Raw genomic sequence first — 70,466 nt, 5'->3', positions numbered from 1 at the left:
CAAAGAGCCGACTATCTGAATCCGCATAAGGTTTCATTGATTGGCGCGCAATTTAGAATCTATGATGTAAAACAAAAAATGCAACATTCCATTAATTCAGTAGCATTCAAACTCAGATTCTGGGCATTGAAACCCGGCTATTGCTGACCCGATTAGGAGAGCTTGGTCTAGATCCTGCCCATATTGTTGGGCAGGATGATGTATAGGCCTTTTTACACTGCCAAGCCGGACACCCACATGCAAGAATGAGCTCACGTCTGAGTAAAGGCTACAAACGAAATTAACTATTTACAAGTGCAAAAACTTCAACTTATTGTTCATTTTGCTGAGCACTTGTTTTTTATCCCGACAAAAGCCTCATAAGGAAAGTTCCTCTGCGTCTCTCGTAGATCGTAGGCCTACCATCTTACAAGGTATTTATTAATGTGACTACATAACCTTCTCTCACATGATCAGCAGCTCGCGGATTTCACTTACACCGAAACGGCCTGCCCTGGCCATCATAGCCCTACTTTTCCAGGTAGGCTATACTAGGTTATTAACTTATCCTGGAAATGATAATAGTATATTAAACAAATCCCAGCACCACACCAAAAGGAGGCAGCAAATCAGAGCTAAACATATCTATCAGCTCATTTCCACATGGTAAGAGAGCAACACAAAACAGGTTTATAATATTTGGATGTTTTATTTTCTTTAAATCAAGCAGGTTACATTTCATTCTTTTTTACACAATCTGATATTTGGAGGCATTTGCAAATATGCTCATAAATTACATGATTTGTAATCCCAAAGAATGATGTGGTTAATGATCAATATTGGGATCAACAGTGATCACCCTACTAATGTAGGCATTACGTATGCAGGCAGAAAAAGAAAAGTTCCCATTAAGGTCTCATGTGAAACACCACAAATCTGAAATACTCAGGAACACATGAAAATGGCACAAAAATGAATTTCACTCCAACCTTTTGCTAAAGAGACGTTGACAGTGGAGCGACCCAGGGACAAGTCTGGTTTGGGTTAAAGATTATGGATGGTTAACTTTGTGTAACGTGTTTGGACAAGCAAGTTTAGGTTTTAGGCAAGCGAGTTTAGCCAAGCGAGTACAGGCAAGCGAGTCAAGCTAAGCGAGTTTAGGTTTTATGCAAGCGAGTTTAGGTTTTATGCAAGCGAGTTTAGCCAAGCGAGTACAGGCAAGCGAGTCAAGCTAAGCGAGTTTAGGTTTTATGCAAGCGAGTTCAGGTATTAGGCAAGCGAGTTTAGGCAAGCGAGTTTAGGCAAGCGAGTTTAGGCAAGCGAGTTCAGGTATTAGGCAAGCGACGCGAGTTTAGCCAAGCAAGTTCAGGTTTTATGCAAGCGAGTTTAGCTTTTATGCAAGCGAGTTTAGACAAGCGAGTTTAGGCAAGCAAGTTGAGGTAAGAGAGTCAAGTTACTTTAGGCCTCACTTTATTTGCGGTTAAATTGCGGCATTAGGTTTAACAAGAAGGTTAAGATCCAGGCTCAGGTTTGCTTCCAGCCTCGTCCCTCTAGTCCGGGGGTCGGCAATAGGCGGACCGCGGTCCGGGTCCGGACCCAACTGACGTCCTCTCCGGACCGAGACACAATTGCAACAATAATATTAATAATGCGATTTTTTTTTATATACCGTATTGGTCCGAATATAAGACGGCCTTTTTTCCAATCGAAATAGGTCCGAAAAAGTCGGGTCGTCTTATATTCGGGGTCTAGTATTCAGAGCGCAGTTTCTCTTCTTCGCCTCTCCCTTTAAATGTCAATACACATTCGCGGCCGCAGGTTGCGCCAGAAATTGGTTCCGGGAAGAAGTAGTCCAGCGTCCTTAACAACCAGACCGTTACCGGTGTTTAAAGACAGGCTGACCATTAGAGACAAGTGGCTCAAAAGTGGGTCAGGTCAATCAACAACAGCGGAGGAGCTATGATGCCAATTTTAAAATAATGGTCGTCAATAAGGCAGAGTCAAGTAACAACTGCCAAGCGGCCAAGATGTTTGGGGTCACGGAGTGTAACGTAAGAAGATGGCGAGCACCAAAATAACGTCTCAAAGACGTCAACAGTCAGCGCAAATCCTACCGTGGTCCTCAAAGTGGCCGTTTCAGTGAGGTTGACCGGAGAGTTTTTGAAAACGTCAGAGAAAACGCGCTTTGGGCGGAGCCGGTGGAAGCGGAGCAGCTGGGGTGCGATGACAGCGAGAGCAAACACAGCGGGGCAGAGGACGTGTGTGAGCGATTAGACAGAGATCGGAGGAGAAGTTTTGGCTTAATTTTGGTTAAGTTTAGTTAAATATGTGGCCTGTATTTTTCTATGTTATTTAAAAATGTTCCCAATGTTGCTTGATATTAATTTTGAATCATACTGTACATATTTTGCCTTGAAAGTGCCGTGGCCTTTACTGGCATTATTATTATTGTCATTGATATAACAAGTGTTTAATTCACCGTTCTTTGTTCTGCAAATCTGGTCTGCAAATCTGTTGGTGTTGAAAAACGGGGGGTCGTCTAATCAGGGTCGTCTTATATTCGGACCAATACGGGTATATATAATTTTGACCAAGAGATTTTAACAACTAATGTTTGGGTGACTTTTATAAACCCGTTAAATACATTAAATTAACTATAACTATATGGTAGGCTATGTTTTTGCTTAAACCTTATAATGCCAGTAGCCAATCAGATGATAGCCTGCCCTACGAGCTGTGCGACTGGTGCACGCAAGCGCGGCAAAATTGACAGAAGAAAAGAGTGCCTTCAGTTGAGAGAGAAAGCTTCATTGCAGTTGAAGAGAAAGGTAGATTGTGAGAACAGAGCTTTTAAAGAGGAGTGTTCATTCTGCCTGCATGCAGCTCTAAGCATGTGTGCCTGATCTTCTCCGAGACGGTGGCGGATAGTCAGTTGTTGACCAAACAGACACTGATACTACTAGCGCCTTAAGTAGGCCTACTTATATTGGCTAAATATGCCTCTGAATCATAATGCACACCTTGACTGTTGGTACATAAAACACATGCAGTCCTATATCAGTGAAAACAACGGTCATAAAAAATGTGTGATAGACCCCCGGACCCAAGCTTGAGGATTTTTTTTGAAACTGGACCCATTAGGATTTTAATTGCCTACCCCTGTCGCTCCCTATAAAGAGGGTTCCCAGCTACCGTGTTAAAATACAACAGCTGGGATTACAGATATGGAGTACAGAAATGAATGACAAAGATTGATTCAAACATTCTTCCCCCAAAATGTGGTGCAACATAAAATGGAGAAAATAATTACTTTCTCTCCATTGAAACCCAGTCATATCTTACGATCTCACGAGGTCCCGCCGCAAGGGGCGGACTTACGAGCTCTATAGAGTGTGCGCTGTGTGTTGATGTTGGGTGTGGATTAATGTGCTGGTGTAGCCATCCAGGGATCCTCAGGGTTTATGGGAGTAGGACACACTGGTGTAGTTCAGTACTGTGAAGTAAATTGATGCAAAAAGTAGAATCAGTGTCAAGGGCAATCAAATGTCTATAAATGCAGGAACAGCCCCACCTGGTCTCAATCAGCATTTGATTTCATAGACTTAAATTAGCGAAAAAACAAGCATTTATTTTCCGCAACAGTCCTCGTGCTGGAGAACCAGGTTTAAAAAAAATTCAATACGAGCCTCCAGGTGCATTGGAGTTACTGCATTTAATTAACTTTAATTTAATTAAGAGCACACTAGTCAGTGGAGATGTTCACAGAAAAGACTTGTCTTCAGACCTTTATAAAGATCAGGAGGGATTATATAATTGCCGTTTGACGCGTTAGGTCTGTTCAAGGAGGAAGTCAATATTTACCAGCGTTGGGTCTCTGCACCATGACACCCAGCTGCCGCACATCTGGTCTCCCTTTAAGTCGCCTGAAGGAGAGGTCAACTTAATTGAACCTAAGGGGAATGGGTCACAAGAAAAGGTAAGGATAAATTAAAGCTAAACATAGCTAGTTGAAAACAAGCATTGTCCAACATGGGGTTCGGCGATATTTTGATTTTAGGTGTACGATCCAACCATCAAAAACAGGCTCTTCTTATCATGTTTCCAATGTACCCCGAGTTGCTACGCCCTCATCAGCCACCAGGTGGCAGACTTGATTTTGTCAGTAGAAGGAGCAAAATAGCCATCCAGCTTGATTACAGCAATAGTAGAGGAGCGAGTCAAAAGAATGCGTTTGAGCACCTTCAGCCATTGGCTCTTGTTCAAGGACATCCCGCTGATCTTATTCTCTAGAAAGTTTGTTACAGAAGAAGCCCCTAGTATCAAAGCAACATACCCGCCAAACAAAACTAACCTTGTTGAATAAATGAAAATGTTTTCAAGATGGTCAATCCAGTATCTTACCGGTTCCACATGGAGTCTCTAGTCGGCTGCGCTGCGGGCCTTAGGTCCGTCCTCTGCTCCGGGACGAGGTCTTGATTATAAAGAACCACTCAGTCAACAAGCTGCTTGGTCTCTTCAAAGAGGTGGAGGTTTGACCGCCTGCACCATGAGGACGCTGTGGATACGGTATGGGACCATTTATCATTGGATCTGAACTGCAGAACTTTAATCACATCAGCTGTAGATGTACCTTCTCCGGAAAGATGAGTGGTCGTCAGCCCCTGAGCAGTGATCTTCATCCCCAGTGACTCCTTCAATCCTGGGTGTGCCTGTTGACTATGAAGAGCCATCATCAATGGATCTCTGATAACATGATCAAACATGGACCAAAAGCGTAGATCCACTTACTTTTCCCCCACGGAATTGGAAATTCTAATGAACGCGTATGCCGAACAGTTACCCATTTTAACAAAAAAAAAGCAATTCCGCCGCGGCAGCGAGAGCGCGAGAGAGAGCTTGGCAGTAGCTGACCAAGTCAATGCGTGAGTAAAATAAATTGGTAAAATAAAATAAAACAAGAGGAAAGTTTAATATCTTCCACTTATTCAATATGTAAAGTGTGTGTGTGTGTGTGTGTGTGTGTGTGTGTGTGTGTGTGTGTGTGTGTGTGTGTGTGTGTGTGTGTGTGTGTGTGTGTGTGTGTGTGTGTGTGTGTCAATTTACGCAACCCCGAGTTGCCCCACGAGGACTTGGCAGCAAATGAAGATGAAGTACAAAAATATAGTTTAAACAGGTAAACTAATGTTTAATTGAAATCAAATCAATTGTGCTGTTTTGCCTGCTCTACCTAATTTAACAGCTATATATTCAACATGTGATGGGCCTATATTTAAGCAGTAAATGTAAGTAGTACATTTCCCAGCTACCCCAACACTGCCAATATTTAATAGGATTTAGATATATTAGAAGGCTACACCTAGGCAAAATGCATTATTTATATATATATATATATATATATATATATATATATATATATATGTATATATATATATGTGTAGGGCCTATGTCTTCAAAATAGCGCTTACTGAATATTAGGGTAAAATTTTCCTCCATGTTAGCAAATCGAAAAAAAGCAGAGGCCCGGCAGACTGGAGGGGGTCCACCTCTGCAGCCCTCACAGAGGCTGAGGAGATGGCCCTCAGCCAACAGAGTATGCGTCCTGTGGATGAGGGCATCACTGGGGGGAGCTCCTCTGATCCCCCCACCCCCCAGGATAGAAGTGCCTTTATAAGAGGTTGGTTATTCAAAATAATTAAATATGTACACGCAACCCAGCGCGTTGCAAATTAGATGGGGCAATATTCTGGCTCAAGTAATAATTGCACTGTCTAATCATCTGATGGCGTCATCGCCCTACTTGAACCAGATGCCCTCACCAACTTCCATGCAATTGTAACAATTCAAAAGATGAAAAAGGATGCTTTGGAGATCCAAATTTTGGAACATAAGTTAAAGGTGGGGGAGGTGCAAACTGGGATACTGTTCCCTGCTCTAAAAACATACCCAATATAAATTACATAATTTTTTTTGTGCTTTCAGGAAATAAAGGAATCCTCATAATAAGTAGATTGTCTTTATTAGAACATGGGCTGTGGTGGGACAAGTTATTTTGTTGAACAGTTTACTCAAAGGGTTTTATTTCAGTGAACAATGCAGACGATTATGCTGAGCATGTGCATGTAGAGAAGAACAGCATCTGGTTAAAAGCAGTACCAGGGTCTTTTCTGCCTTGCATTCTTAAAATGAGTTTCTTGACTTGCAGCAGTTATAGGTCCGTGGTTAGTCAACTACTCTGATCATGGGAAAGCCACAACGTTGAAGTGACTGGAGTACAGAGCGGGTGGGATGCACGGGGCGGATCATTCTGCACATGCGTTAATTGCGATAAAAAAACAAAACTTAAACTTAAAGCATGCCCCCGGTGCGTTTGACAGTTAACATGGGGGCTGAGAAGGTGGTCTAAATAAATGATAGATTGCGCTGAAAAACGATAGCGCTCGGGAAGAAAATTATCAGGAAAATAAATTATATCCAACCGGGGTCTTAATAATCGTTCCTCACGGAGATTCCTTCTGAGGATCGCAGCCTCTACGTCCACAGGCTCTCGTAGAAAAGGACATGCCATTTCTAACACTTCCTTCTGTCGGAGAGCTGCCTTCAGCCATAGACAACAAACTCAGAGTAGGTCTAACCACCTCCCGAGCAGGTTAGACCCACGGCGTATGTTGCCGCAGCAACTAACTCTCGGTTGCGCTGAACCTGCTACCTGAAACGGAAAACCCAGAGTTTCCACTAACTCAGAGCGAACAAACTCGGGGTTGCCTCAAAACCAGCTACCTGAAACAGGGCTCAGGTCACGGCTCTCTGTTGAGCAGGACTTGCGAGTGGCCCTCTCCTCCGTGCCACCAAGGATTAAAAAAATCTGTGCGCCCCGACAGGCACATGTGTCCCACTGATTTGTTAGTAGGCAGAATATTTACAAAAAAAGCCTGATTCTAAATGTTACAGGTATAATTTGTGGGTCAGATTCAGGACCATGAAGCTTTCTCATGGACAGTTCTCTGCTGAATTTCTGTTTCCTTTGCCTCACCTGTCTGGTTGAAATGGGTGTGTTTGATTAAGCCCAATTTGATAAAGTTTAAATATTTTTGTGATTTATTTTGTTGATAAATATTTCATGACTAGAATAGTTGTCTTTGTCACATCTTATTTGGCATTAGTAAATAATTATAAACTTAACAGATAAACAGATGATATTAGTGATAACATGTGTTATAAGGCTATTTTGCACAATAGGTGTGCCTTGAAATTTTTATTTGTCCTTTGGTGTGCCTTGGGCACAAAAAGTTTGGGAACCACTGGGTTAGAGCATAAGTTCAGGCACTGACTGATATGACCATATCAACCGGTGTGCTGACTACTTGTACACAAGGAACCATTAGATTTTACTGTATAGATTTAGAGAAAATGTCATTTGAAAAACGTACACATGCATATTCTCGCCTTTGCAAAATTGCATTATGTCAGCACTTTGAAGTGGGCTATAGACCGAATTTCACATAAGTTCAGGCACTGACTGATATGACCATACTAACTGTTGTACTGACTACTTGACCACAAGGAACCATTAGATTTTACTGTATAGATTTTGAGAAAATGTCATTTGAAAAACGTACACATGCATATTCTCGCCTTTGCAAATTTGCATTATGTCAACTATTTGAAGTGGGCTATAGACCGAATGTCACATAAGTTCAGGCACTGACTGATATGAACATACTAACTGTTGTACTGACTACTTGACCACAAGGAACCATTTGATTTTACCGTATAGATTTAGAGAAAATGTCGTTTGAAAAACGTACACATGCATATTCTCGCCTTAGCAAATTGCATTATGTCAGCACTTTGAGATGAGATATACCGAATTTCACATAAGTTCAGGCACTGACTGATATTAATATACTAACTGTTGTACTGACTACTTGTACACAAGGAACCATGTGATTTTACTGTATAGATTTGGAGAAAATGTCATTTTAAAAACGTACACATGCATATTCTCGCCTTTGCAAATTTGCATTATGTCAGCAATTTGAAGTGGGCTATAGACAGAATGTAACATAAGTTCAGGCACTGACTGATATGAATATACTAACTGTTCTACTGACTGACCACAAGGAACCATTAGATTTTACTGTATAGATTTTGAGAAAATGTCATTTGAAAAACGTACACATGCATATTCTCGCCTTTGCAAATTTGCATTATGTCAGCAATTTGAAGTGGGCTATAGACCGAATGTCACATAAGTTCAGGCACTGACTGATATGAACATACTAACTGTTGTACTGACTACTTGACCACAAGGAACCATTTGATTTTACTGTATAGATTTTGAGAAAATGTCATTTGAAAAACGTACACATGCATATTCTGCTGGCCAATGGAGTCGAAGGTCCGCACTGGCGGCCAACTTGCCACAGTCAGCTGTTCACCCATAACACTGTGTTGACTTGGTAGTGGTACATGTACTTTTCAAATAACCTTAACCACCTTGCTACATTTTCAAACGGTTTGTTTTGTTATAAACGTCAGAGATGTAGTTACGGCACTGCATACATGATACTGATGAATAATTATGTTAGATTAAAAAAAAGTTGAAATGTTCTAAAATAGGTACAATATTATAACCACGTTAATAAGGTTTGTAAGAAACCAAACCGTTGGGAAAACGGTTGGAAATGTAGCAAGTTATGGTTATTTATAAAGTACATACAGTAGGCCTACCTACCAACACAATGTTATGGGTGAGCAGCTGACTGGCAAGATGTCCGCAAGTGCGGACATTCGAGACGCCGCCGTAAGACAGCTAGTGTTCTATATATCTACACACGTAGGTGAAGGGTTTTATTTTGAAAACATTGCGAGATACCACCCAAAGGCAACCACGAGGAAGCAAAATCTGACAAGGAAACAGAAATTGGCAGAACACCGGCGAAGTTCTCCTGGAAGGAATTAAGAAGTGACATCGCCGACACAGCCCTGCCTATAGTCCGGTACAGTGCAGAGCTCCTCAGCTCAATCGAACCGCCAACCTCAGCCTCCCAGTGACTTGGATTAGAGGCACGCGCCACCGTGCCCGGCGGAGTTCTACTGGAAGGAATTGAGTGACATCGCCGACGCAGATTTCCCTTTCGTAAACGGTCGTTGCCATCTGAAAGGGTCGATGCCATTCAACGTCGCTCCTGACGTCACGACGTAAGGTCGGTCCTGTTATTATTATGAAAAAATGGCGGAACAAAGCGGTGCTAATGACTCTGCAGGTGCAAAAAAAAAAAAATCCATTAAAAAGCCGACAGGATGGAATACATTTTTCCAGGCAGTTGCGGTATAATTTAGCATTATATTGTATTATTATATGTATTATTGTATGTATTATATTATATTTAAGCAATAAGCCCGGAGAGGCCGTGCTTTATACTGTAGGCTAAGGGGATTTATTATATAGTAGGCCTACAAAGCACAGACTCGAGTGGCTTATTGCTTTTCTTAAACGGTTACTACGTTGATCTAGCAAGATTTCATTAAACAAAGGCACAGCAACGAAAAATGTAACGATATATATTTATAGATAATCATTCTTCCGCCAAGAAATATATTCCCTCCATATGAATGGTTGCCATGTAACACCGTTTGCCATTGCTATGTTTAACAGTCCGATGTCACAAAAGAGCTTGGAAACGGGGGAAATGAAGCAGACATTGGACACGTTTCCAAAGTGACTGGGAGAATGTGGAAAAACTTACCCTCGGAAGTACGCAAGGTTCTGTATGCACTAGCTGCTACCATAATTTCTCAATAAATAATGAAATGGACACAAGTATAAGCTTATCGTCACATGCATTAGGCAGCCGTGGCCTAATGTTTAAGGTGGACTTAACATCAGAGGGTTGTAAGTGGATAAAAGCGTCAGCTAAGTGTAATGTAATAATAATAATAATAATAGATTCACAAGTAAGATATGAAGTAAATTGATGTTGGCGAAAGGCGCCTCTAAATTAAATGTATTATTATTATTATTATTATTATGTGTCTTGAAAGGCGCCTCTAAATTAAATGTATTATTATTATTATTATTATGTGTCTTGAGAGAGAAATTCAGTATTGTAGAAAAGGCAACAAATGCAAAGGCAAACCTTGATTTTTGATATATATATTTATAGGATTGGAAAGACAAAGCACAACAAGAGCGGGAGGACAGGGACACAGGGTTGGCAGAGCCAAATAAATGCCCCAATTGCCAAATAACCTTCACAAGACAGAAGGATTTAAAATTTCATCAAAGAGGCTGCCATGAATTGTTGTTGTATTGTACGAATATTTTGTATTTATATCTTGAATTGCCGACTCTATAAGTTCTTTCATTCCGTTTGTGTCTGCCATCATAGCCAGTCTTTGTGTCATCATAGTAACCATAGTTACCACGCTGTGATGTACGCGGTGTGTTTTGACGCAATACGTCATAGTCGGGCATCGACCCTTTCAGATGGCAACGACCGTATACGAAAGGGAAATCCGCATCGCCGACACAGCCCTGCCGTCATATCTGAGGCAAGTAAACAAACAAGATTTCAAAGAAAATGGACGTCTAGAGTGGATTTAGTTAGCCTACTGCAGAGGTTAAGGCTAACTTTCTCTCTTTAGAAAAGTGTTTCAGGTCATTTCTTGTCCAATTTAACTATAGCCGACATAGCAAACACATACAATAAATAAAATGTCAACCTCAATTTGAACAGAAAATATTAGGTACCGCTGTTTTGCCAAGGCTGCACTGTAACGTCTATTCACGGATGCAAACCCACTACTGAGCGGCACGGGGGCTTTGACCTGCTCCGTTCCCGACCTGGGCCCGTACACCCCTCCTTAGAAGACCTGGTGTTCCAAGGCTCCCCCAGAACCACCATATCGATACCGAACTTAGCATGGACACCCGTTCAACATAGTCCGGTACAGTGCAGAGCTCCTCAGCTCAATCGAACCACCAACCTCAGCCTCCCAGTGACTTGGATTACAGGCACACGCCACCGTGCCCGGCGGAGTTCTACTGGAAGGAAATGAGTGACATCGCCGACACAGCCCTGCCGTCATATCTGAGGCAAGTAAACAAACAAGATTTCAAAGAAAATGGACATCTAGAGGGGATTTAGTTAGCCGACTGCAGAGGTTTAGGCTAACTTTTTCTCTTTAGAAAAGTGTTTCAGGTAATTTCTTGTCCATTTTAACTATAGCCTACATAGTAAACACATACAAGAAATAAAATGTCATCCTAAATTTGAACAGAAAAGATTAGGGACCGCTGTTTTGCCAAGGCTGCACTGTAACGTCTATTCACGGATGCAAGCCCGCTACTGAGCGGCACGGGGGCTTTGACCTGCTCCGTTCCCGACCTGGGCCCGTACACCCCTCCTTAGACGACCTGGTGGGCCAAGGCTCCCCCAGAACCACCATATCGATACCGAACTTAGCATGGACACCCGTTCAACATAGTCCGGTATAGTGCAGAGCTCCTCAGCTCAATCGAACCGCCAACCTCAGCCTCCCAGTGACTTGGATTAGAAGCACGCGCCACCGTGCCCGGCGGAGTTCTACTGGAAGGAATTGAGTGACATCGCCGACAAAGCCCTGCCTTCATATCTGAGGCAAGTAAACAATCAAGATTTTAAAGAAAATGGACGTCTAGAGGGGATTAAGTTAGCCTACTGCAGAGGTTTAGGCTAACTTTTTCTCCTTAGAAAAGTGTTTCAGGTCATTTCTTGTCCATTATAACTATAGCCTACATAGTAAACACATACAAGAAATAAAATGTCAACCTCAATTTGAACAGAAAAGATTATGTACCGCTGTTTTGCCAAGGCTGCACTGTAACATCTATTCACGGATGCAAACCCACTACTGAGCGGCACGGGGGCTTTGACCTGCTCCGTTCCCGACCTGGGCCCGTACACCCCTCCTTAGACGACCTGGTGGGCCAAGGCTCCCCCAGAACCACCATATCGATACCGAACTTAGCATGGACACCCGTTCAACATAGTCCGGTACAGTGCAGAGCTCCTCAGCTCAATCGAACCGCCAACCTCAGCCTCCCAGTGACTTGGATTACAGGCACACGCCACCGTGCCCGGCGGAGTTCTACTGGAAGGAAATGAGTGACATCGCCGACAAAGCCCTGCCGTCATATCTGAGGCAAGTAAACAAACAAGATTTCAAAGAAAATGGACATCTAGAGGGGATTTAGTTAGCCTACTGCAGAGGTTTAGGCTAACTTTTTCTCTTTAGAAAAGTGTTTCAGGTAATTTCTTGTCCATTTTAACTATAGCCTACATAGTAAACACATACAAGAAATAAAATGTCAACTTCAACAGAAAAGATTGGGTACCGCTGTTTTGCCAAGGCTGCACTGTAACGTCTATTCACGGATGCAAACCCGCTACTGAGCGGCACGGGGGCTTTGACCTGCTCCGTTCCCGACCTGGGCCCGTACACCCCTCCTTAGACAACCTGGTGGGCCAAGGCTCCCCCAGAACCACCATATCGATACCGAACTTAGCATGGACACCCGTTCAACATAGTCCGGTACAGTGCAGAGCTCCTCAGCTCAATCGAACCACCAACCTCAGCCTCCCAGTGACTTGGATTACAGGCACACGCCACCGTGCCCGGCGGAGTTCTACTGGAAGGAATTGAGTGACATCGCCGACAAAGCCCTGCCTTCATATCTGAGGCAAGTGAACAATCAAGATTTTAAAGAAAATGGACGTCTAGAGGGGATTTAGTTAGCCTACTGCAGAGGTTTAGGCTAACTTTTTCTCTCTAGAAATGTGTTTCAGGTCATTTCTTGTCCATTTTAACTATAGCCTACATAGTAAACACATACAAGAAATAAAATGTCAACCTCAATTTGAACAGAAAAGATTGGGTACCGCTGTTTTGCCAAGGCTGCACTGTAACGTCTATTCACGGATGCAAACCGGCTACTGAGCAGCACGGGGGCTTTGACCTGCTCCTTTCCCGACCTGGGCCCGTACACCCCTCCTTAGACGACCTGGTGGGCCAAGGCTCCCCCAGAACCACCATATCGATACCGAACTTGGCAAGGACACCCGTTCAACATAGTCCGGTACAGTGCAGAGCTCCTCAGCTCAATCGAACCACCAACCTCAGCCTCCCAGTGACTTGGATAAGAGGCACGCACCACCGTACCCGGTGGAATTCTACTGGAAGGAATTGAGTGACATCGCCAACGAAGCCCTGCCTTCATATCTGAGGCAAGTGAACAATCAACATTTTAAAGAAAATGGACGCCTAGAGGGGATTAAGTTAGCCTACTGCAGAGGTTTAGGCTAACTTTTTCTCTTTAAAAAAGTGTTTCAGGTCATTTCTTGTCCGATTTAACTATAGCCTACATAGTAAACACATACAAGAAATAAAATGTCATCCTAAATTTGAACAGAAAAGATTAGGTACCGCTGTTTTGCCAAGGCTGCACTGTAACGTCTATTCACAGATGCAAGCCCGCTACTGAGCGGCACGGGGGCTTTGACCTGCTCCGTTCCCGACCTGGGCCCGTACACCCCTCCTTAGACGACCTGGTGGGCCAAGGCTCCCCCAGAACCACCATATCGATACCGAACTTAGCATGGACACCCGTTCAACATAGTCCGGTACAGTGCAGAGCTCCTCAGCTCAATCGAACCGCCAACCTCAGCCTCCAAGTGACTTGGATTACAGGCACACGCCACCGTGCCCGGCGGAGTACTACTGGAAGGAAATGAGTGACATCGCCGACACAGCACTGCCGTCATATCTGAGGCAAGTAAACAAACAAGATTTCAAAGAAAATGGACATCTAGAGGGGATTTAGTTAGCCTACTGCAGAGGTTTAGGCTAACTTTTTCTCTTTAGAAAAGTGTTTCAGGTAATTTCTTGTCCATTTTAACTATAGCCTACATAGTAAACACATACAAGAAATAAAATGTCAACTTCAACAGAAAAGATTGGGTACCGCTGTTTTGCCAAGGCTGCACTGTAACGTCTATTCACGGATGCAAACCCGCTACTGAGCGGCACGGGGGCTTTGACCTGCTCCGTTCCTGACCTGGGCCCGTACACCCCTCCTTAGACAACCTGGTGGGCCAAGGCTCCCCCAGAACCACCATATCGATACCGAACTTAGCATGGACACCCGTTCAACATAGTCCGGTACAGTGCAGAGCTCCTCAGTTCAATCGAACCACCAACCTCAGCCTCCCAGTGACTTGGATTACAGGCACACGCCACCGTGCCCGGCGGAGTTCTACTGGAAGGAATTGAGTGACATCGCCGACAAAGCCCTGCCTTCATATCTGAGGCAAGTGAACAATCAAGATTTTAAAGAAAATGGACGTCTAGAGGGGATTTAGTTAGCCTACTGCAGAGGTTTAGGCTAACTTTTTCTCTCTAGAAAAGTGTTTCAGGTCATTTCTTGTCCATTTTAACTATAGCCTACATAGTAAACACATACAAGAAATAAAATGTCAACCTCAACAGAAAAGATTGGGTACCGCTGTTTTGCCGAGGCTGCACTGTAACGTCTATTCACGGATGCAAACCCGCTACTGAGCAGCACGGGGGCTTTGACCTGCTCCGTTCCCGACCTGGGCCCGTACACCCCTCCTTAGACAACCTGGTGGGCCAAGGCTCCCCCAGAACCACCATATCGATACCGAACTTAGCATGGACACCCGTTCAACATAGTCCGGTACAGTGCAGAGCTCCTCAGCTCAATCGAACCACCAACCTCAGCCTCCCAGTGACTTGGATTACAGGCACACGCCACCGTGCCCGGCGGAGTTCTACTGGAAGGAATTGAGTGACATCGCCGACAAAGCCCTGCCTTCATATCTGAGGCAAGTGAACAATCAAGATTTTAAAGAAAATGGACGTCTAGAGGGGATTTAGTTAGCCTACTGCAGAGGTTTAGGCTAACTTTTTCTCTCTAGAAAAGTGTTTCAGGTCATTTCTTGTCCATTTTAACTATAGCCTACATAGTAAACACATACAAGAAATAAAATGTCAACCTCAATTTGAACAGAAAAGATTGGGTACCGCTGTTTTGCCAAGGCTGCACTGTAACGTCTATTCACAGATGCAAGCCCGCTACTGAGCGGCACGGGGGCTTTGACCTGCTCCGTTCCCGACCTGGGCCCGTACACCCCTCCTTAGACGACCTGGTGGGCCAAGGCTCCCCCAGAACCACCATATCGATACCGAACTTAGCATGGACACCCGTTCAACATATTCCGGTACAGTGCAGAGCTCCTTAGCTCAATCGAACCGCCAACCTCAGCCTCCAAGTGACTTGGATTACAGGCACACGCCACCTTGCCCGGTGGAGTTCTACTGGAAGGAATTGAGTGACATCGCCGACACAGCACTGCCGTCATATCTGAGGCAAGTAAACAAACAAGATTTCAAAGAAAATGGACATCTAGAGGGGATTTAGTTAGCCTACTGCAGAGGTTTAGGCTAACTTTTTCTCTTTAGAAAAGTGTTTCAGGTAATTTCTTGTCCATTTTAACTATAGCCTACATAGTAAACACATACAAGAAATAAAATGTCAACCTCAATTTGAACAGAAAAGATTAGGTACCGCTGTTTTGCCAAGGCTGCACTATAACGTCTATTCACAGATGCAAACCCACTACTGAGCGGCACAGGGGCTTTGACCTGCTCCGTTCCCGACCTGGGCCCATACACCCCTCCTTAGACGACCTGGTGGCCCAAGGCTCCCCCAGAACCACCATATCGATACCGAACTTAGCATGGACACCCGTTCAACATTGTCCGGAACAGTGCAGAGCTCCTCAGCTCAATCGAACCGCCAACCACAGCCTCCCAGTGACTTGGATTAGAGGCACGCGCCACCGTGCCCGGCCGAGTTCTACTGGAAGGAATTGAGTGACATCGCCGACAAAGCTCTGCCTTCATATCTGAGGCAAGCGAACAATCAAGATTTTAAAGAAAATGGACGTCTAGAGGGGATTTAGTTAGCCTACTGCAGAGGTTTAGGCTAACTTTTTCTCTCTAGAAATGTGTTTCAGGTCATTTCTTGTCCATTTTAACTATAGCCTACATAGTAAACACATACAAGAAATAAAATGTCAACCTCAATTTGAACGGAAAAGATTGGGTACCGCTGTTTTGCCAAGGCTGCACTGTAACGTCTATTCACAGATGCAAGCCCGCTACTGAGCGGCACGGGGGCTTTGACCTGCTCCGTTCCCGACCTGGGCCCGTACACCCCTCCTTAGACGACCTGGTGGGCCAAGGCTCCCCCAGAACCACCATATCGATACCGAACTTAGCATGGACACCCGTTCAACATAGTCCAGTACAGTGCAGTGCAGAGCTCCTCAGCTCAATCGAACCGCCAACCACAGCCTCCCAGTGACTTGGATTAGAGGCACGCGCCACCGTGCCCGCCGGAATTCTACTGGAAGGAATTGAGTGACATCGCCGACAAAGCCCTGCCTTCATATCTAAGGCAAGTAAACAATCAAGATTTTAAAGAAAATGGACGTCTAGAGGGGATTTAGTTAGCCTACTGCAGAGGTTTAGGCTAACTTTTTCTCCTTAGAAAAGTGTTTCAGGTCATTTCTTGTCCATTATAACTATAGCCTACATAGTAAACACATACAAGAAATAAAATGTCAACCTCAATTTGAACAGAAAAGATTAGGTACCGCTGTTTTGCCAAGGCTGCACTATAACGTCTATTCACAGATGCAAACCCACTACTGAGCGGCACAGGGGCTTTGACCTGCTCCGTTCCCGACCTGGGCCCATACACCCCTCCTTAGACGACCTGGTGGCCCAAGGCTCCCCCAGAACCACCATATCGATACCGAACTTAGCATGGACACCCGTTCAACATAGTCCTGTACAGTGCAGAGATCCTCAGCTCAATCGAACCACCAACCTCAGCCTCCCAGTGACTAGGATTAGAGGCACACGCCACCGTGCCCGGCGGAGTTCTACTGGAAGGAATTGAGTAACATCGCCGACGAAGCCCTGCCTTCATATCTGAGGCAAGTGAACAATCAAGATTTTAAAGAAAATGGACGTCTAGAGGGGATTTAGTTAGCCTACTGCAGAGGTTTAGGCTAACTTTTTCTCTCTAGAAAAGTGTTTCAGGTCATTTCTTGTCCATTTTAACTATAGCCTACATAGTAAACACATACAAGAAATAAAATGTCAACCTCAATTTGAACAGAAAAGATTGGGTACCGCTGTTTTGCCAAGGCTGCACTGTAACGTCTATTCACAGATGCAAGCCCGCTACTGAGCGGCACGGGGGCTTTGACCTGCTCCGTTCCCGACCTGGGCCCGTACACCCCTCCTTAGACGACCTGGTGGGCCAAGGCTCCCCCAGAACCACCATATCGATACCGAACTTAGCATGGACACCCGTTAAACATAGTCCGGTACAGTGCAGAGCTCCTCAGCTCAATCGAACCGCCAACCTCAGCCTCCAAGTGACTTGGATTACAGGCACACGCCACCGTGCCCGGCGGAGTACTACTGGAAGGAAATGAGTGACATCGCCGACACAGCACTGCCGTCATATCTGAGGCAAGTAAACAAACAAGATTTCAAAGAAAATGGACATCTAGAGGGGATTTAGTTAGCCTACTGCAGAGGTTTAGGCTAACTTTTTCTCTTTAGAAAAGTGTTTCAGGTAATTTCTTGTCCATTTTAACTATAGCCTACATAGTAAACACATACAAGAAATAAAATGTCAACTTCAACAGAAAAGATTGGGTACCGCTGTTTTGCCAAGGCTGCACTGTAACGTCTATTCACGGATGCAAACCCGCTACTGAGCAGCACGGGGGCTTTGACCTGCTCCGTTCCCGACCTGGGCCCGTACACCCCTCCTTAGACAACCTGGTGGGCCAAGGCTCCCCCAGAACCACCATATCGATACCGAACTTAGCATGGACACCCGTTCAACATAGTCCGGTACAGTGCAGAGCTCATCAGTTCAATCGAACCACCAACCTCAGCCTCCCAGTGACTTGGATTACAGGCACACGCCACCGTGCCCGGCGGAGTTCTACTGGAAGGAATTGAGTGACATCGCCGACAAAGCCCTGCCTTCATATCTGAGGCAAGTGAACAATCAAGATTTTAAAGAAAATGGACGTCTAGAGGGGATTTAGTTAGCCTACTGCAGAGGTTTAGGCTAACTTTTTCTCTCTAGAAAAGTGTTTCAGGTCATTTCTTGTCCATTTTAACTATAGCCTACATAGTAAACACATACAAGAAATAAAATGTCAACCTCAACAGAAAAGATTGGGTACCGCTGTTTTGCCGAGGCTGCACTGTAACGTCTATTCACGGATGCAAACCCGCTACTGAGCAGCACGGGGGCTTTGACCTGCTCCGTTCCCGACCTGGGCCCGTACACCCCTCCTTAGACAACCTGGTGGGCCAAGGCTCCCCCAGAACCACCATATCGATACCGAACTTAGCATGGACACCCGTTCAACATAGTCCGGTACAGTGCAGAGCTCCTCAGCTCAATCGAACCACCAACCTCAGCCTCCCAGTGACTTGGATTACAGGCACACGCCACCGTGCCCGGCGGAGTTCTACTGGAAGGAATTGAGTGACATCGCCGACAAAGCCCTGCCTTCATATCTGAGGCAAGTGAACAATCAAGATTTTAAAGAAAATGGACGTCTAGAGGGGATTTAGTTAGCCTACTGCAGAGGTTTAGGCTAACTTTTTCTCTCTAGAAATGTGTTTCAGGTCATTTCTTGTCCATTTTAACTATAGCCTACATAGTAAACACATACAAGAAATAAAATGTCAACCTCAATTTGAACAGAAAAGATTGGGTACCGCTGTTTTGCCAAGGCTGCACTGTAACGTCTATTCACAGATGCAAGCCCGCTACTGAGCGGCACGGGGGCTTTGACCTGCTCCGTTCCCGACCTGGGCCCGTACACCCCTCCTTAGACGACCTGGTGGGCCAAGGCTCCCCCAGAACCACCATATCGATACCGAACTTAGCATGGACACCCGTTCAACATATTCCGGTACAGTGCAGAGCTCCTTAGCTCAATCGAACCGCCAACCTCAGCCTCCAAGTGACTTGGATTACAGGCACACGCCACCTTGCCCGGTGGAGTTCTACTGGAAGGAAATGAGTGACATCGCCGACACAGCACTGCCGTCATATCTGAGGCAAGTAAACAAACAAGATTTCAAAGAAAATGGACATCTAGAGGGGATTTAGTTAGCCTACTGCAGAGGTTTAGGCTAACTTTTTCTCTTGAGAAAAGTGTTTCAGGTAATTTCTTGTCCATTTTAACTATAGCCTACATAGTAAACACATACAAGAAATAAAATGTCAACCTCAATTTGAACAGAAAAGATTAGGTACCGCTGTTTTGCCAAGGCTGCACTATAACGTCTATTCACAGATGCAAACCCACTACTGAGCGGCACAGGGGCTTTGACCTGCTCCGTTCCCGACCTGGGCCCATACACCCCTCCTTAGACGACCTGGTGGCCCAAGGCTCCCCCAGAACCACCATATCGATACCGAACTTAGCAAGGACACCCGTTCAACATAGTCCGGTACAGTGCAGAGCTCCTCAGCTCAATCGAACCGCCAACCTCAGCCTCCCAGTGACTTGGATTACAGGCACACGCCACCGTGCCCAGCGGAGTTCTACTGGAAGGAAATGAGTGACATCGCCGACAAAGCCCTGCCGTCATATCTGAGGCAAGTAAACAAACAAGATTTCAAAGAAAATGGACATCTAGAGGGGATTTAGTTAGCCTACTGCAGAGGTTTAGGCTAACTTTTTCTCTTTAGAAAAGTGTTTCAGGTAATTTCTTGTCCATTTTAACTATAGCCTACATAGTAAACACATACAAGAAATAAAATGTCAACTTCAACAGAAAAGATTGGGTACCGCTGTTTTGCCAAGGCTGCACTGTAACATCTATTCACAGATGCAAACCCGCTACTGAGCGGCACGGGGGCTTTGACCTGCTCCGTTCCCGACCTGGGCCCGTACACCCCTCCTTAGACAACCTGGTGGGCCAAGGCTCCCCCAGAACCACCATATCGATACCGAACTTAGCATGGACACCCGTTCAACATAGTCCGGTACAGTGCAGAGCTCCTCAGTTCAATCGAACCACCAACCTCATTCTCCCAGTGACTTGGATTACAGGCACACGCCACCGTGCCCGGCGGAGTTCTACTGGAAGGAATTGAGTGACATCGCCGACAAAGCCCTGCCTTCATATCTGAGGCAAGTGAACAATCAAGATTTTAAAGAAAATGGACGTCTAGAGGGGATTTAGTTAGCCTACTGCAGAGGTTTAGGCTAACTTTTTCTCTCTAGAAAAGTGTTTCAGGTCATTTCTTGTCCATTTTAACTATAGCCTACATAGTAAACACATACAAGAAATAAAATGTCAACCTCAATTTGAACAGAAAAGATTGCGTACCGCTGTTTTGCCGAGGCTGCACTGTAACATCTATTCACGGATGCAGACCCGCTAATGAGCGGCACGGGGGCTTTGACCTGCTCCGTTCCCGACCTGGGCCCGTACACCCCTCCTTAGACGACCTGGTGGGCCAAGGCTCCCCCAGAACCACCATATCGATACCGAACTTAGCAAGGACACCCGTTCAACATAGTCCGGTACAGTGCAGAGCTCCTCAGCTCAATCGAACCACCAACCTCAGCCTCCCAGTGACTTGGATTAGAGGCACGCGCCACCGTGCCCGGCGGAATTCTACTGGAAGGAATTGAGTGACATCGCCGACAAAGCCCTGCCTTCATATCTGAGGCAAGTGAACAATCAAGATTTTAAAGAAAATGGACGTCTAGAGGGGATTTAGTTAGCCTACTGCAGAGGTTTAGGCTAACTTTTTCTCTCTAGAAATGTGTTTCAGGTCATTTCTTGTCCATTTTAACTATAGCCTACATAGTAAACACATACAAGAAATAAAATGTCAACCTCAATTTGAACAGAAAAGATTGGGTACCGCTGTTTTGCCGAGGCTGCACTATAACATCTATTCACGGATGCAGACCCGCTACTGAGCGGCACGGGGGCTTTGACCTGCTCTGTTCCCGACCTGGGCCCGTACACCCCTCCTTAGACGACCTGGTGGGCCAAGGCTCCCCCAGAACCACCATATCGATACCGAACTTAGCAAGGACACCCGTTCAACATAGTCCGGTACAGTGCAGAGCTCCTCAGCTCAATCGAACCACCAACCTCAGCCTCCCAGTGACTTGGATTAGAGGCACGCGCCACCGTGCCCGGCGGAATTCTACTGGAAGGAATTGAGTGACATCGCCGACGAAGCCCTGCCTTCATATCTGAGGCAAGTGAACAATCAACATTTTAAAGAAAATGGACGCCTAGAGGGGATTTAGTTAGCCTACTGCAGAGGTTTAGGCTAACTTTTTCTCTTTAAAAAAGTGTTTCAGGTCATTTCTTGTCCGATTTAACTATAGCCTACATAGTAAACACATACAAGAAATAAAATGTCATCCTAAATTTGAACAGAAAAGATTAGGTACCGCTGTTTTACCAAGGCTGCACTGTAACGTCTAATCACGGATGCAAACCCGCTACTGAGCGGCACGGGGGCTTTGACCTGCTCCGTTCCCGACCTGGGCCCGTACACCCCTCCTTAGACGACCTGGTGGGCCAAGGCTCCCCCAGAACCACCATATCGATGCCGAACTTAGCATGGACACCCGTTCAACATAGTCCGGTACAGTGCAGAGCTCCTCAGCTCAATCGAACCGCCAACCTCAGCCTCCCAGTGACTTGGATTACAGGCACACGCCACCGTGCCCAGCGGAGTTCTACTGGAAGGAAATGAGTGACATCGCCGACAAAGCCCTGCCGTCATATCTGAGGCAAGTAAACAAACAAGATTTCAAAGAAAATGGACATCTAGAGGGGATTTAGTTAGCCTACTGCAGAGGTTTAGGCTAACTTTTTCTCTTTAGAAAAGTGTTTCAGGTAATTTCTTGTCCATTTTAACTATAGCCTACATAGTAAACACATACAAGAAATAAAATGTCAACAGAAAAGATTGGGTACCGCTGTTTTGCCAAGGCTGCACTGTAACGTCTATTCACGGATGCAAACCCACTACTGAGCGGCACGGGGGCTTTGACCTGCTCCGTTCCCGACCTGGGCCCATACACCCCTCCTTAGACGACCTGGTGGGCCAAGGCTCCCCCAGAACCACCATATCGATACCGAACTTAGCATGGACACCCGTTCAACATAGTCCGGTACAGTGCAGAGCTCCTCAGCTCAATCGAACCACCAACCTCAGCCTCCCAGTGACTTGGATTACAGGCACACGCCACCGTGCCCGGTGGAGTTCTACTGGAAGGAATTGAGTGACATCGCCGACACAGCCCTGTTACAATATTTGAGGCAAGTAAACAAAATGTAAATGGATTATGATCATTGCTCATTCATATCACTCAGAGAATAATGACAATCACCGCTTCTACAAATGTGAGATATGATCTTCCTATGAAATCTTCATCACAATTCCAAATACTTTGTTTATTAATAACATGGAATTTTCTTTGAGGCTTCATCACGCACACATACTTTTACCCACATCTCGGGTAGGTTGTACGCTTTCATTTAAATATATTTAGCTTGTATATCAATACATCAATGCCCGGATTCATGTCTTTAAGTACATTATCTTCTGTCCCTTGGCAGATATTTCACTTCCGCTGTAGCAGATTCATATTAATTTACATATTTTCTCAGGACAATAGGCAATTTTTTTTACTATTATATTGTTTTAATAAAATTCATTATAAATCACCCACAATTTACTCAAGGTTCCCTATATTTTAAGTATATTCTGCCAATGCTATGATATTGATAAGCAATTTTAGATGCTTTCCTCAATAGATTTATCCCGCTGTATGATTGACAGATCAGCCAACATGATGGTAGTCGATACTGCATGCAGTAAGTTTGATATATTGTAATGGTCAATAAAGTCACACAGGATGGTCCCATTGGATCCCTTTAAATCACAGACACACAGTAAAAGACTGGAGATCATAGGCATGGTCAGTCAAAGCTGTTTAATAGGCGTCACATTGAGGAAAAGGCTCCCACTAAGATTTCCTCATGAAGTCGTTCACCTTAAGCACACACACACCCCCATCCAGTATTGACAATCGTCAATAATGGACACAGTGTCAACTGACGGTTCACCAGTTCAGCGTATGTTATGAGCTCCCACTAGCCCCATGCACGCATGGCGCTCTATCAGTCTCGTTCCAAGTGATTTCACATCGATGGTTCTTTCCGAATGGGACTGATGCGAACTGATGGGAGGGGCTATGTTTGCCTTAACCTGTGGTGTACCTGAGCTCTGAGTGATGGCTGAATAAGGGTGCGGAAGACCCGCCTACCTGCCTAGGTCATTAGCATCTGCAGCAACAGGCTTGCTAGTAGTCAGCGCTACCTGTTAAATAAGAGGATTTCATAGACTCTTCTTCTATATAAACATTTCGTTAAGGAAAAATACACCTGAATTCTCTTATATACAACAGAAGACAAAAAAAACATAACCTGCATATTCGTTATTCATTTTTAATATGTATATTTTCTGTATTAGAAATATCGCTATTTTTTCTGAAATTTACTAGTTTATTAACCATTTCACCCATAAATCATAGAATTACAATATATACATAAATAATACAGAACCCATTTAATCATAAACAATATTAAAATATATGTTCAATAGATACAAATGTTTTTTAATCCTATATTTCAACAACCCTAACAGGAAGTCCTTAGACACTCAGTTGTAAAGCCATTCTCCTCAAACTATTAAGTGCAAACAATTTTTCTAAAAATTAAAGACAAAAACAGATTGCAGCATCCAGCGTCGAGAGCGGGGGGGGGGGGGGGGGGGGGGGGGGTGGTACACGAGTCATGTGTGAAGTGCTTCTGAAGCCGTCTTTGATTTGAATTCGCTCACGTGTCGACGCACCTCATCACAAATCGTAAATGAATGGAAAACCCAACAGTAAGACAGACACAACAAACAGTGCAAAATATAGTTAAGATGGGTGATCTGATTAGGTTTGAAAGCTTTTCTGTAGTTGAGGAACAACACAGGGATGAGAAGCCACCACACTCTCCGAGGCCCGGGACTAAAGCGACCCCTTGCCGTCTTCCCTCATTATCTGCACAGTCCATGGCATATTAGATGATATAGGTGCAACACACACACACACACACACACACACACACACACACACACACACACACACACACACACACACACACACACACACACACACACACACACACACACACACACACACACACACACCGTGGTCATCCTGACGTACAATGTAAGCTTGCACAGAAGTCAAAGCTTACATGAAGATGTGCCTTGCCTACTCCTAAACCAACAGGCACCTCAACAGGCCAAGTCTAGCCTATTTCCTAAATGATGCCTATTTGATTACACTCAACACACAAACACACTTCCCTCCCCTTACGATTTCCTAGACCACCTTTCATGCTCACTCCCAATTGCCCTTCTCTCTCTTGGCCAGTAAGCTGCATGTTTCGACCAGTTTGGCCAATTATTTGCTATTGAATGTAAAGCAACCCGAGTGTCGGGGCGTCCTGGCGGCGGCGGGGACGGCGTTCGCGGTGTGTGCTAACGGAGCAGCGCTGCGGGGCCTGGCCCGGATCAACACCCTTAGTCGGGCTGTGGAGCTGTGGACCAGCAGCACCTGGGCTATACTACGGTCCCTCTGGGAGGGGTGGCCGTGTGGCTCTGGGATGATAGCAATCCCTGTGGAAAGACAAGACAGGCAGAGACACTTTGATAACCAACCAGGCAGTGATTTTTTTTTTATACATTAAAAGGTGAGGGGTGTAGTTGGCACACAAGTGGGAGGGGGGGGGGTCATCATCCGGAAAGAGGCAAATCTTCAACAGCCGTTCAAACCTGCGCATCGAGGAGTATTGTATTGAAGGAGTTGAGGAATGGAGAAGCGTTTAGTCGGGGTGTGGGTGGGTGGGTGAGGGGGGGGGGTGCCTGGATGACTCTAGTGGGGGGGGGGGGTCGTCACATCACCGAGTCCACCACGGGCCTGTCACTCACCACTTTCCCGGGCCGGGCCCATGTGCAAACAAAACCTTCCTGACACGCTGTGACCAGACAGTCCTCCAGGAATATCAACACGGTGAGTCTCTCGTGCGCGATCTTCTTGCACACCAGCGGCTCCAGCAGGGGCACCTCCTCCATGCGGGGGCACAGGGTGGTCCCCAGGGTCTTTGCCGCGTCGGCCTTGGCCGTCCGCGAGGAGCTGAGCTGGTTGAGCTTGTCGCTGCTCTTGCTGTTGATGTGCCCCATGCTGTGGTTCCTCTTGTGGTCCTTCTCGTGGCGGTCCTTGCGCGAGTCGTGCAACGACAGCGTGGCGAACTTGCTCACCCCCGTTGCGATGAAGGTGCTGTCTATGATGCTGCCGCCCTTGCTGGCGGGGGTGGTAGTGGTGGGCGTGGGCGTGGGCGTGGGGGTTGCCGTGGTGGTGCTGCTGTTGCTGCTCGGGTGGCTGTTGGGTGTAGTGCCCCCTTGGGGGTTGGAGTGTGGTAGGCTGTTAGACCGCGGCAGGGTGGCCGGAAGGGAATTAGTAGTGTTGCCACTGTTATTACCAGTGCTCCCCGTATTGCTGCCATTCGTCCCGCTCGAATTGCCGGCGGCGGCGGTGGTGGTGGTAGCAGCGGTGACGGTGCCAGCCGCAGGGGAGCTGGTGGCACTCATGACATTCGTGTGAGTCCTGGTCCGAGATAGGGGAAGATGTGGGAAGAGAATGTCCTCTGTGAGGTCCCACAGACACATCTGTGTGTCCTGGCCCACCGAGCCGAAACGGTAGGTGACGCTCACCGGCCTGCCATCCGTCGAGTTCCTCTTGGAGAGCCGCGACTGGGCGCTGTTGGCCCGGTCCCGCCCCACCCCAAAGTTAGTCTGCTCGTGGTACTCCTCGTCACTGCCACTGAACTCCGCCGGGAGGTCGCTGTCCTCCACGCTGGTGGTGCAGTGGTCGAACGCCACCACGCTCACCCACGACTTGTGCCCGTGGCCGCGCGCGATCACCCTGCAGTCCGAGAACGACCACACGGTCACCAGGTCGTCCTCCCCGCCGGCCACGATGTACTGTCCGTCGGGGCTCCAGCACACGCAGAGCAGCCCGCCGAAGTAGCTCTTCATGGTCCCGTGGAGCTCGGCGGCGTCGAAGCCGAACACGCGCAGGAAGCCGTCCTGGCTGGCGCACGCCAGGAACTTCCCGTCGGGCGAGAAGGCGAACTCGTTGAGGGCGCCCTCGCCCACCGTCCAGCGAAGCAGGGGGTTGCGGGCTGACTTGCTCTTGCAGGTGTGCACGGCGTAGTTCTCCCCTTGCTTGAGCAGCTGGTAGTTGGGCGGCGTGGTGCCGCAGGTGTTCTCCACGTTGTAGAGGTACATGCTCCCACTGGAGTGGGCCACCAGGAACAGGCTCTCGGAGCCGGGGACCCACCGCACGCAGGTGACCCGCGACTTGTCGATCAGCCTCTGGGTGGGACGCAGAAGGAGGAGGACGTACACAGGGATGGGTTACTAATGAGGAGGTGACACGATTCAGAAGATTCCCCCCCACACACTAAACATGAATATCAAGCATTCAGAAGCCACAGTGAATTGGATGCGACAGGCTTGCATAGCACCCACTTCTTCGTTGAATAGCTTGCTGGTTTCCTTCTTTATGGGGTCGATGAGCTGCACCTGGCCGGCTGAAAAGCCCACAAGCAGGGAGACGCTGTCAGCTGTAGCCGTGAGGGGGTTGAAGTCGTGACATGTCGGCTGCGTTCCTTTGTATATCCTCTTATCTATCGGTTTGCTAAGATCAGCAGCCTGTGAGCGAAAAAACAAGAGCAACAAAGAAATGTCAGGGGAGTCTATGGCAGAGGTTCGTTTTTTATTAACAATGTCATACCTCAATGTCTTGCATATAAAAAGGAAGAGGCGATGAAACAAAACATCCCTATTCCCACGACGGCAGCACCACAGCTGGCTTTTCGTTACAATTAAGCTAACAAGTATGGGCTTGAAAGGCAGCTCTATAGATGACTAATTTTGTCATAAATTAATTCATGGAGTTATGTACAGCATTCTGCACCACTCTACACATGACACTAATCAACAACATTGCAAGTGCATACAAAGAGGTCTAGCTGCAATGACATCATCACTGCAAATCAAACCACTTGGTTCACATGACCAGAGAGTGCAGACATAGTGAGTCAGCCTCCATCACAACTAAACATCCTCCAAAACAGCATTCAACATTCACAAACAAACATTCAGTGTGACAGCAAAATGCGCCTTTTTAACTACCATGGAGACACAAATGCCAACTTGGCATGGAGACTGCTGAATAAACAATTAATGCCAACAACATATCCCAGAGCTGTCCACCAAGGTTAAACCAAGTCATTAGGGGAAGCCACCCCTTCCTTGTTTAGACCCTGTCATGTTACATAAGCAAAGTGAGACGCTGTCCACCCATTGACTATAAACACGGGAAGCTTTGGGATGTCTAGTGAGCCCAGCCGCAGGCGACTAAGAGGACGTCTCGACCTGTTAATCGCCATTCCCTCCCTGGAGTGCCCTTTCATGACACCATAGGGCTTATCGGATTGCTCTTAATGGTGATAACCTCACCACTTTTGCACTTCTACGGACAGCTTGGGTCATCCTCTTTGCATCTCTGCATGCATTCGGTTTCACAAAGATCAATGTGCGTCAAGTATGATCAACTTGGATAAATTGACGCTTGAAACATTGACCCCTTCAGAGACTCAACAGAAAGTTGCTCCCACATGACCCAACGCTGATGTGTGAAACAAAAAGCATGTCTACGCAAAGACGACGACCCAGGCTGTCCGTGGAGGTGCAACAGTGGCGGGTCTATCTGACCCCCATTAAACCCAAACAAATGAGTCCTATATTTCAACGAACAGGGCGCACTACGGGGGGCACGTCGACCACAGAGGCTGCGACGCGGACGTCCTGGTGAAACCTTCCTGGAAGAAACCAAAACAAACAGTGACGGAGTGACGGAGCTGGGGGTGAGTTGTCTGGCCTGGTCCGACCATCTGCGCACTTTATCCACACAGCCCCCCCGAGAGTGACCCCTGACGGCCCCGTCAGCCGGATGACATGTTCGGCTGGGGCTGGGACACGGGGGATAGTTTGTGGGACGCAGTGACGGGTTACCTTTCGGACGCCTTTGTAGATGTAGAAGTAGAGCTCCCTTCCCACATTGAAGCAGATCCTGTCGCCGTTGCCCGACTGGTCGTTGACGTTGACGAACGACACCTTGACGGGGTTGGAGCCCTGCGAGTTGAAGGGCACTCTGTTCGGGCGGCTGTATTCCGAGTGGGTGAGGAGTTTGTAGACGCCTTCGCGGGTCGTGAATTGAGTTTTGATTTCGTTCGTCTCCTTCCCTCCTCCCTCCGCCGCCATCTTGAAAACTGGCGTTCATGCCGCTGAGCGGAGCCCGGATCTTACGCAGTGCGCAGGCGCGGCCGTAGTGGAGAGCGCGCAGGCGTCCTCTGCTTGTTTGTTTGTTTGTTTGTTTGAATAGTGTCTCTTGGAAATGTGTCTCAGAGCCGTGTGTGTGTTACATAAAGCGTGATGCATGCACTTTAATGTTCACAGAGAACTGAAATAATTCCATGAAGTAGGAGTCGTTTGGGTGTCCAATCGTAATGGTGGGCCTATCTGTCCCAGTCCCCCCCCCTCATTTGGACCTGGGCTGGTGTGTTAATACCCTTGGCTGGTAGCCAATGTAATTATCATTGAAAATCTCAACATATACATTGTCTAATCCTTTTTATTGCTTGAGTTGAAATGGTAGGCTTACTCATGATACTTGGATAGACTAAAATAATCGGACTAAAAAAATATAATCTCAATGTCATCTCTTGTGTAACACAAGACAGCGGTACAGTCTGCATGCAATCAACTGGAAATATATTATATTGCGTAACCAGTCATAGAGCATACGACAACGCCATCATTTGGTAATCAAAAAAAAAGATGCAGTTAAAACAGCTACACTAGACCAGAACCTTCTAGTCAATTCTACAGTTCTACTGGCCTTCATAAAAAAGATTTACAAAAGAATGTTTTCCAAATCATTGTCCTCATAATTATACCCATAGCCTATATGTTAAGTAATACGCAGGACTACATAGACCGACCTGATAAAGATTTGCAAAGGCCTTCATCCAAAGGCAAATCATCACAGTAAGCACCCATTCAGAAGCTCATGTAAATGTGCATAATGCGCTTCAACGGCTATCCCCTATGCCTGTGAAACCTGTGATGATAACTTAAATCTGGGATCAATCTGGACCAACTGAAGACTGGGGCCTTGTGTCTTCTTTCAAAGCTTTGGGGCCAGCGTCGGTATTCTTCCCTGCCTTGGCGGCAGGTGTTGGAACAGGCCGCAGAACCTCACAGCTGTGACACCGACCGGAGGTCTGGGAGATAGGGTGGGCCAGGCCCGGGACAGGCTATCAGGAAAGCCCTCTTGTCTGAGTGACATGCACCCCTTGTGACTCTGTGGCCCTATAAGGGCACATGAAGTTTAGGGCTCAGGAGACCCTTCCCTACCCCCCCACCCAGCCAATACCCATACTGTAGTGGGCAATTCTTCTGGAAGCTTCTGAATGGGTTCTTCGAGAAGCCCCCCCCTTGAGTATAAAGAGACAGATGCATGTGGAAGGGCTAGTACATAGAGAAAGAAGCCACGAGAAGACTTTACTCAAACCAAGAGGAGAGAAGCACATATTTGGAGAGCTTGAGGTGGACATATTCTAAGATAAAGTTCAAACAAGACTATCCTAGTAAAGGTAAGGCTGGACTATCGAGGCAAACTAGTCGTTGTTTAATTCATAGTATTCAGTTTAATTCAGATTTCAATGGAGTTTAACGTTTGCAGAGAGAATTTAAAATGGGTTTAAATGCAGTGGATGAGTGCTAGGTACAATATAAACCTGTGAGTCTCTTAATAATTGATGAGGAAGGGGTTATTTGAGTTGTTTCTATTCTCTGAATGACTTTGAGAGGCCATAAAGTGTAAAGAGCACATGGCTTACAGCATGACCCCCTAGGAGCAGCAATGGCCGCTTAGCACAAAGAGCAGTGAAGGAGTTTCTTTCTGCAGCCCTACTCATATACTCTTAACAGTTATCAAGGACATTACATAGGAATAAATGCGGGCATTCAGAAATTCTACTACTATACTACAATAACTAATACTACTACTAGACTGATGAGAACTGCTACTACTACCATCACCAAACTACAGTACACAAATAAGTGTAATATATTATTTGATAGAATCATAAGGAAAGTCTATATTGTCTTTCCTTCTAAAGATATATCTACATAAACCTACATTCATACATGTGCTTATTGCAGGCCTTTCACTACAGGCCTATAATTAAACAAAGTTTTCTTGATACAAATCTAAATTAAACAATCATATATTGCATTTAAATGTAATAATCATATGTTGCATTTCCTTATTTGCCAGACATGTTAACCTTATTCTCAGTCTTTTTAGAGAGGGTCTCATGCGACACACCTCGCAGCTGTTGGCAGCCGGGTGTGAAAGGCATGGTAGACCCCTCCCCTTTTTTGAACTGCCCATCTTTGATTGGCAGAAGGAACATGTGTAACAGGAGCCTAGCAGTTCCCTTATCACCCCCGAATTGCAATGCACTCACTTACAGGCGGCGGGGGGGGGGGGGGGGGGAGGGGGGGGGGGGGGGGGGGGGATGCGCTTTAAACAATTCAAAGGACAAATTGTTGTTTCTATTTGCAATCTCTAGGCTTTGTTTCTAACATTATTATATTCTCTCATGATTCAGATGCCAGGGAAAGCCGGTACCATGGAGGAGGAAGCGGAGACCTTTGCCTTCCAGGCTGAGATCGCTCAGCTTATGTCTCTGATCATCAACACCTTCTACTCCAACAAAGAGATCTTCCTTAGGGAGCTCATCTCCAACTCTTCCGATGTGAGTAAAATCACTTGATTTGTTATCATTGGTTTTAGCCATATGAAAACCCTTACTCAAACTGTTAACACCAAGCATTGATGTTTCACTTTTGTATTCCGTTCGGGCAGGCCTTGGACAAAATCCGATATGAAAGCTTGACAGACCCAACCCGACTTGAGACCTGCAAGGAGCTGAAGATTGAAATCAGACCCGACCTGCGCACTCGCACCCTCACCCTGATCGACACCGGCGTCGGCATGACCAAGGCCGACCTGATCAACAACCTGGGAACCATCGCCAAGTCTGGCACCAAGGCCTTCATGGAGGCCCTGCAGGCGGGAGCCGACATCTCCATGATCGGACAGTTCGGCGTGGGTTTCTACTCAGCCTACCTGGTGGCGGAGAGGGTGACCGTCATCACCAAGCACAACGATGATGAGCAGTACATCTGGGAGTCAGCAGCTGGAGGCTCCTTCACAGTCAAAGTTGACACCGGTAAGACTACCCTTCACTCGACCTCCAGCTCTTGGATTGTAGACTATTCATACACAGCCTTGCATCAACTGACTCCTCGCTCCGTTGCTTTCAGGGGAGGACATTGGCCGCGGCACCAGGGTGATCCTGCACCTCAAGGAGGACCAGTCTGAATACTGTGAGGAGAAACGCATCAAGGAGGTGGTGAAGAAGCACTCGCAGTTCATCGGTTACCCCATCACCCTTTACGTAAGTTCTCACTTGACTTTAATGCTACTCACTTTATGAGCATGTTATACTTCAACCTCAGCCCAACGACCGACACTTCATTAATCTTAAAACTTATTCCAGGTTGAGAAGGCCAGGGAGAAGGAGGTGGACCTGGAGCAGGGAGAGGAGGAGCCGGAGAAGGAGAAGGATGCGGATAAGGACAAGGACGCGCCAAAGATCGAGGACGTGGGCTCGGACGAGGATGAGGACACCAAGGACAGCACGAAGAAGAGGAAGAAGATGGTCAAGGAGAAGTACATGGATGCCGAGGAGCTGAACAAGACCAAGCCCATCTGGACCCGTAACCCAGACGACATCACGAACGAAGAGTACGGAGAGTTCTACAAGAGTCTCACCAATGACTGGGAGGACCACCTGGCCGTCAAGGTAGGCCTAAAGTTCGGCAAATCAAACTGCGATGCTGTATTTACCACCAGTGTATTCTCCATTCAAGTAGCAATGTTCTTTGGCGCAAAGAGTTAAGAATGTCGTTTCTTTGGTCTCTGCCAGCACTTTTCCGTGGAGGGCCAACTGGAGTTCCGTGCGCTGCTCTTCCTGCCCAGGAGGGCTTCCTTCGACCTCTTTGAGAACAAGAAGAAGAAGAACAACATCAAGCTGTACGTGCGCAGGGTCTTCATCATGGACAACTGCGACGAGCTGATGCCCGAGTATCTCAGTGAGTGTCACGCTAATGCTAAAATAAAGTGTGAGCTTTTATCACCACGATATGAACTGAAGTGTGTGTAATAACAATGATCCTTGTCTCCCTCCCCCCCTCCCCCATTAGACTTCATAAAGGGTGTGGTGGACTCTGAGGACCTCCCCCTGAACATCTCCCGAGAGATGCTGCAGCAGAGCAAGATCCTGAAGGTCATCCGGAAGAACCTGGTGAAGAAGTGCCTGGATCTCTTCACCGAGCTGGCCGACGACAAGGAGAACTACAAGAAGTGCTACGAGCAGTTCTCCAAGAACATCAAGGTTGGTTTCAGGCCGCTTGGCTTCTCCCCTCCTTGTTTTTGCTATCAGTTGTTATAGCTCACCTGGACAATTCTGCAACCATTTTTATGTAGTTATTTGTATTCAGTGGTAATTTTTTGTTTTATAGATATAGGTTGGTAATTATTTAATATATATTTAAATATTTTAAATAATAATTTTTAATAATCACTAAATGTAACTTTCTGCCTCATAGCTTGGTATCCATGAAGACGCCCAGAACAGGAAGAAGCTGTCGGAGCTCCTCCGATACTACACCTCCACCACTGGTGATGAGATGGTCTCCCTCAAGGACTACGTGTCTCGCATGAAGGAGAACCAGAAACACATCTACTACATCACCGGTTCGTAGTTTCAGCTGGATGTATTCTAATTCTTTTGAATCGATGGTTCTCGCTGATGCTTCCTTTTCCAAGAGGCTCCGAATCTGATTATTTTGTGTGAACTTCTGTTTGTTCAGGTGAGACCAAGGACCAGGTGGCCAACTCTGCCTTTGTGGAGCGCCTCCGCAAGGCCGGGCTGGAGGTCATCTACATGATCGAGCCCATTGATGAGTACTGCGTCCAGCAGCTGAAGGAGTACGACGGCAAGAACCTGGTGTCGGTCACCAAGGAGGGCCTGGAGCTGCCCGAGGACGACGACGAGAAGAAGAAGGGGGAGGAGCTGAAGCTTAAGTTTGAAAATCTCTGCAAGATCATGAAGGACATCCTTGATAAGAAGATTGAGAAGGTAAATTTCCCCTTTCATTCAAAGATGAGACATTTTATCGATGCAGTATATCCCTCCTGTCATCGCCTCTTTGCCTTTCACAGCCTACAGCAGTGTCAAAAACCTTTTTATTTATATTGTTACTTAATATTTCGTTCTTAATTCTTCTTATTCAATATTATGTTAATATTTTGCATGTATCGTGTTGCTCTAAATATTCTAAGCACCAACTTCACAGCAGCAATCAATTATATTCCTGAGACACATCACCCTCATTATCCTGTTCCTCCACCACAGGTCTCCGTCTCCAACCGCCTGGTCTCCTCCCCTTGCTGCATCGTCACCAGCACGTACGGCTGGACCGCCAACATGGAGCGGATCATGAAGTCCCAGGCCCTCCGAGACAACTCCACCATGGGCTACATGACGGCAAAGAAGCACCTGGAGATCAACCCCACGCACCCCATCTTGGAGACCCTGAGGCAGAAGGCGGAGGTGGACAAGAACGACAAGGCCGTGAAGGACCTGGTGATCCTCCTGTTCGAGACCTCCCTGCTGTCTTCTGGGTTCACACTGGAGGATCCCGCCACACACGCCAACCGCATCTACAGGATGATCAAGCTGGGTCTGGGTGAGTAGCTGTCACTCACCGCGTGTGCGGAGACGAAACAGGCTGGAGATATCGGGATGATGGTTCTGGTTGTAGATCTCTGTCAAGGAATGTCTTGCTGATGGCTGTTTTCTCTCTCTTCAGGTATTGATGATGATGAGGCTGCGATTGAGGAAATCATTCAGCCCAGTGAGGAGGATATGCCCGTGTTGGAAGGGGACGAAGACACATCAAGAATGGAGGAAGTTGATTAAATTATTGTGTACTTATGTGCCGTCAACTTTCCTTCAACTTCGTCTTTTTTTTTTAATAGCATTAGTTCTTCCAGATATATTTTATTTTACAAAACTGCAATATTTTTTAAAATGTCATTTTAGCAAATTGTAACTACCTTAATTCATATTATTATAACAGTCCACCATGGTTATATTCTAAATCAGGTGTCTAATTCAGACCTAATCAAAATGTTTTGATTTCGATCAGTCTTTTTGTACCTGTTAAATGTTTTTTAAGAAAGAAATCCGATTTATAATAAAAATGTATTTATACATGTTCTAAAATTGGTCTCACTATGACTCTTCGGGAAATTTCTCGACAACCTCCGTGGTCTTTGCGGAGCAGTCACCTCTCTCCAGAGCCCGCCTACTTTACTACTCAAAGGGGGCCTGAACGGAGCGACAAAACCTGATTGACAGTCCGACTAGCCTATTCGCGGCACGGCAGGGAACATTCGAGACTAGACCGTTCTCGAAGGTTTGAAGGCTTCGATATAAAGTGAGCCCAGCGTTATTCTGGTGATTTCATCCGGCTTGGCTGAGATTACACACAGGAGTCTGCACTTCCCGGCGGGATCTTCCTTAGACAGAAACTCAAGGTAAATAAATTAAGGCTCGATATAAGAAACCATATATCGCTAGGATGCTGGAGGGGCAAGTACTTTAAATTGGTGCATTATTTTTTTAATATAGGCTACTCAACGGTTAGGAAAACATTTGCGGTGCAATTGCTGCTATAACGTTACATTCGTTGGTAAAATTGAATGTATAAAATATAACACGCTGCGCATCATTCACTAGACCTATATATCGTCAAATACTATCTCCTAAAAAAAAGGTCCTGCATTATAATATTAATCCTGCATTAATGATTATTATAGTAGTTGGATGTTACAAACTAGTATAACGGGGTTGTATTGTGTTGTGCTATTATTATTTTATTCCTGCTCAACATGCCTATTTATTAGGGCCAGTGGAAAAACTTTTTGATTACTTTTATTGTGGAGCATAATCGAGGTATTAGTGTCTGAGGAGACCGGTGTGATCTGCTGCTTCTCCCCGTGGTGCAGCAGCATCTCACATCGACCATCCACAGAGATGGATATTACACACATAATAATCCCTCTGTTTTAAATCGCTATTTAGATTAGAGGGCTGGGATGGTGTAATAGGATGATGCGTCCATGCTTAACGCGTGGAAAGGACCGTGAATTAAAACGATGGTAACGAGGAGGAGCTTTCCTCATAGGAGCTGAAGCGGCCAGACGGGATCCGTCTGGTAGTTTCTAGAACCTTGTCGTTCCCTCCAGAACCGATAGGGGGGCGGCACTTGGCAACGGCTCCTCACCACGAAACATTTAGCCGTTGGTCTGCAAGGTTCATCCAAAGGTTGTCATGTGATGTTCAGTAAAAAGCAATGGCAAGCTTGCTTATATAATTTTAAGGCAGAAACAGACCTTTCTTGTCCTGACCTGATTTAAGGATAGTTTATGTACAGAAAGTTTGGCGCTGAGTAGGACACGCTCGGTTAACCACCAGGCCAGCATCAACTCGATGTCATCAGTTTATACCTCGCTAAATGGTCATTACATTTTTTCAATTATCCTTTTTCCCAAGCTATGAACGGACCCAACTCAATCAATGGTATAATTATTATTCAGCTGACTCCAATTACATTTCTATTCAAATTTTCCATGTTCACCAATTTAAATTGTGTCAATGAACATTAACAGTATCGGCAAGTTGCACAGCGTTTTTTATAAACTAATTTCAGTTAATGTCGACGGTACATTTGCATCTTTGCATTGCGTTTCTTGTATAAATAAAGGCATTCTATACTTATCTCTAAAACAAAGACAAGAAACCATGTCAATAATGTTTACCATGAAGTTAGAAACAGCCAGTTCCATTATTGCCTCAAATATGTGCAGACTGGTTAGAAATAAACTAAGATAAAAGGTATTTTCGTACAATGAATGCCATTCGCGTCACGCCCCGTGCCCACTACCTCCGTCAGTTGTCCGTTGCCCATTGACTTTGAATGGGGACGGTCGCGCAATGCATTGTGGATCCGTCCGTTGACTTGGAGCGTTCGCCACCGTCAAAAAGTTGAAAAATGTTCAACTTTTTCGGCCGCAACGGATCCGTCATCCAATCAGATCGCGTATGCAAATTTAAGCACTGTGACGCGACTCGGGCTCTGACGATACTGGAAAGCGGGAAAGCGGGTCATCTTGCCTCGCAACAAGCAGGAAGAAGCGGGAAGAACCCGGCGAAGCGATTTGATTGGCTGACGGTTGCCTCTGCAAAGACTACTCCCCCATCCGTCAGCCACGCCTTCCCACGTCCGTTGACTGACGGTGCAGTGGGCACGAGGCGTCAGTCTTGACATTTCCTTGCTGCCTCTGTCTAGATGCCTGAAGCACACGATCAACCCATGGAGGAAGAGGCTGAGACCTTTGCCTTCCAGGCTGAGATCGCTCAGCTTATGTCTCTGATCATCAACACCTTCTACTCCAACAAAGAGATCTTCCTTAGAGAGCTCATCTCCAACTCCTCCGATGTGAGTCGCTTGGAGAATCCAAGTTTCTTTGATGCTATACTTTTTTTTTTAAATCTTTGTTATTCACAAAGGGGACATAATAATCCACAATAAATCAATGTACAGTACCGTACATTACACAATTCACCACATACCACAGATACAATTCCATTAATCTTTGGTCTAATGTGTTATATTTCCCTATGTTTGTGCAGTCAATTCCATTTCCATGTCACCTAAGATTTTAAGATGAAGTATAATGAGGATAAACACTGCTTCAAAATTTGTAGCATAACTAAAACTGTGATCATGAAACCGTTAATCACTTCATGAAAACCTTAATCACCTCATGTAACCCATGAAACCATGTCTTCCTTACAGGCGTTAGACAAAATCCGTTACGAGAGTCTCACCGACCCCACCAAGTTGGACTCAGGCAAGGACCTCAAGATCGAAATCATTCCCAACATCCCGGAGCGCACGCTCACCCTGATCGACACCGGCATCGGCATGACCAAGGCCGACCTGATCAACAACCTGGGAACCATCGCCAAGTCTGGCACCAAGGCCTTCATGGAGGCCCTGCAGGCGGGAGCCGACATCTCCATGATCGGACAGTTCGGCGTGGGTTTCTACTCAGCCTACCTGGTAGCGGAGAGGGTGACCGTTATCACCAAGCACATTGACGACGAGCAGTACATCTGGGAGTCCTCCGCCGGCGGTTCCTTCACGGTGAAGGTGGATAACGGTAAGTGAACGCTCTAACGGTTCTCCCAATCCGAGTTTGTCTCCGTAACTGGAGAATGACCGATATCCATCTGGGATCTCAGTTTTTCAAGATTTTATGTTTTTCGTTTTTTGTATGTTCTCTGAGCAGCTGAATCCATCGGGCGTGGCACCAAGGTGATCCTTCACCTGAAGGACGACCAGATCGAGTACATCGAGGAAAAACGCATTAAGGAGATCGTGAAGAAGCACTCGCAGTTCATCGGTTACCCCATCACACTCTTTGTAAGAACAACATGCACCTGTGACATGAGCTGCCTTGAATTAGAGCATTAAGATGGCTTCAAAATAAATCAATCAATGAAAACCTTTCAATCTTTAATTTTCGTGTCAAATAATGAATGAATATATACATTTCTGATTGATGTATTCTTTCATTATTTTTCATGAAAATGACATTCATTCATTTTCATAGGTCCTTGTCTTAACAACACGGTGGTTTGTATGGTGATATCTCACTAATGGACTGTGTGTGTGCTCATCTAAGATGGAGAAGGAGCGTGATAAGGAGGTGAGCGACGACGAGGCCGAAGGCGAGGACGGGGAGAAGAGCAAGGAGGAGCACGGCGAGGACGACGCGGACAAAGACGAGGACAAGCCCGAGATCGAAGACGTGGGCTCGGACGACGAGCACGACGACCACGACCACGGCGACAAGTGCTCGGACAAGAAGAAGAAGAAGAAGATCAAGGAGAAGTACATCGACCACGAGGAGCTGAACAAGACCAAGCCCCTTTGGACCCGTAACCCCGACGACATCACCAACGAGGAGTATGGGGAGTTCTACAAGAGTCTCACCAACGACTGGGAAGACCACCTGGCCGTCAAGGTACGGGGGCGGTGGTCTCAGCCACGGGTTAACATTAGGGGCGGGAATCACGGGGTCCCTCACAATACTACATGCGATACACGGCCCACGATACTGATGAAATCGCGATATTGCGATTCTGCGATAATCTATATATATATCACGATATATGTCTTAACTATGAATGCAAAATGACTGAAAAGGTAAAAGTGATGATGGTGAGTGAGGTCCCCCTTTTCACTGTAAAGCGTCTTTGAGTGTCTAGGAAAGCGCTATATAAATTCAATCAATTATTATTTTCTTATTATTATTATTATTAAAGAGCTTGATTTCTGTCATTATTCATAGTCCAAACTGAGTTTGCGCCATAGTTGACATACGTTCTTAGACGTTTAAACTGGGAAGGGTATTTCCTGAAGGGGAGAAGCAGTGGGTGCCACTCACACCCGCTGTGCTTCCATTCCACAGCACTTCTCGGTGGAGGGTCAGCTGGAGTTCCGCGCGCTGATCTTCGTTCCGCGCCGCGCGCCCTTCGACCTCTTTGAGAACAAGAAGAAGAAGAACAACATCAAGCTGTACGTGCGCAGGGTCTTCATCATGGACAACTGTGACGAGCTCATCCCTGAGTATCTGAGTAAGTTGTGAGGGCAACTCTGTCCACCGATTCATGAGAGTTCGGACCACCGGTTTGGCAGCCTTGTGTGAAATATTGAACCGTTGTTCCAACCGTGTCGTTGAGTTGCTACTTTGATAGGGCCAGACTAAGGACAAACTGTCTCTTCTGTTTTTAGACTTCATCAGAGGCGTGGTGGACTCTGAGGACCTCCCCCTGAACATCTCCCGAGAGATGCTACAGCAGAGCAAGATCCTGAAGGTCATCCGCAAGAACCTGGTGAAGAAGTGCCTAGAGCTCTTCATTGAGCTGGCAGAGGACAAGGAGAACTATAAGAAATGCTACGAGCAGTTCTCCAAGAACCTCAAGGTGGGGGACTTCAGGTTATCAGTGGGCAATGTTGTGGCCCTCTTGAATTTGTATTGATCAAATCCTCGATCATCGCAGTCTTATTTGTTACTTGGATATTTTGTGTTGGATGAAGAAGACCAGCTACCGTCTCTAAACATGACGTCTGTCCCTGTGACCTAACCCTTACCACCTGGCTGATCCTCTTTCCCTATTAACAGCTTAAGCTGCTTGAGACCATTTGAAAGCTCCTTACTGCCATCTTCTGTCTTGTTTGTGGACTGACATCAGTGTTGTTAACAGAAACCTGGGCTCTCAATAATCAAGTTTTCCGTTCTGATTTTTTTTCCGGAAACCATGTGTACAATTTTAAAGGGGAGAGTAAGGGGGAGAGGTAGAGGTAGACATTTTACTGCCAACCACATTTGCTCTCATGCCACAGTCTTAGAAAGTTTAGTTTAGAAAGCTTACTCTAGTTTAGAGTGTACCCAGAAGGGTTCTCTACTTTGATTACACCTCTGTCTCAAGAATTTATATTTCACTCTGTGATAAATGTATATCCTTCATGTTTTTGTTGGACGTTTATTGACCATATATGGTTATTTAGGGGCTTACATATAAGGATTTTTTTTTTTTTTAATGTATGCCCATCACAGAACACTAGATTAATGCCAACTTTTGTCACACTTTTTGTGCGTATGTACAACCCAGATTTTATGCGCACGATAGAATTTAGAACCTCTTCTACCAACTCTAATAAATGAGGGGCCTGGCCTCTAATGCTGGAATATAAAAAGCACCTACCTTGCCAATGATTCTAATCCAAGGACATCTCTTTCAGCTGGGCATCCACGAGGACTCACAGAACAGGAAGAAGCTGTCGGACCTGCTGCGGTACCACACCTCTGCTTCTGGAGACGAGCTGGTGTCCCTGAAGGACTATGTGACCCGCATGAAGGACTCCCAGAAACACATCTACTACATCACTGGTGTGTATGCTGGTTCACCCAACACAACCATCTTCAGTCACAGGAAGATGTTCAGTGACCATGTTCTCCTTGTTTCTCATGGAAAGTGATAATGCAACCTATTTCCTTTGTGCTTTTGTGCCGACTTCATGAAGAGGAACGTTTTTGGCGTCCTTTTATAAATATCCTGGAATGTATGAATACAGGTTGGCCATAAGAAAGGTCTTACATTTACCCAAAGATCTGACAAAAGTACCTGTATTTCAGGTGAGACCAAAGAGCAGGTGGCCAACTCTGCCTTTGTGGAGCGCCTCCGCAAGGCCGGTCTGGAGGTCATCTACATGATCGAGCCCATTGATGAGTACTGCGTCCAGCAGCTGAAGGAGTACGACGGCAAGAACCTGGTGTCGGTCACCAAGGAGGGCCTGGAGCTGCCCGAGGACGACGACGAGAAGAAGAGGGGGGAGGAGAAGAAGTCTCAGTTTGAGAACCTGTGCAAAATCATGAAGGACATCTTGGAGAAGAAGGTGGAAAAGGTGAGAGGGAGAAACGGGTCTACCGACAAGTCACCAACTAGGCTGGGAGTGCAAGTGAACCCTAATACAGCCTAACCCTGATACAGCTCAAAGTCAAACCATTTGAGGTTTGAATATAAATGCAATTTGAGGGGGAGGGGGAGGTGTTATCCCCATGGTTACGATCCCTGGAATTATTTTTTTCCTAGCTAGTACTCCTTGTTTATGATGAGCGATGGTTACCCTCTCTGGGAGGCAGTCAGGAATGTTAAGCGCTGCCCAGATAACCCACCACACAACCACACACAGTGTGGTGTGCGGCATGGACCGGTCACAAACAGATTGGCCAGACTGGCCACACAGGAATAGGAGCTTGTTCTTTCTAAATCGAGGTAATGTTTTAGTAAAAATGGCACAGATTACTATGTTCAATGTCATAGGTGTTTAAAAACCAAGAGAACAGGGGTCTCATTTATAACCGTTGCGTACGCACAAAACGGGGCTGAAATTGGCGTACGTGACTTTCCACGCCAAGGTTGTGATCTATAAAAAACCAACTTGACGGGAAAATTTGCGCAGCCCTAAGCAAACTCTGACCCATGCGTACGCATGGTTTGGAGGAAAAGGAGGATTGGCGACACAGATGGTGTGGTGGTGAACTGAAGTCAGACCGAAGAATTGTAGAGTGAGAAGAACGATTATGTTTTTTCATCGCCCTTCATAAATTTAATTTCAATCCGTATCATGCGTTAAATCCTAATCAGGATAATTTAAGTCAACTGCATTATTTCTCAGTTATAACTCCAGAAACATCTCCCTAGAATAGAAATAAAAAAAAAATCTCTATATTTAATCCCGTCACTCCATACTGTCCACTGACGGCGCGACTGCATGGAATAAAGCATCCGTCCAACATGTGTCAATAACATAATATTTATTATGTGACACTGTAAACACATAATCAAATGTCAATTAAATCCCAAGTGTGGAAAACCAAGCCACACTCCTCATCACAATCATTGTCCGTTACTCTTGATGCTTTTCATGACAAATCAGGCATTAAAAAGGGGTTCAAGAACGTTCAAGGGGTTCAAAAATGTTCAAGAACATTTTACGTGGGTGATTACAAACTGATTATCCAAGGTGTTCTCGGTCAGTCTTATTACCGTAACCCTATAAATGCAGAGGTGAGCGCCGTGGTAATGCTGCACCATAGGCACTTCTGGCGGACCATGCAAATGGCAGGATTCGGAGGGAGAGGGTATTTAGGGACCATAACGATTTATTGGTAGGCTACATAAAAATATGTAACTCTATGTCTTTTTTAATTCTGGGACTGTGCGCTCCGTGCTACTGACAGAGTTCACTGCTGCAGCAACATGTTGCCACTCACTCTGCTTTTTGTTGTTTGCGATCCCAATCCCGTGACCACCGAACAAAACTACCTTTTGGGCTTCCATCTCACCCACAAGTGTCTCCACTTGTGAAATTTTGCTTTTTTGCTTTTCTCAGTACTTCTGCCATTGTTTCCGACAAGACATAATACATGCATCTGAGTCTGTTTTATATGCAGATCGAATTCATGAGGTCATTTGCATTGACCATTTATGGTTAAAAAGGGGCGTGTACAGGGCGGAACGTGAAGCTGATTCAGCTGCGCACACTTGTAGGCACTCTGTGATTTATAAAGCAAAGATTGCGTATGGTGTGCGTACGCAGGGTTTTATAAATCTGAATATTTTTTGGTAACGATCCCACGCACAGTTTTATAAATGAGACACCAGGCCTTTGGGTTCACTGGCACTTTAAGGAACACACTGGAACATGCCTCTATGTGTCAGTAATTACTCAACTTGTTTATTCTCTGTCTTTAACTGCCTGAATCCTTATCTTGTCCCAGGTCACCGTCTCCAACCGCCTGGTCTCCTCCCCTTGCTGCATCGTCACCAGCACGTATGGCTGGACCGCCAACATGGAGCGGATCATGAAGGCTCAGGCCCTCCGAGACAGCTCCACCATGGGCTACATGGCGGCTAAGAAGCACCTGGAGATCAACCCGGACCACTCCATCGTGGAAACGCTGAGGCAGAAGGCGGAGGTGGACAAGAACGACAAGTCTGTGAAGGACCTGGTGATCCTCCTGTTTGAGACGGCGCTGCTGTCCTCCGGGTTCACCCTTGATGACCCCCAGACCCACTCCAACCGCATATACAGGATGATCAAGTTGGGCCTTGGTAAGTACCTGGGCCACCAGCCCAGGGACAATAGACCCTTTACACACAGGTGGAAGCCTAGCACAAAAAGGGCCACTAATTATAGCTCTACTGCTCGTGTGCAGCACGGCACCTCATCCATTGTCAGAGTGTGATATCTTCACTACTTTAGTCTACGGCCTTCGCCCTGGTTCATAAACAGACTGTGTTTAGTTTCATGAGTGAGAACTGCGTTTGTCCTACGATGAGGTGTCATTGCATAGTCTGTAACTTTGGTCCAACATGGCCCCCGTTTGTTGACATGTGTCCCTCTTCCTCTCAGGCATCGACGAGGACGACCTGACCACGGACGAGCCAACGTCCGCCCCCGTGAAAGACATGCCTCCTCTGGAAGGAGACGAAGACACATCCAGGATGGAGGAGGTCGATTAGGATATCCCAGAATCCCTTCTGTTGTCTAGCTTTGGATTTAATATAACACAATGGAAAGTATTCAATGTGGTTGACTGACATTGAAACCTTGCATTGACTACATGCACCTGCAGTTCATTCCTTTTACAATTATTATTATTTTTTTGTTAATTTCAGGTTTTTTTCTATCATGTGTGTTTCTTTTGTTGGTATGCATTCCAAAGTTCCAAGTGTGTTCACACTTTTACTGTAAATAAATATTACTGTGATTTGGAATGGTGGTACCCAGAAGAAATAAAGTTGACCATGTTGACCAACTTTGGTTTCCAATAGATTTTTCCTATATCAATCAATGATAATGTTGTCCTACTCTGCATGGATTAACAGGATTCTTGAGCAAGTTTGGAAGGTCTGGGAAATTACCTTAAAGTCTGGGCATTGTTATGTATGGAAAAGTAAAAATATTATTTTATTTAAAAAGAGTGGCGACGCATTAATATGATCATGAGTAAACCCTTAGGTTAGTTCAAATAAAATGTGGTAAATTTAATAAATAGTCCAGTCATAATACAAGGATAGTCAGAGGATTATGGACAATTTTGCTGAATGTCAAGTCTTTATCTCGCCAATGAATAGGCCGTGTCAACATTTGATTTTTCATCACTTAATGACTGCATCATTGTTAAACGATAGACAGGCTAATTTCGGCCTAGCCTTGATTTTCCAGTCTCTCTTCTGAGTTAGGTTGTAATGTAGGCCCCCTTCCACTCAATCAATAACTCGTTAACCAAACCAGAATAAATAAATTGAATATAAATGTATCCAGCGATATTTATTTTTATTTATCTTAATCCAGACACATAGGTCAAAAAGGTAATCGATAAAGTCCACAAGGTAGGATGATGCATGCAATGCTCTAAACTGAAGTAATGAGACGTTATTTGTGACACAGTATGGCAAAAGTATTAATAGACCTGTTATAAATGTTAATTCGACTTGAAACATTTCAACGAGCTAGACTTTGACGTTACCAGTCAGCTGACCGCCACACACCAATAGCGTGGCTGCGACGGACAACAGCCAATAGCGTGGCTGCGGACGGGCAGAGGCCAATAGCGTGGCTGTGGACGGGCAGCAGCTAAGCCAATAGAGTGGCCTTGGACGGGCAGCAGCCAATAGCGTTGCCGCGTACGGGCCACCCGCCACAGTCCGGTGCCAGAGGAGTTGTCAGTGCTTCAGTTGTGGAGTATTCCGAGAGGGAGTGGGTGGGGGACGTCTGTGCGATGCCGAATAAAACGAAAAAAGAAAAGGTGAGTTATATACAAGAACGATGTTCAGAGCGAGAATAACAAAGTGAGAATAAGCGTTACTTGTAGTGGAAAATACGTTTTTTAGAACACTCGACATGAATGAACACAGTTGCCCCATCACCTAGCGAAGAGGCCAGCCTACCCACATCCATCAGCCGCTAGGTTAGCTCGTAGGTTAGCATTTTTAGGGTATTTTTAGGTTCTACACAGACTGAGCAGTTGTTTGTTTTAGCACATTCTTTCAAATCATGGGTTATTGTGTGAGATGGTTGCACACGCAAAACGCTCTCTTCTCGAGTGACGTGTCTTTTGCAGACGGTGGGTGACTGGCCACATACCTGCCAATGTGTTGCTATTCGTGGTCAGCCCAGCTATATTTGGATGGAACCTATGTGTAAAATATTTAATACGTGTGTATCCATATTGCCGTGTCCCCATCCAATGTACGACATCCCCTTGAGTGGTACATAACGGTTTGTCGTTTTCCCAGGATCCCTCCAAGTCTGGAAAAGTGGGCAAGGGTGGAAGTCAGGAGAATTCAGAGCATGAGGTAGGCTAACTGGAGACATTTACCCACAGTCCTCTCATGTGCGACCAGACGACACTGATCTGTTCCACATAGACAACCACACATACTAATGTATTGTATTGTATTGTATTGTTTGAATGACATTGTTTTATAGAGAGTGTTTCCAGATCAATTACCCTAAACAAATTATGGATTTTGATGTATGGATTTTCTTGCCCTGACCTAGAGTAATTCAACTTAATTGATTTATATGTTGCTTTAAATTAAAGCAAAAAGAGAAAAACATACCCTTTGGCAATTCCTGAACTTTAATTAATGCATTATAGAAAATTCAGCAATTCACTTGTGGACAGGCAAACAAGTTGTGTCAATTGTTATTTCTGTTTAAACGGACAGGCAACAATCCTTTCATAAGGATCTCTGCATTGCTCGGAGATTTGTCGTCATCTGCTGTTATCTTCCTTCCTTTGTGTTTTTTCCTAATCTGTGGTACACTCCCTCTTCTGAGGCAAGCAGATCTGCTAATGCGTCAACCCAGTGTCAAATTAAAACCACTATTCACCACCCTGCCGCTGCTGTTGTAGCTCCTCTCAGTGAGCCCTCAGCCTTAACCTCAGATTATTGTTGGCTTTAAGATGATGAGCATGTTCACGCAGAAATTGGCTTCTTCAACTTTAGTATTGGAGGATCTGTGTATGGGAGCTTAATCAAATGCACTGGGATATTGAACGGAGAGCTTTGATTAAAGTGTTTAGACGATCTTGTGAGATGTACTAATGCATACAACTAATGATTAACTAATTGCATGTTTCCTAGTGAACATCGCATTTCAACTGTAAAGTGCACACAGTGCCTTATTTGTGTTTCTATATTCTTGAGGTTGGGTCAGCAGCTGGCCTGCCTCAGGGTAGATTTTCCCCTTCATGTAATTAATACAATCAGCCTTACAGAATTTCCCCTGTTTGTGAGCCATTGCTTTTGCCCCCATGACTTACGTGTCTTTTTGTGGTTATTAACATGCAACGTAAATTCTGTTCTAGTCTTGCTAGAACATTTTTTACGTGTTTATTTTTTTGATTGCGCATTTACAGATGCAAAGACTTATCTATTTTGCGTTAAGGTAGATAACCGGCAAGAATCATGGAGAAGATAAATTCTGTCGGGTCACATTATTGCATAATTCTTCCCACAATGAGGACCGTCTTGGCTTTATTTACCTCATTACCAGTCCGCCTGGCAAGCAGGGCCGACCACAAAAGCCATGACATAATTGCCTCAGATGGTTGCCTACTTTTTTTAGGTTTTAAGTTAATTACACAACCCCCTTTCCCTTGTGAATCACAGAGGAAACTTCACAGCTGCAGCTAGGGAAGCGAACACTGAGTGGTCAGGTCGTGTTGTCAAGTGGAACCTAACAGGCCAGTGGGACCAGCTAAGATGCCACCTAGTACATTCATTAGATTCCACAGTGGGTCTGCCCAATTCTCTACAGGGCTTCTATTGACTCCATAGACAATCGTGAATAAGAGAACAGCAGATGTTTGAGTCTTCTCCACAGGTTGCTCGTATGGGTGATAACGGAGGTGTCCTAAAATAGATTATGTTGTGGTTTTCTATCGTCAATGTTTTGGCTTCAGCTAAATCAGGGGAACTGTGGGTCTAGATTAAGTTGTTGTCTAGTTTATGAACAGGATTAACTCGAAGCCATCATCGTTTCTTCTGCATACCAGACGTCTGTGTTAACGTTGAGTATGCTTATGTAGGGATCTAACGACAGTGTGTTTTTGTTTTTGTTTCTGAGGAAGTGTGAAAGAAGCACTCACTTCTTTTGGTTTTGCCGTCACTTGATACCGTTATGCATGGCAGATCCTGCCTGGCCCTAGTTCAATGCCGCTGACATGCAAATTTTCTACCCCCTCAGTCGGGCTCCAATAGGAAGGGCGGCAACAATGTCCCTCCCACCACGCAGCTGCTGAAGGGGAAGCAGCCAGTTTCCCAGACACCTGTCAAAAAGGACAAGAGGCAGAGCTCCTCTCGCTTCAGCCTGAGCAACAACAGGGAGCTGCAGAAACTGCCGGCCTTCAAAGGTATTTACCTCCCCAAGTTCACAACCCTCATGGCCTCAATGGCTCCCGGACACTACTGTTGGCAACATACAAAATATCCACATTTTATAACTTGGGTATATATATATATATATACCCCCAAGTTATAAAATGTGGATATTTTGTTTATCATTTAAATGTATATATATATCATTTAAATGTATATAATAATATATACATTTTGTCATAATTGACAACAAATATAATTGATTATCAATTCAATGAAGAAAGATGTACAGAAAAATATGATACTGACGCAATATCTGAGTTGTATCATTTTTAATTAGACTTTAATGTAACAGGGATACAAAATCAGATTTTAAATGAATTGCGACCTCTCACGTTTTCGCCAAGTAAAGAGGCCAAAAAATGAACTGTGAAAAACATCCAAAGCATCCTCTCGCACACAGTCAGCATTTCGATGATTTCTCTTGAACAATGATGTCAAGTCCAAGCTTCCTCTCGTACTCTGAAAGCGCCTTTGTACACTTCTCTGATCTGTGCAATGTTGCATAACATTGCATAACCTCACGTTGCATAACATTCTAGGTTAGGTTAATGTATTGCTTTCGAAACAACTATTGGGAAACGTACATGTATGCACTTGGATCACATCCAGAAGCCCATGTCAACATCAAATCCTGCAGGACCCCCAGACATCCAGTGTTGTACTGGAGTATTTCAGGAGATCAGATGCTCGCACTCTAAGCCAACTAATGTCGACCCCTATGGCCACATAGTCACCCATGCTGTTATTTTTTTCATTTGTCCAGCGGCATTATGTTTGGTATGGCAGAGGGATAAAGGAGGCATTACGCAAGACATGGAAACTAACAGAGGACATAGGCCTACATGGTGTGGACTTTGCTGTGGATTTAACCAGAGCGTCTATATTTAGTGGTAATCCCGAGATAAGGCTTTAATGGCATGGCACTTGCATTACAGGCTGGTTTTGAGCCATACTCTTGTCCTGTCGCACGTTTCTTTCTTTGATATGCATATAAATATATATGTTATAGCACTTCACATGCATTGTATCCTGCAGGCTGTTGTCTTGGGCATGTTGTGTAGGGTTTGACCCTACATGCATCTCGCGGTGGCACAGCGCCTCAGCTGGATCACTAGCGCCACTGCAATCAACCTTTTTATTTGAAGGGAATTGGAAATTATGCTTTTTAATTCCGATTCCCAAAATGCTTTGTATTATTATATTTTTTATTATAGGTGCCCACTACTGCCCCCCCCCCCCCCCTCAATTGTTAAATTGTCATTATTTTCCGTGTCAAAAACAATGACACACAGAAAATTGTGTTCTGCTGTAGAGCATAAAAAAAAACACATTGATGCTATAGGTGGCATTAGCTCTTGATTGGCCTTATACCGAACGTTGGATGAGACCATTTATGTTGGCACCACGAGTCCTATCGGAATCGTGGAGAGGACTAAACCCCTCGGTGCCCACAATTATTAGTACTGTGCACAGGCAAAGCAGCACAGTTCACAAGCCCATCAATGCTGTGCACACGCACATCAGGGCTGTGCACAAGCACATCAGTACTGTGCACAGGCAAATCATTAACGTGTACATGCAAATCGGCTCAGTAAATTAACTTATTGCACTTCACAGTAACCTCAGCAAAGCTGCTGGAAAACAATCGTAGGCTAAACCACTGAAGGGTAAATCACTGCTGGAGCAAACAGGCTTAACACCAGAGATGGACTATGAGGCTTCATTTGCTGACATAAAAGATAAAGAAGTTAATACTAAGTTGAATGGAGACTTATTGTGTTATAAAACAAACATTGTTACTGGGTGAGATCCAAGAAGCACAACGCATGGTCATCGCCCGCAGTCCCCCACGGAGCGGTCAAGGTCAAAGGTTAGCTTTGACAATCACTTCCTCATTGCAGTGTGCAATGTACACCGGGCACTTCTGCTGCCTTTGCTGTAACCCAACACGTACATTTATATATTAAACGCTGGAACGTGACCGTTGCCTATGCATGTCAGTCTAATTGCATCGTAACTATTTTGCTGACCTACTGAAATGTTAGTGGCTGAAGAACAGTTTGCTCTTTGTATTTTTTGGCTAAATAAACATAATTCACTTTCAAATTTATATTTGTCAAAATAAACATGTAAACAATAAACAAGTTCAGAGTGCCTTCCTAGACTATAGGTCTATTTAAAATGAAATAGGCTAAACACAATCTGTCTCTCATGTAATACTGGAAAAGACAAGATGACTTTGCTTTATGGTGTGGTCCTATATTAACGTATAAGTCTGCAGAGGTTACATAGATTCCAGGAGAAAGCTATACTGCCTTTTCTGTTGAATAAATCAAACTATGGGTCTATATTTCCTGGTAAATGGAGTTGTTTGTTATCAACTGTGAAGTCACACCAATCCTGTGAATTGGGTATAGTATGGATTGACCATGCCTGATTACTTTGTAACTTGGAAAAGCTAATTTGTCTTGCAGCGAGGCTATTCATGCAACACAAATTAAATCCAATGCTTTTAAATGATTGGTTTGGACACCTATTCTTTCCTTGTGAGGGCCTGGTATTCCTTGTAAACGCCTCATATACACCAGCCCACCAGTAAGACCTCTGCGCTTTCAGTCGGCGATGTGCAGTGATTCAGCAGTGCTCCAGTATCGGGATATAGAGTCAAGCTGTGAGGCTGTTGTTTTTGTCTATTTTAAGAACGATAATTGGGGTGGCATGAAAATAAACATTTTCTGTGACTCGCTTGTGACAGCCTTGAGAGATAACCACAGTTGTTCTGCCTTCGGGCAAGGCACCGTTGACAGAGCTGGGTGTGATCCAGGTCTCAGCACAATCAGGGCATGCAGTCAGTGTTCCCTCGGTGGGCTGGTCCGGTGTGTTCAGAGTCGGGCGGTGCGGAACGGAAGTTATAAATGCGGAATAAAACCAAGCTCTGGGTTTTAATCGTTGTGTTTCAGTTCTTTATCTGCAGTCCGAGATCCTGGATGACGGCTTCTGAAAGTGGTGATGGAAGTTGTTATCAGTATCGTTCATGCCCAAACAGGCACTGCGCTCGCGCTGTTTTCATTCCAGGCATATTTCTGCCCTTCCTTGAGAGTCCTTCAATTGAGACGACATCAAAACGTCCGATTTGGTTGTACTTTTTTCTATACTGAGGAGTACCCTTGTTGCTTTCTCCATGTTTCCTAGCAGAGACTAACACTGCTCTGTTTGTTGTGCCAGACTTAAAGTTTAAGTATCTGATCTCTCACTACGTGAGAGATCAGATACTCAAACTGTAAGTCTTCCCAGTTGAACAATTCAAAGCCTTTTTTAAACGACATGATTCCTGGCTGAAAGTGACAGAGTAACGAGGCTTGTAGAGGGCTGTTCCCTGTCTAAATAGATCCCAGCTGAAAGTAAGCAATGAACCATCTCAATTTGTCTCCACCTTCTGGTTAGAATGGCATTCACGTCATCAAATCCCCCTTCTATCAACCTCCCAAAGAAGCAGGCCTTGTAGGATTTGTTAATCAATATTATCATGGAAATTCCTATGCTTTATTGTGCCATGCTTGGTTTTGTTGTGAGCTCTACAAAAGGGTCAAAACCCTTTTGTTTTGGGCTGTCACTAATAATAACGGAATAAATTTGATTATTTAGGGATTTCGATTTTTTTTCCTTACCAGTTTGAAAGTGCTGTGGGAAAACCATGCAACACTTATTCAAACGTGCATCCTCAAATGTAATGTATTTCTGGCCTTTAGGATGCTTTTATTTTTTTCCTTGTACTCAACGCAGGAAAATATGGTAAATTGCTGTTTTTGACAGGACCATTGTTAGACCAAACCAGGGTCTTTCTCACTGCATAATAATCAGGTGAGGTGGTGGCAAGAAAGAGTAGAATTTCAAACGAAGCCCCCAAAAATGTGTTAATTAAGACGATCTGCTGCTTTTCCACATACAAAGAAACACAACAACGACAAAAAGACTCCTGATGCCTCACAAGTTGTCTTCCACCGCGTTGCTCAGAATAGCCCTGACCTCCGAGAAAAAGAACTCAGGTCTGCTGTTTGCATGTGCCAAAAAGAAGCAGGGGGGGGTATTTATAACAGAGTATTGTGTGTTGCAGCTTAGTCTTTGTCAATACAACAGATCTTTTGATAGTCAGTTGTCCCCCATGACTAGGGGGCCGGCCCAGCAATATAGAGCCCTTCATTTAGTCTGGCCAGACCACCCATCTTTGGCTTCAATGTCTGTATGGGATAACAGGTCGAAATCTGTGCTTATTTGACCTAATTCTTATTGGTGGATCTCAAAACGGTGTATATAGTTCTGGTAGAACTGACCGATTTTGATGAATAATGCGACTAATGGAGTTAGACTGCAAATGCTGATGAGGAAATTGCACACGTTGCTTTAACAAATGAGCTGTTTCTGTGAAAAACCTACAAATAAAGAAATATTGAAATTGGACCTTCCCTTGGATGCCTGAATACCTTTTTGTATACAATTATTAATTAAATGAGGCATGCATTTGTTTTGAGTAAGCAGAAGAAAAGGGTTTTGACGTAACCATGTTATGATTAAAGATCAATGGAGACTCATTGGAGAATAAAATGTGTATTTATGCATGTGTTTATTAATAAAGCGTTATTGCTGTGTTCAAAATGCATTCATATAAACTCCTATTGCTGGGAAGTGGCCTTAAGAAACTGCTGAAGGATAAGTGACATACTCGGCACACACTATTGTTTTTATAATCTGAATATCTCCGACTGCCTGGAATGGAGGAGGAGGCTGATCAAACGAAGTCATGAAGCTTATCTCGATTCATTCGGATGACCACACACATTGACACTTCTGATAAATGTCAACGTTCAAAAGGTGAACAACGACGCTCGTAAAGAAAGGGGAACGGGTGTTGTGGTTTACGGTCGCTGAGACAGTGTTATTCGTTGCGTCAGCAGAGCATCCTGTGTCGCCTGCCAATGCACTTCCTGCCTTTCTTTTTGTGTCGCCTACACCTGGGCTCAGGGTGTCGTCCCGCAGAGCCATCTGCCAGGGGAACGTACACACACACACCCCCACGCAAGAACACACCACAACAGACACGCTCAGTCCCTGTCCCCTTGGCGCTGGTTACAGTGATGTATGTCGAGCACTGGTCTGCCGCAGCCTCTTGAGTTGTTTGTTTGACATGTGGTGATTGGTTTTGCATTATGTAAGCTGTGCTTCCTGTGTTAATTTGAGGCCTGCGTCAGTAAGCTGCAGCTCTCGGGCCTTGGATTGTCTTTATTGTTCGTATTGGCCACTGTATGGTGTTCATTTTATTTCATTTCACTCCATTGTTTTCAATGTTTGTTCGAGACCTCACTCCCTGTGTCGTATGGCTGGGTTTGATTCGTCTTGACAGTGAGGGACACGACAACGCCCCCCCTCCTCTCTGTTGGCTGGCCTCAGTTTGGAACTGGGTGCGGTCTGTTTTTTAGTGGTCTTTATTTTCTCATCCAACTATTTAATGTACAGCCTTTCACCCGCCTGATTTACCAACCTGTAAATCACGGCCTAGCCTCCGCTCTCCAAACCTCCTCTTGCAACAATCACAGTGGCCGTCACTCCTCCCCCCCAACGGGGCCCCCGGCCAATCCCATCGCGCGTGTTTATTTATTCTGACGGGGAGGCCCATGTGACTGCAGCCGGCCAATGGGGTGGCCGCTGTGGGCTATGACGTCACTATCTAGCTGGTTCCCTTCAGCAGCAGGGGAGCTTCATTTTCTGCTCGGTGTTTGTGCTAAAATGGAGGCTGGCTCGTCGCCTTAGCACGGGCTGCCCTCTGCTCCGCTCCCGTCCAGCCTCGGCACCCTGATGTTGGCATGCGCTAGAGCCGCCGACGACATGGTACTGGACGCGTCTAGCTCCAACGGGCCCTTCCAGCCCATGGCCCTTATGCATTTTAGAGGTGAGAATACCTTCCGTTGCTACTGTGTGTGTGTGTGTGTGTGTGTGTGTGTGTGTGTGTGTGTGTGTGTGTGTGTGTGTGTGTGTGTGTGTGTGTGTGTGTGTGTGTGTGTGTGTGTGTGTGTGTGTGTGTGTGTGTGTGTCAGTCAAAGGCAGGCTGGCGAGGAATGTCGTTTCCCTCAACAATCCCTAGCTGCTAAATGCATGTTGCTGTGAGGATAATGGCTCCGGGGCACTGGGGCTGGCTCGCTACAGACTTTTCTAGAGAACGGGGTGGAGAGGGGTTTTTATGTAGTGGTCGCTGTGGCCATAGTATTTCAGGGGAGGCAGGGGGATGTTTGTGTTTGATGCGTTAGGCGTTCGGCGGAGTGCTGCTCAGCTAGCTGTTAGCAGCGTGCGAGTGTGTGTGTGTGTGTGTGAATGTGAGAGAGAGAGAGAGAGAGGGAGAGAGAGCGAGGGGAAGGGGGTTAACGGAGGGAGGAGGGCTAGTTTTACTGCCTTTTCTGCCTCCCATCCCCCACCAAGACTGCTGATGTCAAAGGAAGTGGGCTGGGATTGTGTTTGTTTGAGGGCCGTATGCATCGGGCTGAGTTTCCATTTTACTGATCAATCTAATCCTTATTGACCCACATCGGAGCCCCTATTGAGAGATTATTCCACCTTTTTGAGTCGGTATGGGGGCGTTTGGTGTAAGCCTGCTGTTTCATGAATGAATGCTCGAGTTAGGGCACGAGCCTGGCCCACACTCACTGTGGATTTGGGAGTTAAACAGAACCCTTTACATTTGAATATGCATGATCACTCGGTCGAAGCCCGTGGTTCTTGTTGTGCTCTTTATCGTTTACTTGGGTAACATTGCAGCTTTATAAAATCGTACACTGCCCTCGGAAATGATGGACCCTCGTCTACATTCTACCAGCACATTCTACCAGAAGGAGAGAGGGCTTGTTTTCCAGCCTGACTATGTGGCAGTGGCGGTCTGGCCTCGGGGTGGCGTGCGTCGAGTCGATACCTGCCTGCAAGCAGGGACCTGTTGGGGAGTAAAGGTCAGGCTGGCAGCCATGCAGTGGGGACTGTGTGGGAAGTCTACAGTTGCACAGCGTGTTCCTCAATATTTCAGGCTCGCACAGAAACCCCAGAGCTGTTGTGTAACTGGAGCAGGCCTGAGGTCGAGCTCTGGGAAAACGGTGGTAGCGTGAGATGTGACACACAGGCACACGCGCACACACAGAGACACGCATACAGAGACAAACACTCACAGAGATGTGTACACAGGGACAAACACACATACACACAGAGACAAGCAGACACGTACACACAGAGACATGCATACAAAGAGACACGCACACACACCCACAAACACCCAGGGACGCACAGACGCGCGCGCACACACACAGATACGCACGCACACACACAGACACGCATACAAAGACACAGACACCCAGGGATACACACAGGCATGCACGCACACAGACAGACAGACAGGCACCAGACAGACACGCACGCACGCACACAGAGACACACAAAGACACGCTACATTAAGGTGGGCGTGCCTTGCTCAAAAGCAACCGGTATGTTGAATGGAATGGTGGGTAGTGGAAAGCTTTGGAAGATTATTCTCCTTGTTAAAATGCAAATGTCAGTATGACTGGATAAGTTAGTTAAGACTCTTCACTCAGTTCAGTTGGTCATCAAACACTTCAAGCCCACTGCTTAACACTTGAGAGAACATTGATGGATATGAAAACATTTCAATGTTATTGTTTAGGACATCTTGTGTTCAGAGGCTGAGTTACTCAACATCTGCCTATTTCTGAAATCCGGCGTTGCATGAGAAAATATGAAGACATCTACATATTCTTGAAACGTTACACAACCTTACCGCATTTATATTGTATTGATCTCTTAGCATTCAAGTTACTTAAGTCATATCGTGAGCCTCATAGCATAACTGCATTGTTAATGTTTTCAGGTTCATCTTGTATTTAGCTTCAAATGCATAAGTCAAGTTGATGACTTCGGCAGATAGTGATTATGGAATGTAAAAATAGCACTCTGATTGGCTTAGGATATAGCCAATGAGGCACAGTGAATAAACAGCGTTAGAAGAGTGGAGTTAGGTTAGATATCACAATTTGGAGTAAATATGATTCAGCCAATTGTGCTATGAGGCTAAAGATATGCAAACACACCTTGTAATGAGCAGCCAAACCAACAGTAACAGAAAATTTTAATATTTGTATTTTATGAGCCTGTTAGCATCAAACTGTTGGACACTTTTGTTAATAAATTACTGTAAAGGGAAAGGTGACTAAACAACTCCCACAACATTTAGCAGTTTAATGTCTGTTTACTAGTAATTCATTAATCAACCAATCATTTCAGCAATCATGGGTCGCCTCTCATTACCACAGAAATGTATTATGGATTGACGTAACTCATTGATTGGATTGTGCTACGTGATAATGGGATTTAATCCCTGGTTTGGCTGACCCACCAACCCCAGTAATTGAGAAAAGTACTTTTACCTGACTCACATAAGCCCAGTCTTTCACACTGGAAGTGTTGAATAAATTCTCCGTTACTATCTGCGATGTACCTCGGGTGTGAAGTTTTGTTTTGTGGGAACATCCTTCATTGTAATTTATTTTCACATTCATATAGTTCTTGTTTTGCGGACGTGTTGATTTCCTGAATTTTTTTCCCACAACACTCAAGAGCTTGTTTGTCATGCAGCAAGATAACCATTTTACCCAGATGGTGTGTGTGTGTGTGTGTGTGTGTGTGTGTGTGTGTGTGTGTGTGTGTGTGTGTGTGTGTGTGTGTGTGTGTGTGTGTGTGTGTGTGTGTGTGTGTGTGTGTGTGTGTGTGTGTGCGCGCTATAATATAGATAGACTGTAAATATTTCCAACTAACTCTCATACTGATAACACATACTGACATGTATATGATACACCGATGGCGGACAATATTCCACAATCAAAGGAGCCTCGTTGTTAAGCAACCACGGTCGAAGGCGGAAGCCATCTTTGAATCGCTGTTGACCTCCCCTAGACCAAAGTCCTGCTCTGAACATGTCGCCATGGCGATGTTCACATACACACATATATTGTCCGTTGAGATAATGGACGGCTTTCGTGGACTTAGTATCGGCAAAGGATTCACTGTTGCTAGGGTTATGGTCTCGAGTATACGTCACTCTAAAATGCACATTAGCCATACTATAAGACTATAATGTGTGTATGTATACCAGCCGAAAGAGTTGGTCAACTAACTATACGTATTGTGTGAGTGTGCTTGATTGACAGGTGGTTTGATCAGGGTTTGGTTGAGTGATGTGTGGTAACCGTAGGTTCTCCATGGCCGGATGGTGAGGCAAACCAAGTGGTGATGTCTACACACTGTGTGGCTTCTGAGGAACGCTGTGTTTGTTTTTCCTCTAGCCCGATGGCCTGCTCCATTAGCCCTATCGGGGTGGCCTGAATTAAAACACTGTTCGCTTATTCTGAGCGGAGCTGCTCTTCCGTAGCAGAGATTCGAAAGTGGATGTCCGACATCCCTGCAGTGAATGAAGGGCGTTTTACTTCCCATTTTGACCCAACCTCAGATCTTACCAACTCTCTCAAATCACGTTCCACCGCTGACCTTTCAATAAGAAAAAAACGGATGTGCTCCACTTCAAAATGGCCAGGGCCTCCTAACACTCTGTGGCTCTAGTCTGCCTGTACCGTGCTCTGGAGTAAATGTCATGTCCTCAGTGTGGAGGTGGGCTCTGCGTTGACCTTCACAGCTTACGTGATAATTCTATGAGTAAGCGTTCTGATTGTTTTCTCTCGCCACCACCCCTCCCATGCTTCCGGGCCGGGAACGATCGATTGGCAGGGGAAAGCTGTTGAGTGGGGAAGTCATGCATGCTCCCTGGCACTAAAGAATGGGCTGCCTTGTTGACAGTGATGAGTGTGCTGCCGTGTGTTCTCGTAATGGATCTGGAGGGGTGTTCCATCCCATTTGAGAAGGACTCTTGTCGGCACGATGGTGTAAGGCATCAAGCACTGAAACGTCGGGTACGTCTCCTCTACGCCACTGCAAAGTAGGGGAGTGCCCCATGGCCAGGAGGGGGTGTTTGTGAAGGAAAGCCCGAGCAAAATGTGTAATCCTGTTCCTTGATGCTTCATCATGGGTTCTGCACTTGTGACATGGCCCGTAACCAAATGATTGCAGTCGGGAGGAAAATTCAACATCACCGGGTTTGGATAGATCAGCAGTTGGGTTTCAATTGCTTGTTTGCTTTTAATTATTTTTAGGAATGATACTACCCCGAAAGCAGGCGACGGTAATTTGTGAGCCGTGATTAGGGATTGAGCCTGACTGCGCTGACCTTATTAACGATGGTGTCGCTCGCCCTGTAATCCATCGCTGGTGTTCTGCTCGGTTTTAAATATGATTAGTGTCCGGTCTAATGAGGTTTCTTACCTGTCCCCTTTGGAGGTTTCGCAGTTAAGTTAACGGTGATTCGGTAGCCTGGGAACCAGACAGATTTGGCGAGCTCATGTTTCATTTCCTCTGCAGACGGGACTGGCGTCGCTCCCGTGCAACCTGGTATGAAGTAGACCGACCAATCACAACCGTTTATCTCACATGATGCGGGATGATGATTATGATGAAGGTGCAGGGATGGCTGCCGCTGCTGTACGCCGGTCTATTTGTTACGCTATAGAGATGGTAGTAAAGGAACTCAACGGTATATTTTCACTAAAAGAAGAACGGACGTCTGTATTTAAGCTTTTGCCGAGGAGAAATATCTTATTTTTTGTCCCTTGCTTCAACTTTTAAGTTATGTTTGTTTGGTCTGTGCACGTTGGTGCAGCCCTTTGGACATCGAACATGAACAGGGAGGTTCAGATGACAGGCACGTGATTTGACTCCCTACTGCTTAGAAACAGCATTGGACAGTTGGCTGACGGTAGATGGACGTTCACACAGCTATTTGTAATCTGCAGTCAGAAAGGATAATTTCTTAAGGTTCTTTTCACCCAACATTTTTTAATGGCAGTTCTAGGTGAAATATTTGCATGTACTATTTATTTAGACACACAGCAGACTCCTTTACCAAAAGGGAGTTTTGTAGGATGCATGACATGTCATTAAGGAGCTGAAAGGGTGAAGGCTTGTAGCTGAAGAATGACTTCAACTAAAACTAAATGCCTGTCTGTGTTTTGCTCTAACAACATTTCGTTATTATTCTGTAACAATGACAAATAAAACTGAACTGAACTGAGGTACACTGTGGAAATTGGGGTTTAAACCACAACCCTTCGTCTAGGACAGAGGTCAGGAACCTATGGTTCTGGAGCCATACTTGGCGCTTTCAGTGATTGCAAACAGCTGACCATAATGCTGAAATCATATTGTATTACCAAAAATAAATGCAATTTTAACAAAAATAATGTATACATGTCTTCAATTACAAAGCTACATTTCATTGGCAAAGTTACAAAGCTAGGTTCATATCCAAGTCTGATTCAACATCTATTTACCCGTATTTAATCAGAGTAGATCATAAACTGCTAGGAAAGGGAACATCATCCTTCTTTCCAGCCCAAATAGTCCAATATCCATTGAATGAATATCTTGCCTAAAACATTTGAAAAGGAATTGTGCAAACTCTTCTTTAGCTCTTTATCATCCATCTCAAGTCGTTCATTTATCTTATGGATCTGCCAAATTTAAAGGTTCCCGACCCCTTGGCTATGATCATAAACACCCAAGTTGTACCATGGCCCCCTATGACATACAGGATAACGGTTAGGATGATGTGAATAAAGAAATTGCTTAAATTATCTGCATATCATTAAAAAAAAACATTCCATCTCCTTGCATGTACCCGTCACAACTATCTGACATTATTCATGTAAAAAATACTACTAATACGTTTTGTGGAAGAAAAGTCGAGAGGTAGTGGCGAATAGATATTCGCCACTACCTAGGGACCAAAGAGAGAGACGACAGCTCCTGTTAGGATGGTCCTGTTACACTCCACAGAGGACGAACTGCGTGTTCATTCACGGGGGCATAACGTCGTCCGCCCTCTTCTCCCCGCAGATGTTCCCCCGGCCGAACAGGAGAAGCTCTTCCTCCAGAAGCTGCGGCAATGCTGCGTCCTCTTCGACTTCCTGTCCGACCCTCTGAGCGACCTGAAATGGAAGGAAGTGAAGCGCGCTGCGCTCAGCGAGATGGTGGAGTTCATCACGCACAACCGGAACGTCATCACGGAGCCCATCTACCCGGAGGTGGTGCACATGGTGAGTGAAGTGGAGGGGGTGGAGGTTGTTGGAGGTGGGGGCTGTTTAATGCAGCGGCGGTGGCCTGAGGGCGATGAATCGGTGGGATTTACTAACGGAGACGTTTATATTTCCGTTAATTAGCGTATGCTCGGCTGCAAGGCAGAATTATGTGTGGATTTTATTTTGAATGAATCAGTTTGACACACAAACAAGGCTATTTTTATATGGATTTAACATGTGAAGAATGATGTTTCTAAAAAAACCTCCTGGGTGAAGACATCAGATTTTTGAATAAAATTCTCCAATATGATGCTCCATAGCTCATACTAGTGTTGATGCGGTAAAATATCAGCAACATGTTTATCAAACCATCGGTTAGACAAAATTGCTTAACTTTATCACACTAATGAACAAAAAAAACAGTTTTACTTTGATTGTTCCCCAAGCCAAGCCGCTAACCTGGGGCAGTACACAACGATCGCTTGGTTCCTGAAGATACATCAGTGGCTGAACAAACCTTTGTATTATGGTCTGCCTTGTAACACCATCCTTTTGATCTTTTATTCAATTCCTCCGTCGCAGACTGAAGCCACGGCAATCGCCAGTGGCGTAAATACTCCCTGGCTATTTCCGATTCGTATAGCTCCAGCCTTACTCATGAGCGAGTCATGAGTAAGAGAGTGTGACTAAGACCCTGGTTCCTACGGGACTGAAGTCGCTGAACCATACACGGATAGTTCAGTTGGTAGCGATTGAACCATGCATGGTTTTAAATCTCCTAGATGATGGTCATTCTGGTTGTCTACAGTGGATACTGGACGGCTGATGCAAGTAGTAGTCTTGGTGTGTTTCACTGACTTTTAATTACCGTAGTGAGGTTTTCACTGCAACATTGTTGTGGCTGACGTGACCACCGTCCTTCAGTTATTATTACGTCTGAATCGGTTTATTGATGCGCTGCTCCGAAGGCATCATGTGGCCAAGTTTGCTTTCAACGGCATGGCTTAAAGCACTTTGATGTTTATCAAAGCCTTTCCTCGGTGCCACGCGGTGACCTGCGGACGATCAAGGTGCAAATGTGGCCTCGTTCTTAACCCCGGCCGCTATTTGATCATTGCGGCAGGAAATGCAAGGGAGCTGTCGAATCAGCATGAAAATATCCTCTTACAGGCCTGGCAGACCCTTCGCCCATGGCGCTTTGAAGTCCAGCGGTCCCTTTAATCATCAAAGTGGGGACTTTGTCAGGACATCTTTTATGCTCATAAGTGCGCGAGGGTCAATCTTTGTTTTTTGATTGTATTTTTTGGTTATTTTGTGTTTCCCTGGTCCCAGTTCTCGGGGAACATGTTCCGGACGTTGCCCCCCTCATCCAACCCCACAGGGGCGGAGTTTGACCCGGAGGAGGACGAGCCCACGTTAGAGGCTGCATGGCCACACCTACAGGTACGTGATGTCACACCTACAGTGATCATGTGACTACTACAGGTAGGTCATGTGACTCCTACAGGTAGATCATGCGACTCCTACAGGTACGTGATGTCACACCTACAGGTAGATCATGTGACTCCTACAGGTAGATCATGTGACTCCTACAGGTAGATCATGTGACTCCTACAGGTAGATCATGTGACTCCTACAGGTAGATCATATCAGACCCTCACGCCTCGTTTCCACATGCGTACATTCTCGTATGCGATCCAACCGTGATATATGTTCAAAAAATTTAACTTTTGCGGAGATACCGTATGAAAGTTTTTATGTTTTTCACAAAACATGTAATTACCTGGCAGGCCAAACTCCTCGCCGATCTCTTTCCAAGCCTGGTTGGTTTTGTTTTTATCTCTGTATATGTCGATCCTCATGTTCCAAAGTACCGGTCTCCTAAAAACGGCCATTATCATACGCTCCCCCATCTTTTGTCCGTAAATAAATTCATGTCCGTACGTAAAACACTAGCGACTCCTTCCGTAAATTTACGGAAGCACGGATACGAAAAACATACGTATGTAGAAACGAGGCGTCAGGTAGATCATGTCACATAATGTGACCTATAATAAATGTAATAAAGTGGCATAGTATATCCCCCAACACACACAACACTCCTTATGTTTTATTGTTTGAGTGACTTCCTTGTTCGCTCCCCTTTCCGGCAGCTGGTCTATGAGTTCTTCCTGCGGTTCTTGGAGTCACCAGACTTTCAACCAAATGTAGCCAAAAAGTATATCGACCAGAGATTTGTCATGCAGGTAAGCATTTCCTTTTTATTTTCTGTTTCTTATTTGAATGTAAAATGTAGATACAAAACACTTAACATATACAGTCAGCATTCGTCAAGCTCTTTCGGTTTCCAAAAATGGAAAAAGACACAAAATTACGATTGCTGTGTTTCAGTCACGCTGTAGTGGTGCCTTTTCATTTCATGTTCTTCCCTGTGTTCATCCTCACAGCTACTAGACCTGTTTGACAGCGAGGACCCCCGCGAGAGAGACTTTTTAAAAACCACGCTCCACCGCATCTACGGGAAGTTCCTCGGTCTGCGGGCCTACATCCGAAAACATATTAACAACATATTTTATAGGTGCGTAGCGGACGAGGAGGGCTCATTAAGGACATCTGTGGTTATTTACCCCTACTGGAGGCTGATGGATTCTCTTTGTTAACCGCCTGTGGGTTGATTGTTGTTCGCAGGTTCATCTATGAGACTGAACATCATAACGGAATAGCAGAGCTACTGGAAATATTAGGCAGGTAAGAACAGGTCAAGCTTCTATGGCTCCCTTCTATTCTTCTGATTTACGATTTCTAAAAAAGATCACGGGTTGAGATAAGAATCTATAAAATGCAAATTATGCATATAAATAGCCTCTTTCACAACAGGCTTCTCCCAAATATGATTAAATACATAAAATGACAACCAGCTGGTTTATTAATAAGCTTAATTTCAGTCTAGAATTTCTTCTTGGTATAGATATTCAGTGGAGCACGGTGGTTCCCAGTAAATCATTTTAATTTTGACTACAGAGTAGTGACCTATGCAGAGAAAGTAGCGATAGCGAAAGTGAAGTCTGCGTGGCCTCCAAGCAGAGCTTCTTGGTACGTTCCTTCATGACCTCTGTGATCTGATCTCTTGCAGCATAATCAACGGCTTTGCGTTACCACTAAAAGAGGAGCACAAGATATTCCTTCTGAAAGTTCTGCTGCCACTGCACAAAGTCAAGTCTCTCAGCGTCTATCACCCACAGGTCAGTAGTTACGTCCATGTTATGAGCCATCTCAATACACTCACGGCCTTCATTTGTCTGATAATAACCGTTGCATCACTTACTTTCTCTGTTAGCTGGCCTACTGTGTCGTTCAGTTCCTTGAGAAGGACAGCACTCTCACAGAACCGGTAAGCCTTTTGTAAGACTTTGTATTTCGCTCAGGATCCATTGACTCACGAGGCCAATGATTACCATGTTATCCCATTCACCGGAAAATCATTTGATTTGGACAATTGGATTACAATCTTATTGCCAAAACTGTATAGATGGATTTTAGTGTTGTGGCTGGTTCAAACAATCAAACACAACCCTTTGGGTATGGGATGGAGCCCCCATGACAAACCATAACCATATATCCAAACCATAACATACATCATAACCATTACCATACATCCAACCCATAACCAATACATCCGACCCATAAACCATACATCCTAAACCGTGGGTACTAAGGCTCTGGTTTCTCTGCAGGCTGTGACGGCGCTGCTCAAGTACTGGCCCAAGACCCACAGCCCCAAGGAGGTGATGTTCCTCAACGAGCTGGAGGAGATCCTGGACGTCATCGAGCCCTCGGAGTTCGTCAAGGTCATGGAGCCGCTGTTCCGACAGCTGGCCAAGTGCGTCTCCAGCCCCCACTTCCAGGTACCGAGTGCACGCTAGGCCGACGCTTCTCAAACCCAAGGTTGGGGACCGGGCTTATGTCCATGTGCAGTGTTGCAAGATTTGGCCAGGTTTCCACCCGATGCCAGTGTTGCCAGATTGGATGGGAAACCTGGCCCAATCTGGCAACACCGGCCCTGTGTAGCAAATAGCAGGGTTGCCAGATTGGGTGGGAAACCTGGCCCAATCTGGTAACACTGGTCATGTGTAGCCACGTCAGATCCTTGATTGTTTGGACCCGTGCGTCACGTTTGTTGATGCAGGCAAAAAATACGCCGCGTCAGATCACAGATTTTGCAATTTGCACCATAACACATTTCACATCACTCAAAGTCACCGAGGGGAAACTCCCTCACACACCCACTTGATTTTGAAACCAATATTAATTCTTCAATTCAATTCTGTGTATATGCTGTCCTATCTATGGAGGAGGGGTAGGGTACTTTCAAAATCGACCTTGCTCTGGCTGGTTTATCCAAATCGCCGTCCCTACCGTTAAAGCAGAAATCTCTCGCATCTCTGTTTGATTCTTTTTGGTGGCAACGGGGGCAAATCTATGCCGCGCCACTCGAAACAAAGCTGGGGAGCGAGTGTGTTTTGGTAGCACCGCCTGCCCTCAAACCAGCCCCTGCCTTTGGTTGACAGCAGGGCAGGAATGTCACCACCGAAACCAAGTCCTTGACATTTATCGTGCTGCAAATCAGTATGTGATATTGTATGCAAGATCCTGTACTGCAGGATCTTTGCTCACGCCCCCAATACGTGCCCCCCCCCCCCCTCTCCAGAAGGCTCTCCTCACGTCATCTGTGTGAAGCGCCTCTGGCCACTTTCTAGTCTTTTTCGTTTGGATTCGTTCGTCCCCAACTTCTTGCCGGTGAAAAATCCCCAAGAATGCATCATCTGTAAACATTAGAACCGTTACAATGGTGGCTATCTTTACCGGAGTCAGTGGGTCAGGGTGGATCCATGAGGGAGTTAAGGGGTGCTGGCGGGTACTGCTACGACGCCACTGACCGCGGCCTCTGCTCCTGTAGGTGGCGGAGCGGGCGCTGTACTACTGGAACAACGAGTACATCATGAGCCTGATCAGCGACAACGCGGCCAGGATCCTGCCCATCATGTTCCCCGCGCTGTACCGCAACTCCAAGACCCACTGGAACAAGTGAGTCAGCCTTCTCTCTCTCTCTCTCCCTCTCTCCCTCTCTCCCTCTCTCCCTCTCTCCGGGGCCTCTCTCCGCCCCCGCAGACCAGCGCACACGCTGCCACCGTCCGTATGGTCCGTGTGTTTATCGCTTTTTTTATATTGTGTCGCAGGACAATCCACGGGCTGATCTACAACGCTTTAAAGCTGTTCATGGAAATGAACCAGAAGCTGTTTGACGACTGCACCCAGCAGTTCAGAGCCGAGAAGAGCAAGTAAGGTCACACCCCTCGCCTCGCATTCTAGCATCGGCTCGAATAAACGCCATTCATCCGTGTTCACCCGCTACATGTTTTAAGTGTCTTTTCCTCTGGTTTGACGTTTTGTGCGGCAGCCTCTAACGGGTTTTGTAAATGTTGTTGTTTGGTCAGAGAGAAGGCCAAGTGGAAGGAGAGGGAGGATGCATGGGTGAAGATTGAGAGTCTGGCCAAGACCAACCCGCAGGTGTGTGAAGTTCATCCATTTCTCTGCACTCGTCTTCCCCTTCCGCAGGCTTTGAATAATCTCTAATATCTAAACCATGTTCATGAAAAACAGCCAGGCTGTCGGGTCTTATCCCATCTCAGTTTAAATGGACTCGTATAGCAGCGACGGACTACACCAGTTAAACCTCCTATCTCCTGCCTCTGAATCCATCTGGGGGTGACCCCTCGGAGTCCGCACGCGTCTCACCTCCGTCTCACCCCCCCCCCCCCCCTCCAGTTCCTGCTGTACATCGACCTGGGGGGCACGGGCTCCCCCATGGACATGGAGACGGACTGCCCCCCGCTGGACGACGTGGCGCTGCTGAAGAAAACGGTGGAGGAAGAAGCCATCCAGGTAGCCCGCCTGCGGAGGACACCCATGTGAACCCCCCCCCGACCCCCGACTCCCACCTACACCCCCACCTACACCCCCACCGCCCCTCCCCCCCCCCCCCCCTCCCCGACCACCACCAGCTGTGGAATTCTTTTTTTATTTCGTTCTTCCTTTTTTTTATGTTTTCACGTCGAATCCAGATCCAGCGGGATCCGCGCAAGGACCGCCCGCTCATGCGGAGGAAGTCTGAGCTCCCCCAGGACGTGTCCACCGTCTCCGCCCTGGAGTCCCACCGGCGGGCCCAGGACATTTTGCCCCTCGGCGACGGCGGCCACTAGGACCGCCGCCCGGTCCGGCAGAAGCCAGCATCAGCCGCCGGCGCCATTCGGCCGCTCGGGACGGCCCGGTCCTGCCAGCCCACCAGCCGCCCCCCAGAGCCGAGCCCCCCCCCGGCCTGGCCTCAGTGCAGGGCCTGTCAGGGGGACGAGAGCTGCGGGCAACGCTGGACTTTCTTTGCTTGACCGGAATAAAAAAAGGCGCTCCACCACGTTCAAAGGCGGCCGTTCCTTCTTCCTCCTCCTCCTGTTCTCCGCTCCCGTTCTCCTGGCTTCTTTCCTCTTTTGTTCAAGTGTTTTCCGCTTTGTTTCGCTCTCGGTTAACGGGGTGCAGTGCTGCCCCCTTCTGGTCATTTCTCTCAGGTGTTTTCTGTGTGATCTGTCTCTCTCTTCTTCTCTTGCCTCTTTTTAAGATGTCAGTGGTTGTACGGGTGACGCACGCTTGCCCCCCCCCCCCCTGCGCACCTCCACCTGGGATTTCTTTCGCATTTTAATTTAAAAACAAATCCATACAACACCAACCCATCAATTGTTTTCTTCCAAACAGCACACTGCGATTATCCCATACCGTGTCGTATGGTCCCCAAACGGCTTTATAGGTGTGTGTGTGTGTGTGTGTGTGTGTGTGTGTGTGTGTGTGTGTGTGTGTGTGTGTGTGTGTGTGTGTGTGTGTGTGTGTGTGTGTGTGTGTGTGTGTGTGTGTGTGTGTGTGTGTGTGTGTGTGTGTGTGTGTGAAATTCATGGCTGTATCCGTCTGTCCTCTAGAATGCACGCTTGGATCCAAACTCCTCAGTTTTGTGGGCGTTCCCCCCCGCCCCCCAAAGCATAGCTCTCCAGGTTATTCCGTCTGTGGGACCCCTTTCTGTGCGTTCCCTTGCAGGGGCCTAGTCTGGTGCCAACAGCGTTCTCGTTGTACCACGCAAACCCCCCCCCCCCCCGTCTGTCTGAAGCAGTCGTCCGTGCACAACTCGGGTGTCGGCTCATCCTTGTTCTAGCTTTTCTTTTGCCGGCTCTGGAGAGCAGCTGGAGATCTAGCTGCGGAAGGTGTTTACAGACCGTCCCAGGCCACGCTGGGTTCAGAGGTAAGCAGACTCTGGGGACTTGTGCTGGTGTCTTGCGGCTTATTCCCCCCCCCCCCCCCCCGGCCCCCTTTGTCCCCTAAGGACCACCGTGTCTCCAAAGCGCGGTAGGCTAGGGGCCGGGGATGTGTTGGACCACCGGCCTTCTTCTGTTCACAGTGCCTTCTGTAGTCCGAGGGGGGGGGCGCGGCGCTCGCGCTGACGATGCCAAAACTCACAGCGCAACGCAGAGCTCACGCCTTCTGGGGGGGGGGGGGGGGGGGGGTCCCACAAAACGGTTATGGTCCGGCTAGTGTGGGGGTGGGGTGTATTGAGAAGGGAAGTCTGTCAGAGGAGCTGCTCGTCCACCACTGCAGCGAGGAAGGACTTCCTGGTGAAACTTGAAGCAAAAGGTCGCAGGACCAACGACAATGACACACGAGAATATAACAAAAAAAATCCACAATGCTGTCTACCGCGTGGGTGTGTAGGGCTCCAGCACTCCAGTGTGCCTATTAATACAAGTTGGCAGCCGCCCCAAAGCACCCCCCCCCCCCCCCCCCCCCCCCTCCCCACACAAACACACACGCGCACGTATATATATATACAAAATGTATATAACATCCGTTGTAACTTTGGGTCACCTGTACTACACGTGGGGGGCAGTACCCCAACACTGCCCCCCCCCCCCACAGCTAAGCTCCCAGGATCCCTTGCAACCACACTGCTGTACAAACCCTCTCTCTCTCCAGAAGGCTCTCCTCACGTCATCCGTGTGAAGCGCCTCTGGCCGCTTTCTAGTCTCTTGCGTTTGGATTAGTTCGTCTCCAACTTCTCGACCGGCAAAACTTCTTGTCAGTGTTTTTTGACTGAATGTATTGCATACTGTAAATAACGGAAAAAAAACTCCCGGATCTTTTCTGTCTTGTTTACCCCTATCCCCCCCCCACCTCCCCCAATTTTAAAAAGGACATTAGCAGACGGATTAGAGTGCTAACAAACTGAGAAAACGTCCCACTACCTGAAGCCATGGTGTTGTGTTCACGGCCCCATTACGAGACATACGGTAGGGCGTGGTTCAGGAGACGGCTTCAACGAAGCCCTCTCTGGAGCTCTGCTCACTTTGGGTTTCACTTCTTTTGTTCTCTGAAAAGAAATGATTGTTGCAAGTGTCCTTTAGTATTTGTATTTGTACTACTCGTACTAAATGACTTCATCTAATATTGTACATATAATGTACTTTTATTTTGTGTTGAATCTATTATTAAATGGTAGATTTCATATTTTGTACAAAATACCTGGATAATGTACAGAATACAGAGGTTATTACGACTGCAGTCAGTTGGTAAGGGGCACAGACTTCAACACGTGAATATTTACATTCAGAACTGTATAGAATTTGGATAGTCGCTTTTTTTTTTGGATGACATAAAAAAAAAAAATTGAAATGTTGACATCTTTCCGTTTTGGGTTTCTCTTGGAAACGTCGTCATCCCACATGTGTCATCTTTGAGTGTGCTTCGATCCAAATCTCCAGTGATGTACATCTATCTATATACAGTAAATAAAGAGAACATGTGAGTTTTATATTTTCATCCTATACCTGCTGTGTGTTTTTAATTTTCTTGCCATTTCTTTAAATTATTTATAATCGATAACTTATCTTGGAACGCAATTGGTTCATTTTGTTAAATTAGAGTTCAACTGTCTTTCTGAGCGACAGTTGGAACTTGTTTTTCAGAGTTTTTTCAGACAAAACCAACACGGTATATTAACGACTAATGCTAAACGATGTTAAATTATAAACGTGTACTAAACACACAGCATAATGGTGGGAAGAGGGGGCTGAAAATAATGCATGGCACAAGGAACAAATATTTGATGCAGTAACATTAACTGTCATTCACACAAATGTAAACTATAAATGATGGCAGGGTGAGAGAAACGAAATAAATATTGACCACGTCCAAAATCAATTTAAATACATTTTAGGTCTATGGTAATACATTCTGGGGAGATGGTCTTAAAATAATGTTGCAGAAAAAGGTCTAAAAATAGAAGAAAGTGTGTAATAATAGTATGAGTCTTGAGTCGCTTCTGCATTCCACCTAATTGTTGGCCTTTGGCGCCATCTGGTGGATAAAGGTCGGAATAAAAAAATGCTCCATAATGGTATGTACAGTACACCCTTTCCTTAACATTAAACGCCACAGTCCACGGTGACTAATTATTTTAACGAGGTGTGTGTGTGTGTGTGTGTGTGTGTGTGTGTGTGTGTGTGTGTGTGTGTGTGTGTGTGTGTGTGTGTGTGTGTGTGTGTGTGTGTGTGTGTGTGTGTGTGTGTGTGTGTGTGTGTGTGTGTGTGTGTGTGTGTGTGTGTGTGTGTGTGCGCGCGCGCGTTGTTTGCTAACTACTTGCACCCATTTCCCAAGTTATATCTTCTCATCCTCGCCGGAACCATGAAAGGTAAATAATCACAATTGGCTGTCCACTCCTACACACAGGCACCTTGTTTGCGTCAACAACGAGTAAATAGTCAGCAAACCTTTTCCACTGATGATTCATAAGCAGAGCGCATGACGCACTCCAATCAGCCTAATTAGCACACAGGCGGTAATTTTCACTGAGAAACACCGGCATCATTAAAGGGGACTTATTATACCACCAGGTGTGAGTGTGATTAGCCTTACAAGCCGTTTTGAAAATCTGCCTAATATGACATCACTAGTGGGTGTGTCCACCTAGATCTGTGCTGGATAGATCTATCTACCAGCCTACCCAGTGGACTGAAGTAAACATTGCTCATCTATCCAGCACAGATCTAGGTGGACACACCCACTAGTGATGTCACAGGGCTGCCAAGCCTCACGCTTTGAGTGTGACAGTCACGCAATTTGACCCATTCTCACACCACACTTGCCATTTCTCACGCTTATTTCCCCATTCATTACTCTATTTTTTTTTTCTCATGATAATAAGCTTTGGTCCTCGCGGCTTCGAGTGGTTATGTAGTCGCGCGGTGTCCACTTTGCGATGTATACGTTTGACAGTTTGTAAACAATCTCCCGCGACCTGCGCGTGTGAGCGTCTTGGTGGAGCGTCTTGGTGGAGCGTCTTTGTATATAGTGCCAAATTTGACTTCTGGACTGCATTCTGCAACATTTTCAAGAAGGGTAAGTGGGCCTACATCAATCGCCTTCTTTCCAATATACATTATACACAGAGATGTTTACTGGTTGTTTTCATATTTCATAACAGTATTATGTATATAAAACGTAAGGTAATACATTACTGAACTCTTC

At 45.8% G+C, this 70,466-nt stretch overlaps 4 protein-coding genes and 1 long non-coding RNA gene across 7 annotated transcripts; 3 read left to right on the top strand and 2 right to left on the bottom strand.

Moving 5' to 3' along the window:
- Positions 1-3,194: 3,194 nt before the first annotated feature.
- On the bottom strand, positions 3,195-4,659 carry LOC132450236 (uncharacterized). The gene is made up of 4 exons (XR_009523816.1): positions 4,610-4,659; positions 4,381-4,450; positions 3,841-3,929; positions 3,195-3,472 (listed from the first exon to the last, which is right to left on the bottom strand). It is a non-coding gene; the product is annotated as an uncharacterized LOC132450236 (long non-coding RNA).
- An 18,457-nt stretch (positions 4,660-23,116) lies between these two features.
- LOC132450209 (WD repeat-containing protein 20-like) lies at positions 23,117-28,672 on the bottom strand. Of its 2 annotated transcripts, none has more exons than XM_060042254.1 (4): positions 28,337-28,672; positions 26,789-26,971; positions 25,187-26,632; positions 23,117-24,874 (listed from the first exon to the last, which is right to left on the bottom strand). In XM_060042254.1, exons 1-4 carry the CDS (start codon positions 28,583-28,585, stop codon positions 24,818-24,820), a joined length of 1,935 nt encoding a protein of 644 aa, XP_059898237.1. In that variant the 5' UTR covers positions 28,586-28,672; the 3' UTR covers positions 23,117-24,817. The 2 variants fall into 2 exon arrangements, with proteins under 2 accessions (XP_059898237.1, XP_059898238.1); XM_060042255.1 differs by having other exon boundaries at positions 23,117-25,030; positions 28,337-28,666.
- A 1,149-nt stretch (positions 28,673-29,821) lies between these two features.
- On the top strand, positions 29,822-34,749 carry hsp90aa1.1 (heat shock protein 90, alpha (cytosolic), class A member 1, tandem duplicate 1). The gene is made up of 11 exons (XM_060042247.1): positions 29,822-29,979; positions 31,003-31,149; positions 31,260-31,626; positions 31,721-31,854; positions 31,957-32,262; positions 32,386-32,551; positions 32,663-32,853; positions 33,068-33,215; positions 33,332-33,600; positions 33,877-34,210; positions 34,334-34,749. The coding sequence occupies exons 2-11, from the start codon at positions 31,003-31,005 to the stop codon at positions 34,441-34,443; spliced, it is 2,172 nt and encodes a 723-aa protein (XP_059898230.1). The 5' UTR covers positions 29,822-29,979; the 3' UTR covers positions 34,444-34,749.
- A 119-nt stretch (positions 34,750-34,868) lies between these two features.
- Positions 34,869-43,985, top strand: hsp90aa1.2 (heat shock protein 90, alpha (cytosolic), class A member 1, tandem duplicate 2). The gene is made up of 11 exons (XM_060042246.1): positions 34,869-35,063; positions 36,878-37,027; positions 37,388-37,754; positions 37,884-38,017; positions 38,280-38,621; positions 39,069-39,234; positions 39,392-39,582; positions 40,403-40,550; positions 40,797-41,065; positions 42,945-43,278; positions 43,580-43,985. Exons 2-11 carry the CDS (start codon positions 36,878-36,880, stop codon positions 43,687-43,689), a joined length of 2,211 nt encoding a protein of 736 aa, XP_059898229.1. The 5' UTR covers positions 34,869-35,063; the 3' UTR covers positions 43,690-43,985.
- An 854-nt stretch (positions 43,986-44,839) lies between these two features.
- On the top strand, positions 44,840-68,764 carry LOC132450212 (serine/threonine-protein phosphatase 2A 56 kDa regulatory subunit gamma isoform-like). Of its 2 annotated transcripts, XM_060042263.1 has the most exons (16): positions 44,840-44,978; positions 45,469-45,528; positions 47,429-47,594; positions 59,668-59,867; positions 61,182-61,292; positions 62,003-62,095; positions 62,297-62,427; positions 62,538-62,597; positions 62,983-63,091; positions 63,187-63,240; positions 63,584-63,754; positions 64,807-64,934; positions 65,087-65,188; positions 65,345-65,417; positions 65,676-65,792; positions 65,972-68,764. In XM_060042263.1, the coding sequence occupies exons 1-16, from the start codon at positions 44,952-44,954 to the stop codon at positions 66,107-66,109; spliced, it is 1,740 nt and encodes a 579-aa protein (XP_059898246.1). In that variant the 5' UTR covers positions 44,840-44,951; the 3' UTR covers positions 66,110-68,764. The 2 variants fall into 2 exon arrangements, with proteins under 2 accessions (XP_059898246.1, XP_059898247.1); XM_060042264.1 differs by lacking the exons at positions 44,840-44,978; positions 45,469-45,528; positions 47,429-47,594 and adding an exon at positions 53,366-53,566.
- Positions 68,765-70,466: the final 1,702 nt, after the last annotated feature.

The sequence above is a fragment of the Gadus macrocephalus genome, chromosome 21 (assembly GCF_031168955.1).
Source record: "Gadus macrocephalus chromosome 21, ASM3116895v1".
Classification (NCBI taxonomy): domain Eukaryota; kingdom Metazoa; phylum Chordata; class Actinopteri; order Gadiformes; family Gadidae; genus Gadus; species Gadus macrocephalus.
The sequence above is the reverse complement of the archived record's forward strand: the minus strand, read 5'-3'. Positions and strand labels throughout refer to the sequence as shown.

What these genes read in the sequence shown, in the direction of transcription:
- hsp90aa1.2 (XM_060042246.1), top strand. Translation starts at nt 36,878, where the DNA reads ATGCCTGAAGCACACGATCAACCCATGGAGGAAGAGGCTGAGACCTTT. An exon ending in ACACATCTACTACATCACTG is followed by an intron (nt 40,551 to 40,796) that starts GTGTGTATGCTG and finishes CCTGTATTTCAG; the next exon opens with GTGAGACCAAAGAGCAGGTG. An exon ending in TGGAGAAGAAGGTGGAAAAG is followed by an intron (nt 41,066 to 42,944) that starts GTGAGAGGGAGA and finishes ATCTTGTCCCAG; the next exon opens with GTCACCGTCTCCAACCGCCT.
- LOC132450209 (XM_060042254.1), bottom strand. Translation starts at nt 28,585, where the DNA reads ATGGCGGCGGAGGGAGGAGGGAAGGAGACGAACGAAATCAAAACTCAA. An exon ending in TCTACAAAGGCGTCCGAAAG is followed by an intron (nt 26,972 to 28,336) that starts GTAACCCGTCAC and finishes TTTCGCTCACAG; the next exon opens with GCTGCTGATCTTAGCAAACC. An exon ending in GGGCCCGGCCCGGGAAAGTG is followed by an intron (nt 24,875 to 25,186) that starts GTGAGTGACAGG and finishes GTCTTTCCACAG; the next exon opens with GGATTGCTATCATCCCAGAG.
- LOC132450212 (XM_060042263.1), top strand. Translation starts at nt 44,952, where the DNA reads ATGCCGAATAAAACGAAAAAAGAAAAG. An exon ending in ATAAAACGAAAAAAGAAAAG is followed by an intron (nt 44,979 to 45,468) that starts GTGAGTTATATA and finishes TCGTTTTCCCAG; the next exon opens with GATCCCTCCAAGTCTGGAAA. An exon ending in ACCCGGAGGTGGTGCACATG is followed by an intron (nt 59,868 to 61,181) that starts GTGAGTGAAGTG and finishes CCCTGGTCCCAG; the next exon opens with TTCTCGGGGAACATGTTCCG.
- hsp90aa1.1 (XM_060042247.1), top strand. Translation starts at nt 31,003, where the DNA reads ATGCCAGGGAAAGCCGGTACCATGGAGGAGGAAGCGGAGACCTTTGCC. An exon ending in TCATCTCCAACTCTTCCGAT is followed by an intron (nt 31,150 to 31,259) that starts GTGAGTAAAATC and finishes CCGTTCGGGCAG; the next exon opens with GCCTTGGACAAAATCCGATA. An exon ending in ACACATCTACTACATCACCG is followed by an intron (nt 33,216 to 33,331) that starts GTTCGTAGTTTC and finishes CTGTTTGTTCAG; the next exon opens with GTGAGACCAAGGACCAGGTG.